The sequence below is a fragment of the Castor canadensis genome, chromosome 5 (genome assembly GCF_047511655.1).
Source record: "Castor canadensis chromosome 5, mCasCan1.hap1v2, whole genome shotgun sequence".
Classification (NCBI taxonomy): Eukaryota; Metazoa; Chordata; class Mammalia; order Rodentia; family Castoridae; genus Castor; species Castor canadensis.
The window spans coordinates 134,235,233-134,306,510 of record NC_133390.1 but is presented as its reverse complement, the minus strand read 5'-3'; the positions used below and the strand labels follow the sequence as shown (position 1 = coordinate 134,306,510).

The window sequence follows — 71,278 nt, the reverse complement described above, 5'->3', positions numbered from 1 at the left end:
CGTTGGAGGAACTATTGGCAAATGAAGCAGTTGCTGTTGATGTAAAATGTCCTAGCATAATTCTGCCTTATTATTGTTTTTTGGAAGCTACTTTGGGCTCAGCCCCATATAAAGTCCTTTCCCAACACTGCTTTCTTCACTCCTTACATCGGCTCGGCTCCTTATTTCTGACCCCACTCTACAAAGGAGGCAGCTGAGACCCAGAAAGGTAAAACTCACTTGCCACAGTTACCCTACTAATGATCTAAGCCACACTAGTGAAGCTGCAAGTGACTATGTTTACGCCTTTAAACACTGACTCTACAAACAGTAAAGCCCTAAACAGAGGGCTACCAACACAGTCATCAAGAACCCAATTTCTTCGTACCTTTCCTGTCTCCCTGAACATCAAGGGATTCCCCCTCAGGGTGACAAGATGACTGCACAGTGCCATCCACATACATGTCCAGAAGGGAGAAAGAAAAGGTTCCTTTCCCAGAATCCTCTAGCAAACACCTTCTCCAGTCTCCATGGCCCTGAGCCTCCCACCACCCTCAGTTGTGCTTGGGGACTACAGTGCCAATGATATGTCTCTTAAAGCCAAGGGTGCCTCTTATCCCCCCAGTCTCAAGGACCATAGAAGGAATAAATCAATCCCAGCGTTTCTTGGGGGCAGTAGCTGTTGGGAGGGCTATGTTACAGAGCAATGACTTGGAACCAAGCCTGTGTGTTTATTCAAAAAGGATTTATTGAGTCCTTACAGTTGTTAGGCACAATTTTAGATGCTAGGGACACAAAACTGAAAAGTCCTTGCCCTCCTACCTTCCTTTTGCTGGCTCTTCTGCTTCTCACAATTAAAATCTTATGCTCTTACAAGTCCTAGGAGCTGGATAAACGCTCCCCTAACCAGTTTTTCTAGATTTGAACTGTGTCTCCAGGCTGGTTATTTAATTTCTGTCTCAGCCTCCTTCTCTGTAAAATCAGGAATAACAATACCTTCTCCAAACAATTATAAGAAATGAAAAGGAGATAGGACACATGAGAAAATTTAAAGCAGCAAATCCAGTCTACTGGATATGCTGTAAGTCAACTCTCTTTCTCATTTTCTCTCCATTAATGCTGTCATGGATTTTATATAGGAAATTCTTAATTTAACTGCTTTGGGGGGAGGCATTTGGGAAGCCATTTTGGTGTGACCACTGCTCAGAAGACACTCATTTACCTTCTCAACTCAAAATTCCAACTAATTTTTAAATAATGCAAACTTTTCACCTACTTGATTGAAGTGAGGAGTAGCCTATATTAACAGCCCACCTAGTTTCTAAAGTTGTCCTAAGTCTGAGAGCAAGGGTTCCCTTAGGAAAAGAATCGAAGGATTCCAAGAAAGTGTTGGTTAGGGGCACCCTTTCTTGGGAGCCCCCAACTCTGGGGGCTCAGTTCTCCCACTTTACACTTTTCTATCTCAATAAACTCTCCTGCTTTACTCGCAAAAAAAGAGTAAAGTATAGGTTAGGGAACTGGTGGTGTAGCTCAGTGGAAGACCACTCGGCTGGCATGCATGAAGCCCTGGGTTCAAGCCTCAGCATCCCCAGATTCCCCCCCAAAAGTACAGGCTAAGCCATTTCATATAACTTAGCCATCCCCAGAGAGCTCTCCCAGCCTGGCAAGGAATCATTCAGCCTCTCAGACCAACAAATGAAGCTGGGAGCTTTGTGTTGAGGAAAACAAGTTATTTTGTTCTGAGTTTTTTCAATTTATAGTTTTCCAAAACCCCACACCAAATGGTTCCATTCGGTTTAACACTGAGTAAAAATTCATTCCTGATTATCGGAAATGCAGCTAGGCTCAATACTGAAGAATAGAATTACAGTAACAACCAAGATCTGAGCTAAAGTTAGAGGCAGGTGGGGGCCCCGCAATTCACAGGGCACGGTACGGCCACCTGCCATGGTTTCCCTTTGGCGTACTTCTCTGCCACTGCACCCTCGTTCACATCCTTGTCTCTGCCCTCTCACTTCACTAAAACTGATTCTCCCGGTGCCCATTAGGACGTCCACTTTAAGCGGCTTAACTAACAAGAGGCGAGGTCAACTCGGGTACTTGATCCCATAGACTTCCACCGGGCCTCGTCGGCTTCGACCTCTCCGCGGTGCCCCATGTCTGCTTGAGAGCCTTAGTTGGGTCATGCTGCTGTGTGATGCATCAAGCCGTGAAGTTTCCCGAGTCCTCATGGAATCCAATACAGGTGAATGGAGAACGTGGAGCAGGTACCTCACTTAACAGACATCTTCCTCAGCTTCTCCGGCCAAGTAATGCCTACGCAGCTGGACAAACTAGCCATACCCCCATTTCCGGGGGCGGGATCTGGAATATTTAATCCATTCCTTTGAATGGATTCGCCTTAACCAGTTGGACCAATGAAAACTTGAGCACGGTTTTGATGGGGTTCTTCTGGGAAGATGCCTGTACCGGAAACCGCCTCTCATTTTCAGCCACACCTAGGCGGAGCCAGCCTTCCAGATCGCTGTACTACTGGCTGACCTAGCTGTTCATCAGGAGGAGGGGGGAGCTGCCGGGGCGCTCGAGTCTGCGCAGAGCGTTGCGCGCCGCGCGCGGGAACCTACGGACAGCGCAGAAACGTTCCCCGCCTCTGGGATCTCGGTGATTCGGGCGGAGCTTTCCGGGAGGAAGAGGAGGAGAGAAGGGAGGCTCTTCCCGAACACCCGCCGGAGGCGAGCGGTGGAGGAGCGCGGAGCCTCAACAGGCTCACCCCGTGACCTTCGGGGGCCGGTGCGGGGGGCGCCTGGACTCCGATGAGCCGCGGCCGGTTCGGGGGGCTCCTGGACGCGAGTCCCCGGACCGTCGCTGACCGGGACATTACCGCGAAGGTAGGTTACCGCCCCTGCCTGGCAGTCTGGGACACCGACGAAACCGAGGGACCTTTGAGATCCCTCCTGCGCTCAGCACCCCCACTATCGTCAATAATAAGACCCAGGTTTTGTCCTTTTTTTCCATGGTGTCTTTGTGGTTCTCTATCAGTTTTTTGTTTTGCTTTTTTGCCTGTGCAAAAGGCTTGTTGGTAAATTTGCCTTGCAATGAGAAGAGGAGCAGTCTTGGGGCCCGGAGAAGCATGCTTCTGTCAAGGGTGCGATTAGTAATGACTCCCCGCTGGAAATGTGACCTGCGCTATGTTTGCAGCTTCTCTTGTCCAGCTCCAAAGAAGTTGACAGTGTAGACTACATAGAGAAGGAGATTTTCACAACCAGGTTGTTTCAGTCTTACTTTTTCTGCTTTGATAGAGATGGACAGATTCTGTAGGTGAGTGAGAACCAGAAATGGAAGTGATCATCGCTTTGGGGATGGGGCCAGGGGGGATGGCAGGTGTTGGATTGTGTTTGGAAAGACAACAGAAGGGAACATGGGAGCTAGGAATAGAGGTGGGGGAAAGGGGTGGCTCTGAGATGGATTGGAGATGGGGGGGGGGAACCAGTGTATTGCGTCCCTGGGAAGAAGTTTCCAAACCAGCTGCCCTCGAGTTGTGTTGTCATAGGCAACTAAAAGTGCAGGAACTTTAAAAATAAGCAAATAAAAGGGCAGCATAGTCTTGACAAAATTGTCAAGGCCCCTCACTTTCCTGGAAGTGATAAATGAGGAGTACACAAGTTTGCCTTTTCTCACTTGTAAAATTGTTACAGCAGTGCCCTTCCCATCCACTTGTGGGGAGGAATCTAGATAATATATTTAGCAAATACTGGTTCTGCACGTTTGTTGAGGCTTCACTCCCAGGTCCATGGAGTCTTAGGCTGGCTCTTAACTGCTCATCTCCAAGACTAGCTCTTTGCCCTAAGAGTTCTTCACTTTCCCAGCCCTATGTGACTCCTCTTTCATAAGCTGATACTAAAAAAAAAAAAAGTTAAAGTCTTTGAGATGAGAAAATTATTCACTGTTTAAATAAGTTTCTAAATCTACATGTATCCACTATTTTTAGTAATATTGCCCTCTACTGTCTTTTTGGTTTTTTTTTTAAGGGAATGTGACATTTCAGGTACAGATAAAATTCATTGTATCCACCTCCCATCCCCAAGAACCTCTTTGAATTTCTAAGATGTCTTTCTGTTGTGGCATTGTGGTTACCTGGGGCTTACTGGTGCATGTTAGTGCCACAGAAGCTGGGCCATCTCCTTTCTAATTCCACTCATCTTCAGATTTGTTGCTTTAACTTATCATGGGGATTCTAGCCATCATTTTGGTCCCTTCTTAATAGTGTTTGCTCTCTTACCCTCTTAAGAAACTCTTAAGAAACCTGCTCAAGTCAGGTTTGATGGTGTACACCTGTAGTTCCAACAATTGGGAGGCTATTGTGTAGATTTTTGTGGGTGAGCTCATGATATTCTTTCCTACACTCATTAGCTGGCAGGCATATGCTGTCTCTCTGACTGGCCTTTGTTAGGTCGGTGTTCACTTGTGTTTTTCAGCATGATCCACTGTCTTCACCCAGGATAAACAGCTTCCCTGTTTCTCTAGGGACAGTTGTACCTATTCCAGGCTTCCAGAAAATCATGGCCTTTCATTGTCAAATGTATTCTGTTTAATAAAATGGGATTTTATTTGGCAGTTGAACTCAGAGCCTTGATCTTTCAGAGCAGATGTTCTACTACTTGTGCCACATCCTCAGCCCATAAAATGGGGTTAGAAAAACTCATAGTAGCTGAGCACCAGTGACTCACGTCTATAATCCTAGCTACTTGGTAGACTGAGATCAAGAGAATCATGGTTCAAGACCAGCCTGAGCAAATAGTACATGAGACCCCCCCATCTCCAAAATAACCAAGCAAAATGGACTGGAAGTGTGGCTCAAGTGGTAGATTCCTGCTTTGCAAGCATGAGACCCTTAGTTCAAACCCCAGTTCTACCAAAAAACAAAAATCATACCCATAGTATATACATGGGTATGAACATGTGGATACAAGTTTCTTAACACCTGATGTACACTGTCTTATTTAATTCTCAGACTACAACTATGCCACAGTTGAATTATTCCCATTTTACAGTGAGCAAACTGAGACTTAGTAAGATTAAGCATAGGATGCAGTTTGATGCTAAAGTCATCATCTGTCTGCAGTATATAACTGTTTTGCCACCAGTAGAAAAGGAAGATAATGAGGGCAAAATGAACTTAAGCACTCACACACATTCCCTTCACCCTGACTACCTTACAGCTCCTGGCTCCCCCAGGTCAGAGAGACCCTCTGGCAGAAGCTGCCTCCCATAGAACCAGAGATGGCATCTGTGGACTTCAAGACCTATGTGGATCAGGCCTGTAGAGCTGCTGAGGAGTTTGTCAATGTCTACTATACTACCATGGATAAGCGGCGGCGGCTGCTATCCCGTCTATACATGGGCACAGCCACCCTGGTATGGAATGGAAATGCCGTGTCAGGACAAGAATCCTTGAGCGAGTTTTTTGAAATGTTGCCTTCCAGTGAGTTCCAAATCAACGTGGTGGACTGCCAGCCTGTTCATGATGAAGCCACACCGAGCCAGACCACAGTCCTTGTCGTGATCTGTGGGACAGTGAAGTTTGAAGGCAACAAACAGCGGGACTTCAACCAGAACTTCATCCTGACTGCTCAAGCCTCACCCAGCAACACAGTGTGGAAGATAGCAAGTGACTGCTTCCGGTTTCAGGACTGGGCCAGCTAGGCGGGCCGGAAAGGCCTCTTGACTTCAGTACCAGCTCTGCAGAGAAACTCAGTCTCAAATCTCAGGATATGGGGGACACATTTCTGTCTGCAGCGATGCTGCAGTCCACACTGTGTTGAGGCTGAACTCACATGCGTTTGAGTCCTAGGAGCCCCCTTCCTGAGAACATACTTGTTTGTCATAGTTGCCTTTTAAAAGTAGTTAACTTTTCTATTTTTCTACTTGCTCAGTAGAGACCTTGATTCTGGAAATTCTGAAAAATAAAAAATAATTTGAATGTTGCTTCTCTTCCATTGCCTGATGTGTTTGACTAAATTTTGAGTAAGGAGGAGGAGAAAAAGGGTTAAAGGCAGAAGGCACAGCAGGAAGCACCTGCAGAGGTGTGAGGGCCAGGCTGAGTGCCTACCCCAGGCACTGTGTGCACACAAGTAATCTGGAGCTGTGAATCACAGCTCTTTGCACACAAGAGCGTGCTATGGTTGGAATACTGAAAATTACCTATGTCCAGGCCACACTCCAGACCAATGACACCAAAATTACTAAAGGTAGCTGGACACTGACATTTTTTTTTCAATATCAGTCACCCCTCCCCTTCTCTACCTAGTTGCCTGAATGTGTGATTCACTTTGGGATACAACAGAATCACTTGACAGAGCAGACTTTGCCCTACCTGAGCTAAGAGTGAAGTGATGAGAACAGATGAGCTATAAAGAGTTAGCTAATAACTGCTTATACATGAGCACTTATACTAAACTCATGAAGAGAAAATGAGCACTGCTTTGTAAGAAGCAGTGAAGTTGGGAGGGACATTATCATTAGGACTCCTTTTCTGACCTTAAAGTTCAACTCTAATTGCATTTCTCCAATGTAAAGAAAGAAGAGAAAACCTTGTAGAAGACTGATCAATTTTTGAGCCTGGTGCTTGTGGCTCATGCCTGTAGTCCTAACTACTTGAGAGGCTGGTATTTGAAGGATTGAGGTTCAAGACCAGCCCTGGCAAGTACTTCAAGAAATCCTATCTCCCATAATAATAATAATAATAACAACCAGAGCAAAATGAAGTGGAGGTTTGGCTCAAGCTGTAGAGTCTGCTTTGCAAGCATGAAGCCCTGAGTTCAAACCCCAGTCCCAACAAAACCCAAAAATGTTATCTTTGCTAAAAGCATGCTAGGTTTGGGGTTGGGTCATGAGTTAGGATATTGGAATGGAAGACGTGAGAAGCAAAAGAATCCTAATAAACACAGTGGCACAGATGAAAGTGTCCTCCTGGTATCCCTCCCCTTTTCTACTAAACCCAGTGTTTCATTTTTTTTAAAGATTTTATTTATTACTTAAATAAATACTTAATGCCTGCCATGTGTCAGACTTTCTTTTAGGCCTTGGGATTATATCAGTGGAAACAGTAGTTACCTTCTCTCTTGGAGCTCACTATAATGCAAAACACAAATGATAAACTGAATTAAGTAGATTCATCAGATGGTTATAAAGTTTTTGAAGCAAAAGAAAACAAGTCAAGGGTATAGCATATGAAGGAAACAAATGATGTGATTTTAATTCAGATGGCCAGTGAAATATTGTGTAAGGATGTAGCTTTAAGTAGAATATTCTAGTGCATGAGGACAGCTGAGCAATGAGTGTCACAGAAAGAGGGACAAGAAGTGCAAAGGTTCTGAGCTAGAAGCATGACTGAGGAATCAAGAAAAGTCCAGCAAACTGTAAAGAGTTAAAATCGTGGCCAGGAAGAGTTAAAAGGGGGTGAAAGTGAATGTTGATTAAACCATCATGGGTGCAAAACCCACCATTATAAAGGCCATTAAACCCAGTGCTTTAAAGGACCAAGAACCCACTGAAAAGACTTGACTTTCCAGTCCAACTTATAGTTAGTTTGACAGTGGTTAAATTCTGGTCAGTGAAGTAGAAACTGAAGGACTGAATTGATGGGAATTTTGCTTCAACAGACTTTTCCTCCTCTGCCTTCTGCCTGGAAGCCGTTACAATGGCTGGACAATGGCTGTTGCTCCATCTTGGGTAATGAGGACAGCTCAGTTGCACCCTAGAGGTAGGATCCTGTTGAGCTAGAAACCTGGGTCCCTGGTGACTGAAACTGCCAAAATAGCCCTGGTTCACCTACAACAAAACGTTTGAAATGAGAGAAATGAATCCTATCTTAAGCCATTATAAAGTGGGATATGTGTCATGTACTGTACCAATAATCCTAAGTGAGGAGAAGGATTTGCAACAGGGCAGGCAGTGGGTCATTGTTCTGGTGGCTCTGCCATGGTACCATGGGGAACCTGAGTACGCTTAAGTGAGTTAAATATAATCAAGCACCGCCTACTGGTGTTTAAGGCAATTCTGGACCACATGCACGACTGCCCCCAAGATTGTGTCTTGGCCAGTCTTAGTGTCATACTCTGATGTTTGCACAACATTGACAATGTGTCCCTGTCATTAAGCAACACATCACTGTAAATACAACTTCAAAGAGTGGCCAAACAAGTCCTACAGACTTGTGCATAACAAGCTGAAATAAGCATTTCAGCTGAGACTAGTAAAACGCATAAGATTCCAAAGTGAGATGACAACCAACATGCAGAACTGTCGGAGACCAAGGAACACTGAACACCATCTCACAGAAAGACACAGGAAGGAGTGTGGAGTGGGGTGGGAAGGTAGTGATTGGAGAAAGATGCTGCTGGGCTTAAATCTCAGTCTCCTGCCCCCAACCAAGGGTCAAGATGGGACGCCAGGACACCGTCTGTCTTCCTCCCCTAGAGTCTGGATAGTGGCACAGATCTCCAGTAAACTCTCAGAGAGCTTGACACAGACTCCCTGGAGTCAAGTCATATTGTTCAGAGAAACTTTCAGGTAACAGGTTCCCTAAATGCAGTTCAAAATGAGCAAAAACAAAAGAGGCGTGCACCCTTCAAGTCAAGCTCAGAACAGACCACATTTCAAAGTTTCCTGATTTCCTAGTGCTCCTGGAATATCTGGGTTTGTGTTAACAAGGTTCACAAGGACCCCTTAGATGTGCTCAATATCGGTTTCCACACCCCACCCCACCTCTATTTCTCTTCTGCCAGAATCCTCCCACACTCTCTCCTTCATCTCTGCCGCCCCCACCCCTCCCCAGGCCCCAGCCTGTCCCACCCATCCTGCCCTGCTGAACCTCCCCTTCCTCCCTCATACCTGTCACCTTTTCCTTTGTTCTCCCTGCCCCCTCCTACTCCACCAAAGTGGCCCTTTCATCAAACCCTAATCAAAGAAAGCAGTATACTGCCACAACCCAGAGCTGACCAGCACCTGGAGCGGTGGACTGGAGAGTGAACGGCAGAGAAAGGAAGATGTCTTCTCTTTTTTCTATGTAACAACCTTTTTGTTTGTTTCTTACTTTGTAGCAGGAAAAAAAAAATACTTGAGGTTAGTCTTTGTTCTTTTTAACAAAAAATCACAAGTCTTCATTTGTGTAGTCAGTATTTCATGCTCCCTGTTGTATTGCCTTGATCAAACTCAGAAGTCTTGATTCTGTTGTTAACCTGTATTTTGCTTTAGCAAAGACATATTTAGAAATACCTTTATGCTGCCTTTTGAGAAAAATGCTGAAGAGAGGCTGGGGAAGTACCTCAGTGGTAAAATGTTTGCCTACAAGTACTAAGCCCTAGGTTTGATTCCTCCCCCGCCCCCCAAGAGAAATAAAAGGAAAAAGATTGTGCTGAAGACCTTATTTACTCTAAACAGTGAAGTTAAAAGCAATTAATGTTTTTCCCGGTTGTCCTTAATTTCAGCAATGATGCAGACAAGTTAAGAACAAAAACTGGACTCATTTTCAGACTTCCAGGATCCCCTAGGACTCTCTCTTCCTCTTGCCTACCTAAGCCCCCATCCCCTGGTGGGGTCTCTACCCCTGGGAGGAACTGCAGGAAGTGTTTTAGGGTTGGCCCTGCAGGCTGGACTTTGGGGACAAAGCATTAGTCACGAGTGGGCAAGCTTGATCTTGCCCTGCACTGCAGGGCAGACCTCAGGATGGAATTCCTGGTTGCCAGACAAAACCTGGGTGGGGGCCACCGAGGACCAGGATCTATCCTCCCACAGCCACAGTTTCGCTCCAGGCAGTCCTGGTCGTTCATCAGAGAAGAGAGCAGGCTCAGGGTTCCTTCCAGCCGAAGGAGCAACCTGGACGTGCAACCCTGGCACAGGGTATTGGAAGGCTCAGCACCAGGGGAAAACACCTCCCAATCTCCCTGGTGATGGGGGATAGTGAGGCACACAGAGAAATGCGGTTACCTTGTGTTGCATCCCTGTGGGGAAGGCATGCTGGGTTCTGTCAGGCAGGATCCCCACACCCACCACTCATATCCAGCACCCTGAACAAAATGCACAAGACCTTGTCTGGTGGAATCACATTATTGCTGGGTGACCATGGCAAAACAAATAGGGGCTGTAGTTCAAAAGGTAATGCTTTCAAGATGGGTCTCACTAGGTTGCTCAGGATGATCTGGATCCTGGGCTCAGGTGATCCTCCTGCCTCAGCCTGGTGACTAGCTAGGACTACAGGTAGGTACACACCATCATCCATGGTGTTGGTATTAGTGAAAGCCCTCTGTGCCTTCAGTGGAGTAGAAAGTTCAGTTCCCACAGCTGGATTCTCACCCTGGAGGGAGAGGGGGAAAGGGGACAAGGAGAAAATTCTTTCAAGGGATTGGACAATTCATCTAAGTTGTGGGATTCATGTGTAAAAAGTCACTCATAGTATTCTCTTATTTTGTAATGATTGTAGAATCAGCAATGTTCCCCACCTTTCCTTCCTGTTATGGTGTATTTGTCTTCTTTCCTTTCTTCTTAGGGATATACCAATTTTCTTGACTTTTGTTTTTCCTTTTCTTTCTTTTATTCCTTCTCTTGTTGTTTTTTTTAATACTTTTTTTTTTTTTTTGGCGATACTGGTGTTTGAACTCACGGCCTCATGCTTGCTAGGCAGGCACTTAACGCTTGAGCCACTCCCCCAGCCTTTCTTCTCTTGATTTCTCTCCTACCCTTCCTCCTTCATTCTTTCCTTCCTTCCTTCCTTTTTTTTTTTTTTTTTGAGACAGACTCTTGCTTTGTAGTCCAGCCAGAACTGGAACTGTGTAGCACAAGATGGCTTTGAGCTTTTGATTCTCACCCTCCAGAGTGCTGGGGTTACAGTAGTATGTTCCCACACCCAACGTTTTATTGACTGTTCAAAGAACCAGTTTGTACCGTTGACTTTCCTTGACTGTTTTTGTTTTAGCATCGTTGTGGTTTCCTTCTTTCTGCTTCTTTTGTTTTTTGTTGGAGGTGGGCAATACCAGGATTTGAAATCGGGCTTCGCTATAGACAGGCACTCTATCACTTGAGCCACAACTCCAGTCTTTTTTTTTTTTTTTTTGCTTTAGGTATATTTTCAGATAGGGTCTCAAGTTTTTGCCAGGGCTGGTATCAGACCGAGATCCTCATACCCATGGCCTATCTATGCCACTGAGCCATTCCTGCTTTGTCTTTTAAAGCTTTTAAGCTGGAATATTAGATTACTGATTTAAACTTTTCTAATATAAGCATATAATAATAAGCATTCTTAGTATTAATAAGAATAAAGTCACATGACCAACTTCATGGTCAACAGACATGGGGGCTGGGCTTATGTCTATAATTCCAGCTACTTGGGAGGCAGAGATTGGGAATATCAAGATTCCAGTCCAGCCTGGGAAAAAGTCAGCAAGACTGCATCTCAATAAATAAGCTAGGAGTGGTAGCTTCTACCTGTGAGTCCAGCTACTGTAGGTAGAGGATCATGAGCATGGATCATGGTTAGCCCAGGCAAAAAGAGACCCTATTTGAAAAGTAACTAAAGCAAAAAGGCCATGGCTCAAGAAATGGAGCACCTATCTAGCAAATGGAAGGCCCTGAGCTAATAAAAACCTAGTTTCACCAAAGTGGAAATAGATGCCACCTCTTCTGGAAGCTGAAACACATGGCAACGGAGATGGACACAAGTGGGGTGACACATGGAAGCTATCAATCATCAGTCCAATGTACTCTGATCTCTAAAGCACTCCACAGGACTGAGATGGGAAAGATTTACTTTAGGAGTGTCTTTAGGACCATGCTAGTAAGGGTCCCCACCAGAACAAACCTGAGCTGCCACACCTCCTTTAATTGTGTGCCTTAGGTTCCCATTCATCTCACCCTAATCTCAGCCTTTCAGACAACCAACAAAGTCTCATGACCATTCAACGTTTTTTTGGCAGAAACTGGGATTTGACTCAGGGCCTACACCTTGAGTCACTCCAACAGCCCTTTTTTGTGATGAGTTTTTTTGAGATAGGGTCTCATGAACTGTTTGCCCTTCGAACCTCTGTCCTCCTGATCTCTGCCTCCTGAGTAGCTAGGATTATAGTCCTGAGTGATCGGTGCCTGGCAACCACTCAACTTTTACACTGTTATTTTCTTGGAGGGTGGAGGTGGTGGGGGAAGGAATCTTATGAAGAAAAGTATTCGTAGCATTCAGAAGGATGTCAGTACACTGGGGAAAATATTTTCTATACAAGGCAAAAAAGTAATTTAGCATTTAAAGAGCTTCTGTAGATCAATAAAAGATTTAGCAAAATGGAAAATTTGGAAAAGGACTCATGCATGTGGTATCATGGGCACCTCTGTTTTGAGATCTAGGCTCTTGGCAAACAGAACAAAGAATTGGAAAAAACACACAGAAGTAGTAAACAAAGTGTGGATTTATTTAAAGTAGAAACACACTTCCACAGACAGGAGCAGACCTGAGCAAAGAACTCAAGACCCTGATTCTCCAGTCTGTTATAATGTAGGGGGATGCTGGGGCTAAAGGGGAATTGAAAGGGGGCTTGAGAGGGGTATTCCTCTTATGATTGACAAGATGCTATGTAGCTTATTTTTGACTGTACATGTCCCTACCTATAATGCATCCTTTTATAATTACATGCATGAGATGAAGCCTTAAGTTGGGGGGGGCGTGTCTCAAAAGGTCATCTGAGGACAGGTTCCCCAGTCCTAAACACATGTGCTACTTCCAGGACTTTCCCGTCTGTGCAAACATCCTTACCATAATACAGCAAACACTAAGCTGACCATTAAAAGGGGGTTCCAAGGATGTACCCAACCAGATGCTTCCTGAAGAGGACATGTACTAGGTGAGGCCTGGGGTACATCCTAAGGCAGAACTTGGATTACCCATTTACCCTTTCTTGGCCAACCTGTACTTCCCTATCCTCCTGCCCCACAGAAATATAGACAGCCTATTGCTATCAGACAAGGTGATCACCCTGACCTCATTTTAACAATGCACATTTCAAAGGATGGTAACAGATACAGTGGCAATTTTCCTGGAATCCCACTTACAGCAGATTTTCAGGGGATTGAACTCATCTCCAAGGTGGAGTTCCTAGTGGGTCCCAGTTAGACTAATGAATTCTATTGCCCTTGTAACATTGGCTGGTTCAGGGTCCTGGACCCATAAAACAGAATTGAAGAGCTGAGTGAAAAAGATTGGATTCTTAGTGGCTTTGATGCACACAAGACTAATCCAACCCAACTCAAACTCAGGATTTTATAGTAAAGGGAGCTGTTTAAAACTTTTTTTTTTTTTTTTTGCCGTACCAGGGCTTGACCTCATGGCCTACACCTTGAGTTGCTCCACCAGTCCTTTTTGTGTTAGGTGTTTTCAAGATAGGGTCTCGAGACTATTTGCCTGGGCTGGCTTCAAGCCTCGATCCTCCTGATCTCTGTCTCCTGAGTAGCTAGGATTACAGACGTGTGCCACCAGCACCTGGTTATGTTTAAGACATTTTTAATCAGCCTTTCGGCAACTTCGAAATTGTACAATTTTAAAATTAAGGGGCAGACCTTTCTACGACATGATACAATATGAAACAATCTTTAAAATTCATTGGTAATTAGAAAAACAACATTCAAACTCTTGGTAAATTAACATTTGTCACAGCATCCCAAGACTGCTCAAGCTGCTTTTCGCTATTTTCAACCTCATATTACGGATGAGGAAACTGATTTAAGAACTACATTCCAACAGGCTTATTGTGTATACATGAACTTTAAGCATTAGCCCCAAAATAAAGACAGCTGCCTTGCCTTCTACCATTCTAATGTGGGAACAAAGCATTCGCTATTGTATGTCATCTTCAACTTCATTGTGCGCACATCTTGCTTTTTCAATTATAATATTAAAGAATTAGGAATGTATTTTAAGAGCCCAAAACAAAGGACATTCAGATTGCGGGAATCTGCAAGAGGGCAGTCCAGCCTAAGCAGTGGAGGTCCCTAGGTAGATACTTCATTGAAACATACTAGGCTCTTACAAAAACATATCCACTTTTTTTAATCAGGAAGCTTAGGAAAAACGGTTTATCTTAAAGTTGTGATAATATGACTGAATTTAAGGCAGGTAAAGACATGTCACGTGTTAAAACTCAAACTCTTGAAATGACCCTGAAGCTGCCCTAGTCTTAATTGGACCTGCTGGAACGTAGCCCAATTTGCGGCACTCTGGAGTCTTGGAATAGCACAATAGGAAAGTTCCTTCACTAGCGCCCACGCCCACCGCGCCTCCCTAGCCCGGGTTCCTCCGGGTAAGCGGTCCGTTGGCCCGCCTGCTTTCCGCGACTCCGAGGTCCTGCTCACAGCAGTCTGCAGAAGCCTAAGCGCCCTGCGGGCGGCTCCCGCGCTGCCCAGCCGAGTGGTGATGTCGGGGAACCGACAGCAGCTCCGCAAACGGACGAGATAAAGACATCACCAGGACCCCAACCGCCAGGACAACAAAGTTCCGCGGGGCTCTGCACTCAGCCGCAAGTCCCCGCCCTCAGGAAGGAACCTGACGTCTTTAACCTGCGACCACATAGGACCAATTGAAAGACTCTGCCTAGTGCCTAGGAAACGCGGCAAAGCGCGCCACGTGAGCACGGCGCCTGCGGTTTACCCTCAGTCTCCAACAAGCCCTGAAGCTAGACATCCCACACCTCCGGACTCCACGACAGCCAATTGGCCGCCAGCGCTGTGGAGCTCGAGCCAATGGCTGCATTCTCCCGTGATAGGCGTGGTCCAGCCTGTTGGAAGTGGAGGGGCTGGGCGCCGCTTGGGAGGGCACCTGGGTGGGAGGGCGCCAGGTGAGCGTGATATCAGGGTTGTTCATGCTTTTGCATTCATCCTCAGTAAGGTTAACTTGGTATGGTTCTTTCCAACCTATTTCTTTTTTGTAGATCATGTAGTGGTCTTTACTGATGTATAGCAGTTATAATATTGAGGATCTTCCCCAAGATATAAACATTTTTAAGTGTTCTTTTAATGAGCACATAATACTCCCGTGTATATACACATCATAAATTATTTAGCCTTCCCCTAAGCGTATGTAGATTGCTTCCAAAGTTTCACTAAGTAAAGTGCACTTCAGTGAACACCCTTACATAATTGTCCATTTATTTCTTCAGGATGGCTAAAGGGTAGGGGCTGTTTATATGCATATAGTGCTTATATACGTGCATACACGTATTCATGTATGTATTAACTGCTCCTAAGATTGCATTTCTTCAAGTATTGCAGTATTAAACATTAACTTTTTTTTGTCAATTTGACAGTATGCACTTGTTTATCATTGTTTTTAGTGGTCCATATTCAGTGAAGTCTTCTGTTCATGCATGCTCTTTATTCTTTATTCGTTTATTGTGCTGCTGGTGGTTTCTTACTGGTTTCGAGGTTCTTTGAATACACTCAATAAAACTGCCACCTTGGAAATTGTAAATCTCTATAGCATTTATAAAGGAAATTGAATAGAAAATTTATAATTGCATACTGTTTCTTCACTAGGTCAGGCATTAAAACTATCATGACACCCAACTAGAGAAATCCTTTCAGCACTGAACTTAAGTGGGCAGTTCTTTTCCAGGCATCATGCTTTTTATGTTTGCTTAGATTTCTAGGACATTCATGTGCTCTTGGAAGCACTCAGATGTGGTGTTTTTTTTTTTTTTTTGGAGGTACTGGGGGTTGAATTCCAGTCCTCACACTTGCTAGGTACTCTACCACTTGAGCCATTCCACCAGCCCTTCAGATGTGGTCCTTGAGAGTGAAAAAGTAAAACTATTTGAAATTGTTTTTTAAAATGAGTCTAGAACCATCATAAGATGATTTAAGAAGTTCTTTAAGGACAGTGCCTAGTTTGAAAGCACGTTTTTAAGAGACAAATGACTTTTTCCCAATTCCATCTTTTGTGCTTAGAGCTTTTGCCACCAGTTTGCTTAATGCCTCTTGCCAGCTAGAGGTCATGCTGCTGTTGTCAGCAAGACTGAAAATGTGCTGTCCATAGCTTGCAGTTGTTGGCAAGCAAGAGAAAAACCACGTGAGCCTGTGGTAGAAGAAACCTGTACCAACTACATGAACTACTGCTCACAAAGATTGAGATGACTCCTTTTCCTGCCTTTTAGGCTCCACAGAATGACTTGAGAGAGGCACACAGCAGGTACATTCAGTCATTTTTATTTAAAAAAAAATTCTTAATTTGAGCTGCCACAGTGGCTCAAGCAGTAAGAGTGCTTGCCTAACAAATATGAAGCCCTGAGTTCAAACCCCAGTACCACCATAAAAAAAAGCATTAAAAAATTCTTAGTGATTGACTTTTCATATGGTGCTGGGGATTAAGTTTCTGGTATGCTAGGCAAGCACTACTACTGAGCCGACAACCTCAGCCCCTTCAGTGTGTTTCTTTAGCATTAAGGAAATGAAAGGTGTGTGACAGGTGTTTTACTTCTTCTTTGGTGTGTCTGAATTAGATCTGTCCAGGATTGCAGCAAGCTTTCTCTTGCTCCTGATTATTACCAAACCATATTGGGGCTAACTGGGGGCAATTGGAGATTCTCCCTCATATGTGGACATTAGATCAAGGGCAAACACAACAAGGGGATTGGACTATGAGCACATGATAAAAGCGAGAGCACACAAGTAAGGGGTGAGGATAGGTAGGACACCTAAAAAACTAGCTAGCATTTGTTGCCCTTAACACAGAGAAACTAAAGCAGATACCTTAAAGCAACTAAAGGGGAACAGGTACTAGAGAAAAGGTTAGATCAAAAAGAATTAACCTAGAAGGTAACACTCACACACAGGAAATCAATGTGAGTCAATGCCCTGTATAGCTATCCTTGTCTCAACCAGCAAAAACCCGTGTTCCTTCCTATTATTGCTTATACTCTCTCTACAACAAAATTAGAAATAAGGGCAAAATAGTTTCTGCTGGGTATTGGGGGGGGAGAGGGAGGGGGCGGAGTGGGTGGTAAGGGAGGGGGTGGGGGCAGGGGGGAGAAATGAACCAAGCCTTGTATGCACATATGAATAATAAAAGAAAAATGAAAAAAAAAAAAGAAATGACATAGGATAAACAGAAAGTGGAATCAGGTGTGTTGGGCGCTCAGGTGAAGATGCACAACCCTCATTGCTTTTTTATCTTTATTCTTTAAGGCTTTACTCCTTTGCAGTTCTTTAAAACCTCGCTTTTAAAGTCTTCTTTTCTGTTCTTTAAAGTCTCTTTCCTTAGACTTGTTCTGTCCCATGTTTTCTCTTAGCTCTTCTTTACTTAATCTCTCTTAAAGTCTTTGCCCCCAGACTTGCATTGTCCCATGTTCGCTTTCTTAAAGCCTGGGTGCTCAGACTTGCACTGTCCCATGTTCTCTTTAGCTTTTCTCTAGCACAGCTTTTCTAAAGCCTATGTATAAAGTTCTTGGTGCAGACTTTCTATCAACCCCTCTTTAGCAATTCTTTTCCCTTCAGCAATCTCCCTCCAGCAACCCTTTTCCCTTCCAAAACATCCCACATCAAAAAGCCAAAAGTCCCAAAGCAAAAAGCCTTGGATCCTCCTTTAGGGAGTTTTTATACTCAGTGGTAAACAGGGTTGAGCAGCAGTTCTTGGGGAGGGGTGTGACATTGTAACAGGAGAAACCTGGTCCCTGCTTCTCTGAAAGTAAATTTAGGAGAAGCAGCTGTTCTGCTTGCAGGGCTGTGCCAATCTTAGCCTACAAGGAAAAGCAGTTAAGCTTCATCTCACCTTGCTTATGTCCAGTTCTCACAGGCTTCTCAAAATCCACCCTCCACACAGGATGAGCAGAAAATGCCCATTTGCAATCTTGTTGCCTGGCACCCATTGTGAAGTTCCCAGGGAACTGATTACACAGATGACAGCTAGCAGCCCTTGCAGAAGATAGATGAATGGTCATGCTTTCACTCATTCATTCAAAATGTATTTACATGGGCTCCATCCTAGTCAGGGAATTGGAGTAGGCTTTCCTGGAAAGTAGACAAGTGAATGGAGACTTGAGGTGGAAGAGGGGAGATCACAATGGGATATGCAACTGGCTTGTGGCAAGGAGAACATGGCCACTGTCAGACAGGAAGCAAGGACTTGTGGCCAGAGGAGTATAGAGGTGAGAGATGAGGTGGTACAATCAGGGAGGTAGGGGCAGATCTGGCAGGTTCTTGCAAGAAGCTACCATTGTCCCCCTCCAGCTATCTTCCAAACCACACTTCTCAGTGATCACTTTTGGATTCATGAAGACAAAGACATGGAACTTTTAGAATTTCTCTTAATCAGATCCTCTCTTTAGTTCCCTTTTAGTTTCTACCCTGTTTGCTAAGAGACAGCTCCTTTGCTCTTTAACTGGGAGGATGGGCTGTTTTGTGCAGAGCTGGTGTTCTGTGCTGTCTGTGTGATCCTGATTAAATTAGCTAAATCTCTCTGTAAAATGGAGATTATAATACTACCCCATCCTAGAGTTCCGTGAGAAGAAACAAGTAACACCAGTAACATGCCTAGCATGGTGCCTCACACGTGGTAAGAATGAAACATCTTTTGGTTCTAGTTTTCATTATAATTAACTCCACACTGGGGACTAGTTTTGGGACAGTTCCAGGCACAAGATGTTTGCAGGAGAAAGGCAGTGTTCTGACAGGGAGAGAACAGAAGCAGTCCTCCTAGATTCCAGAAAAGGTCTATTTTTAGCACTTGTACCTGGGGAACTGTATCCCATCTTCTAGGAATGGAGAAGTACCCTGAAAGGAGGCAGCAATTACTGGGAGGCCTTCAGGGCAAAAACCAGACATTCATCTGTGTGAGTTTATCTGAGGCATCTGCAGATTTTGTCACCAATGAGGGGCCCTGGAACCAATCTTCCACAAATACTGAGGGATGACTGCATTTACAAATCTTGTACCTTATATGGTACAATATTTTATTCAAAATATAGAAACCAAGACAAATATAACCCAATTTCAAAATATGCGAAGGGGTTAGGGGCAGTGGCTCACATCTGTAATCTCAGCTACTTAAGAGGCAGAGATCAAGGGTCATGGTTAGGGGCCAGCCCAGTCAAAAAGTCAGTGAGATTTCTATCTCAACAAACCAGCGAGGCGTGGTGATGCATACCCGTACTCCCAGCTACGCAGGAGACATAAGTAAGAGGACGGTAGTCTAGGCTGCTGCTGGGCAAAACCATGACACCCTCTCCAAAAATAACTAAAGCAAAAAAAAGGTTGAGGGTATGGCTCAAGTAGTAAAGCACCTGCCTGCCAAGCATGAGGCCCCAAATGCAAAATGCAAACTCCAATACCACCACCACCACCACACACACACACACACACAAAAAGCAAAGGATTTGAATAGAAATTTCACCAAAGGAGATATACAAATACAAATGACCAGCAAGCATAAAAGTAAATGAGGAAGCAGACCACCTTTTTGTAATTAACTCCACACTGGGGACTAGTTTTGGGACCGTTCCAGGCAAAGGATGTTTGCAGGAGAAAGGCAGTGGTCTGACAGGGAAAGAACAGAAGCAGTCCTCCTAGATTCCAGAAAAGGTCTATTTTTAGCACTTGTACCTGGTCATAAAATTAAAAAAAAAAAACAAAGTCATAAAATTAAAAAAAAAAAAGATTCTAAGCCTGCTAGAACCACAAATGAAAACTGCATTACTTTCATTTTTTTTTTTTTGGCAGTACTGTGATTTGAACTGAGGGCCTCAAGCTTGCTGGGCAGGTAGTTTGAACTCAAGCCCTCCAGTTTGCTGGGTAGGCGCTCTACCACTTGAGCCCCACGCCCCTGCATTAATTCCTTTCCTGGAATCATGGAATATCTTATATGAAGAGAGTCTGCGGAAGTAAAGATGCCTGCCACTCTTCAGCAGCAACTACTGTAGGTGGAAAAGAGGCTCTTGGGGGAAATACAATTAAAACACAATCTCCCAGCTTGAACTCCTCTCCAGAAAGGGAGAAGCAAAACACTTAACGTCATGCACATCACATGAAAAACAAATTAAAAGCAAGAGGATGTGGTTCAAGTGGTATAGCATATTCCTAGCAAGCCTAAGACCCTGAAAAAAGAAAAGTAAACAATAGCTAGTCCTCATGTAGGAGGACTTGCTAGCACGCACTATTTCTCCCTCATAGTCCATCTCAACTTCATAGGTGATAACTGGAGTGAACTTTTACCTTAGTCTTTATCTAGAGGAAAACTAAACTCCTATAATGACACCTGACAGTTTTGCAATTTACAGCAAGGTGCTGACATTTATGGTGCAAAGAGAGAGAGGGCTTCTGCGTCCTAGAGAAAGATATTCCTAGGTCATAACGCAGACAAAAAGCCAAACTAGTCTTCAGAAGGATTTATGTACATTTCAAAGAGAAATTACAGTAATTACAAGCTTTCAAAGTAGATGCTCAAAGAAGGGAGCGCAGGAGAATCTACTATTTAACAGGAAGGACTAAGCCTCTATTTTTTGTCAGTACTGGCACATGAACTCAGGGCCTTTGGCTTACTAGGTAGATGCTCTACGAAAAGCCAAGAGCGTCTTATTTTATATTTGTATTTGTCTTTTTACTCCCCAAACGCTACCAACCCAACCTGTAGATAGACAGAGGTTATTGCTGACTACAGGAAGGGAGAACACGACCTCGGAAAGCTTTAGCAGTGGCTGAGAGGAGGAAGGTGAGATCAGAATTTATGGAGAACTGCAGTTTAATTTAGACCATGTCTTTCATAGCGGAGTTTTAATTAGGATAGAGTAAGGATCGGTACGAAACATAGATTTCGGGACGAAAGATTCAAAGAGTCTCAGGGTATAAGCGTTTCCTTTGAAAAGCAGATAGGTCCCTGGCTAAGTTTCGTACTGAACACCATTCAGAAAAATGAGCAGTGCAAGGCTGAAGGTGAGGTGAGGTTCCGATCCCGGGGCGCCAGGTCCACAGCAGGGGCAAGGACACTGCAGAAGCGGGCGCACCGCCTGGCCGCAGTGTCCTGCAGAAAACTTCAAGGACTCGCACCGCCCCCGGTAGCCGCTGTGCGTGAGTGACTTGCCCCGAGCCCTCGGTCGCTGGCTCTCCGTGGAGTCACCGCGACCACGGACGCGGCCCGGTATCATACCTGCGATCCTCTTGGAAACCAGTCGCCGGCCACGCAGAGCTACGTGACTAGGAAGCTAGAGGTGCTGAAAACCAAGCAAACAAGAGTGGACAGGAATGAAACCACACGGCTGACATGTTCACCTGACCTTCGGCGACTGGCTCCACCCCGTGCAATGGGCGCCGGAGTTGTGTTCTGCGCAGGCGCAGGCCTCGGCCCGAGGCTAGTGACGTAATCCGGCGCGTCAATCAGTAGCCCTGCCTCCGCAAATCCCGGACCATTTAACTGCCAGAACAACCTCCGCAGTCTGACGTACGCGCGCAGCCCCGCCCCTGCCCGCGAAGAGGCGGGACCTGTGGGGGGCGGGGCAGTGCCCGAGAGGGCCAATTGGTGACTCCCTCGCCGGCCCCGCCTTGTCCCCTTTTGGGCAGGCTGTTCCTGCGGGCCTGGTCCAGCGAACTGCCGCAGCGGCAGGGGCGCCGGCTGCAAGGTGAGCGCACCTTTTGCGGAGCCCCCCCCTCCCGGTCCCTCTCCACCCGCCGCCGCCTCATGGCTGTCGGGGGGAACGGCGGGCTTTGGGGATGCCAGAGCAGGGATGGGGGCCACTCGGGGCCAAGGGACAGACCGGATCCCAGCGGCCTTGGATGTCCTCATCGGGGAGGGGCACGTCCGGTCTAGGAGAGGCTTGACCCTGGTTGCAGTGGTTTGTTCTCTCTTCAGTCTTTCGAGAGGCTGCTGATGGCCGGGGCGCCTTGGCCAGAGAGTGGTTGTGGTGGGAACTGAGGTAGAGTTGGGGCCGTGCGGTCCGAGCGACGATGACGACCAGGGCTTTAAGCCCAGCTGGAGAACCTGATGGACTGCGGAGAGCGGGGCTTCTGGGGAGAGTCCTGGTCCTGTGGGCCCCAGAACCCGGGAGTTGCTTGCAGACGTTTGTGCAGATGCTTGGAGCACTAGGGGGTGGCCAGAATGCCAATGAGTTGCAGTGGGACATTTAGCTGTCACCAGGCCGCAGATAACCCCTCGCCATGACTGATACCTGCTCCCCTGGCAGGCTAACTAGGAAATGCTCAGAACCCAGTTTCTTATTTGAGAAGTCGCTCCCAGGCTGCGACTTAAGGTTTTATGTCCCTTCGAGGACGGTTGGCAGAGGTCTGGGGAAGTCAGGGCGGGCACTAAGGGCATCAGACTAAGAGAGCCTTCTACAGCCTTTTGTTGCCAGGCGTGGGGCTGGGTCCTTGAGGCTGTTGCCTAACCTCCACCCCCATCCCGGTATATCCTTTACTTAGGATTCCTCCATGTTCTGTTTACTGTGCAGTCTCTTTCCGGCCACATTGCACTAGCCTCCTAGGTGCTGGTTTTACAGTGGCAGGCTGAGGCAGCCTTTTATGTTTGGTGGCTGGGGGCTGTGGAGGGCAGGATCTGTGATGGGACTGGAGAAGGGTGGGCCTGTTTTTTCAGAGACTGTGACCCATCTGCACTAGACATGTTGCATCCTAGCCGATGTCTTAGATCTAGGTGAAGGAGGTTAGGAGGAAGATAGTGCTTTGGATGGTGGAGACTTAAGGAGCCACAGCAAACTTGGAAGAGGAAGGTAACTTGAGGAGCAGAAGGTTGGGGTGAATCTAGGGGAAAAGCACATGCTCAGGCAAAGCAGAAGAATGAAGATGGTGTGGGGGGTTTCCTGGAACCCGGGAGAGGAGGCCTTTTGAGTACATCGAATCTGTAAAGGTAGCTCTTTGAGTTTGCTTAGTTTTCAGTTGAGCCTAGAGAGCCCCATCAATCTCAGGCTCAAGTCCCCACCAACCACTTAGTGAATTGCCTTGTTAGTTCGTCATCTGTGAAATGGGGATCATAGGCATCTTCGCCTGTGTGGGAAGCTAACAACAGTTAGCAAGTTTCAGGCATGGCTGGGCTGTAAGCACTTGACATGCTATACTCCTTGAAGCCTCACAGTAATGTATGAGCCTTCTATTGAGAAAGAAGCTAAGGTTCAGATTACCTGTTCCAGGTGACACTGTTGTAAAAGTATGGAACTGGCATTATTTCAGTAGAGTAACAGTAATTCAAAGTGAACTGTGTTTAGGGGCATTGGAAATGGGGGTAGGATTGTAAGCAACTTTTCCAGGAAGTTTTCCTCATGGAAAGTACTTTATTTTTGTTGTTTTTAGCAGCAGAAGTGATTGTCTAAGCTTTGCTCCTAGACAGTGGTGGCCCTGTGTTTCATTTTCTTTATCTGATTTCCTGATCATAGAAGTAGACATTTTTGTTGCCATAAATTCTGTTACAGCTGTGGAATGTGTCTGAGCAAATTAATGTATTTCACTAGTTATAGCTTTAATCATTTGTTTGTTGTTGGGGAAATCTCGCCAGTACTGTGTTTTCATGCAAATATTAGCATATGACAATGATTCCAGAACATAAGACAACTGCTGAATCTTTAAATGAGAAAAGCTGGCTTATTAATCAGTATCTGTCTTTTCAAAAACTAAAGTAAACCTTATAACTTCTAGTCCTTTTACTCCAGTGGTTTTGAAGGTATGACATAATTCTTGTTTTTGTTTTCAAAGCCATTTTTGGAAAGGAGAAAGATGGAAAGTGGTGCAGTTCTGCTGGAATCCAAGTCCTCACCCCTAAATCTTCTGCATGAGATGCATGAGCTCCGCCTTCTGGGGCATCTGTGTGACGTCACAGTTAGTGTGGAGTATCAGGGTGTCCGGGAAGACTTCATGGCCCATAAAGCAGTGCTGGCGGCCACAAGCAAGTTTTTTAAGGAGATGTTCCTTAATGAGAAGAGTGTGGATGGTACCAGGACTAATGTCTATTTAAATGAAGTGCAAGTTGTTGACTTTGCTTCATTTCTGGAGTTTGTCTACACTGCCAAGGTACAGGTAGAAGAAGATCGGGTGCAGCGGATGCTGGAAATGGCTGAAAAGCTAAAGTGTTTGGACCTGTCAGAAACATGCTTTCAGTTAAAGAAACAGATGTTAGAATCAGTCCTTTTGGAATTGCAGAATTTCTCTGAGTCTCAGGAGGCAGAGGTGACTAGTGGTTCCCAGGTCAGTGTTGCTCTGGGCTCCAAGACAAGTGCAGCTGCAGCTGGGGATTGCGCTCATTCCAACGGCCTTGTGGATTCTGCAGATTACCCAGTGGAGAGAATCAGCAATGACCTGCCTAGAGACCTGCCACCCAGGAAAACCAAGGAGAAACTAGACAAGAAAAAAGATGTGGCTAAGCCTCCCTATCCGAAAATCAGAAGAGCTAGTGGCAGGCTGGCTGGAAGAAAAGTTTTTGTGGAGATCCCTAAAAAGAAATACACAAGAAGACTCCGAGAGCAGCAGAAAAGTGGGGAGGATGATGTGGGGGATTATAGCTGTCCCCAGGACCAAAGCCCAGACAATGTGGGGGCAGAGATGGAGCCAGTGGTATCAAAGGAGGGTTGCAGCTCCGGTGTGGAGTTGGACAAGGTGCTGCACAAAGCATCGGGGGAGGGGGAGGAAGGGGAGAAGAAGAAGGACATCTTCCTGTGCGCCCGCTGCCAGAAGGCCTTCCAGTATGAGAAGAGCTTCTTGAAGCACATCAAGCACCACCACGGCGTGGCCACCAACGTGGTCTACTGCTGCGACACTTGTGGCCAGACCTTCGCCAACCGCTGCAACCTGAAGAGCCACCAGCGCCACGTGCACAGCAGCGAGCGCCACTTTCCCTGTGAGCTGTGCGGGAAGAAGTTCAAGCGCAAGAAGGACGTGAAGCGGCATGTAGTGCAGGTGCACGAGGGTGGTGGCAAGCGGCACCACTGTGGCCAGTGCGGGAAGGGCCTGAGCTCCAAGACGGCCCTGCGGCTACACGAGCGGACGCACACGGGCGACAGGCCCTATGGCTGCACCGGGTGCGGTGCCAAGTTCTCGCAGCCATCTGCCCTCAAGACCCACATGAGGTAGGCAGCAGGATGGCGGGACCAGAGCAGGGCTGCCTTGTATGCCGGGACTGCTGTTCTTGAAAGGCGCATTGGGAAATTGAAGGGGTTCTAGGGTTTGGACCAGCATAGCTATGTCTCTAGATTGTTCACTTCTTACTCAGTTCCCTCTAAGAGTTGGGAGACTATTTTGAGGCAGCTTTGAATTCTCTTTGGAGGTGGAGAGGCCCATACAGGTGGTTCTTCTGCTCTTGGAAACCCCTTGGGCTAGTGGGGCCCTTGTCTCTCCTCCCTGACATGTTTAGGCACGGAGGCCTGGATATGGCAGAGCAGAGCCACCCACAAGTCTCACTGGCAGCTGTTATGTACAGCTCCATACTTGAGGTTCCTCCAGACTTGAGGAAGAGTCAGGACTACTTAATCCTGATTGTTCTTTGCCTCACTGTTTATTTCGAATGTGGTACCCTTACAATAAGGGTTCCACAGTCCCATTGTTCAGTGTGGTGACATCTAGGGCTTCAGGACACCTCTCTGCTCTTACCTTTTAGTTCTTAGAGCTTGTAAGGTGTGCCACCATGTTAGTCTGAACTCGGTAGTCAGGATGGGCCAAGCTTTCTGTTAATTTGCTTTTGAACTATAGTTGAGCTTTTAAATGTTTCCTTGTAGTTTTCAGTATATATGTTTGAACTCTAGATAAGCAGTTTTCTATTGTATTCTAGGTCTGCCTTCAAACCTAGGCCAATCTTTGGGGAGGTGGCATGGCATCCATCATCTTTTACTCTTTAGAAGCTTAAAATTCTTGTTTAGGAAGTGCTCAGTGAAGCATGGCTGATTGCTACTTCACTTTGGTTGTGAAATTAAAAATGCTTATGCACGCTCCTCAGAAACCAAGTTCCTTCAGCATTTTGAGAGCAGCTCTCCTTTCTAGACTGGTTATGTTGTTATGAACTGATGGTAAAATCTTTGATCACATAGTACTTCGTCAGCAATAGTTCCTAAGGTGTTTTGACTAATTTTTCTGAATGAGGAAACATCATGAATATTAGACAGCACTTCTTAGTATTTAAAAATTAGGCAAAGGCATGGTCTCTACTTGCACACATTTTACAGCATAAATAAGGCCCACGAGCAGATGTGGATGATTTTTAGCGGTTCCACATTGGAATGTGAAATCAATGGAAATATGTCAATTTATTGGTCTTGCACAGAAACTGCACCGATTTTGGGATGGAGATCATGGGCTCTCGACCTGTCCCTTTGTTGGAGTAAACAAATTTTTGCAGGATAGAGTGGAAATTGTATTGCAAAGTGAGCTTTGAAATACACCCTAAGTTATCATCTGAATGTTGTACTTTCAGAATTCATACAGGGGAAAAACCCTTTGTCTGTGATGAATGTGGTGCAAGATTCACTCAGAACCACATGCTGATTTCTCATAAAAGGTCCCACACAGGTAAATACCTATGCTGTTGTGATTGAATGTCTTTGCTAGCTGTAGAAGGAAACTGCAATTGACTCATTTAGAAGTTGGCATCTACCAAGGTGGTACATGTTAAAACCATGCTACAGCTTTTCCATCGTGAGCAAAAATGAGTACAAATATACCTGTTACCCACAGTGCTGATGTGCACATGACCATGGCCTCTACACCACCAGCAGGATCTGGCATCTGGATCTTAGAGGTCAAGAAGTATGAAACAGTTCGTATTGTTTTAGCTCCAAATTTCATATCCAGGAATCTGTCCTAAGGGAATTGTCCAAAATGTGAGAAAAACTATGCTATTACTTGCTTCTTACTATTTTTAATAACAAGAATTACAGACAACCCAATTATCCAACCACAAAGAATGGTTCATTAAACTGGTAAATCCATCCCTTAGGTCATGACCTAGCCAGAGGAGGACTCTGAATGGTGGATAATGAACTTAAAAACACACACGCATACAGATAATCCCAACTATATTAAAAACCTATATATACAAGAGCAGAGGAAAAGAAATTATGTGATAAACTGTCATATTAAGGTGATGGGATTATTTCCTTTCTGTTTCCAAAGTCTTTGTGATGTGATTTATCGTATCATGAGGGAGAACATTTTTTAAGTTGACTTTATTTTGGTTGAACACAGTAAGTCGAGGTCCAAAATCTTGATGTGAATGAACTATGCAAAAGCATCAGAATCTGTCACTGTACACTACAGTTACTATAATCCAGTTCTTTGCTTACATACTTTTACTTTTAAGCACTATCACACAAGCCTCAAGTTCAGTTGCAGATAAAACAGACATGAGGCATGTAATAATGTGAATTACTAAACTGCAGAATGAGCAGAATTGGTGTCCAATAGAAATTATGGGATGGAAGCAATGTCATGTCATATTAAGGAACTATTAGAATTGGTCATTTTATGAGAATCTTAATGTATTATTAGTCAATATTTTTTAATGTTTCTGAAGTCAGCAGCATGACTATTAACTAGATGAGTCTAGCTGTGAGACTAGAGGACTTAAATTGCAAAAAGATGGCATTTAAAACCATTTCTTGTCCTGCAGTCCAGTCAAGTTGATTAGGGCTGCTACTCTAGAAGGTATACGTAATAGTCCATTATAGACTTCCTCTGCTTTTCAGAGAGACTTTTATTCTGATAAAGATTCTCAAAAGTGCCTCCCTGAAAATAATCCAACTTCCCCAAAGAAATGAAATTGTTTGGAATGACTAAATTTTTAAAATGTGAGCTGGCTAAATGACTTACTCTTTGATTCTCATCCAAAAGAATGTTTTTTTTATTTCCAAGGATATTTTATACCACTTTCAGAAGTAGCAAATGTCTTACATGAATGTTATTAATGAATAATTTTAATTAGAAAATGTCACATGCTGCCCACCAAGGGTGCTAAGAATGTGGACCTGCTCTTCCCTAGTGTTTGTAATACCTGCATTGTCTCTAATTTTATTTCATCTTTTCATGTAGGTGAAAGACCTTTTATGTGTGAAACATGTGGCAAGAGTTTTGCTTCCAAGGAGTACTTAAAACATCACAATAGAATCCATACTGGATCCAAACCCTTTAAATGTGAAGTGTGTTTCAGGACTTTTGCCCAGCGGAATTCCCTTTACCAACACATTAAAGTTCACACAGGTATGGCTGCAATGTCCCTGAGAAGAGAGTTGGGTTTGGCAAGGAAAACAGTCTTTCTAAAATTATTTGGAAGCATTAGGAGGAAAATGGCCAAACTTCATGTCATAATGGCATTTTTTAAACTTTTGAGTTTCTAGAAGCACTTATGTGTACAAACAGGGGACAACCAAGACCCTTTGCAGTGTGGAGTTTTTATTGAAAAGGTCAAACAGCTCACCTGTGATGTGAATGTTTTGAATATGGATGTGCATATAGATTCAGTTTTTGGTAGTATTGGGGTTTGAACTCAGGGCCTTATATTTGTTAGGCAGGTTTTCTACCACTTAAGCAAAATCCTCCCACTCCCCCAGCCCAGATTAACATTTCTTAAATGGGGATAATGAAATATATGTTAGGGTATGTCTACACAAGCACACTTAGTTATTATGGGACTTGCAATTTCCTTTTCCATTACTATGGTAAGCAGGTGTCATTTCTACAGATAGAGTACCAACTGTAGGCATTAATTTTGGATTGCTTTTGGTATAGTTGTAAACTCTTGGTATTATGGGACAGCAGATTGGTGTCCCTGTCAGTTGGCCTTCCCTAGGTGCGGGCACTGAGCCTCTCTAGGGGTTTGCAGACATGATTTCAGAGTGCACTCAGAATTAAGTACAGTGGACTAAAGATATCACCCAGTCCTTTCTTCTCTTCCTACTTCAGGCGAACGACCCTACTGTTGTGACCAGTGCGGAAAGCAGTTCACCCAGCCCAGCGCCCTCCAGCGCCACCATCGCATTCATACAGGAGAGAAGCCATTCATGTGCAATGCATGTGGACGGACATTTACTGACAAGTCCACTCTCCGGAGGCACACCTCAGTAAGCGACAGGGTAGCCTGTTTGAGAACGAAACCCTGCTAGCCATTAGATGTGTAAATAACCCTGAATAGCTAGAAATGCCTGTCACCATTCCTTCAGGGCAGGAGAGGAGGTAACAGCTGTTCTCTTCTCGGGTGTTCTCTGCAGTCAGTACATGAGAAGAAAGACCAAGAACAGCTAAGTCCATAATAAACACCTTCCAACAGTGGCTGCTGTGGTAGGCAGTTGTTTAACAGAGGAAGTAGGTTTCACTGCAATGGGAACCAAATTTAAATTGAAGAGATTATGTTTATTTCTTTTATTCATTAGTTTTGGTGGAACTGGTGTTTGAACTCAGGGCCTCAACTGTGCTCTTACCATTTGAGCCATTCTTCTTTTTGTTTTTTGGAGACCAGGATCTCATTGTATAGCCCGAGCTGGCCTCAAACTCACAGTCCTCCTGCTTGAGCTTCCTGGGTACTGGGATAAGAGGCATGTGCCACCACATCTGACTATAAAGAGACTATTGTTTTAAAAGATGTACTTGTTATTAATAAATCTATGTCAATTGGGAGATTTACAGAGATGCATGTAGTGACTTGTGTTTTGTGTTTTGATTTGTAGATACATGATAAGAATATTCCATGGAAGTCTTTCCTTGTTATTGTAGATGGCTCACCCAAGAATGATGAAGGGCACAAGACAGAACAGCCTGATGAAGAATATGCGTCACCCAAACTTTCGGATAAATTACTGTCTTTTGCAGAAAATGGCCATTTTCACAACCTGGCCACGGTGCAAGACAGCGTGCATGAGAACAGTTCTGCAGACACCACCTGTAAGGGGGATGACTCCCAGGACACTCTGCTTGCCACCACCATCAGTGAGCTTAGTGAGCTGACTCCACAGACAGACTCAATGCCAACACAGCTTCACTCTTTGACCAACATGGAATGAAAGCTTGCAGTTGTGTGCCAAGCTGTGCAAGACAGCTGTATTGTATGTGGCTCCAGGGGCTGAGAAAAATACCTGTGTGCAGAGATGTGGGCAAGAATGGCCTCAACAGATGTTCCTAAACTTCTACTTCCACTAACTTGCATGACTTTTATCAGACTACTTTTAAAACTTTCCCTTAAAAAATTCTGACCTGCTTGGTCTCAGCTACACTTTATCAGCAAACAAGCCAGTTAACTAAGCTCACTTACTCCTGGTGTAGACTGTATGCATTAATCATTTCTAATGCCTGATTCTCTTGATGTTTTAAGCCACTGCTTGTCTTAACTGCAGAGTACAGAGCACTGACCCAGCTAGTGAATTGCTGTTAATGGTCTTCCCAGTCTCACCCTGCCTTATACTTCCATGTGTTTACTTTTTTGATCCTTTTAAGGTATTTTTCTACCAAGCTGAAATAAAACTGGGTCCATGTATTTTCAGCTGTTTCTTCCTTGAGTTGAATCTAATCAGGTTTGTTCTGGGGACCTCTGGATGGGACTGAAGAAAGATGATAGCAGTCATTCCTCTCCAATCCCCTATTTGTAGGTAGTAAGAAAGGAATGGCAAATTGAACACTTTCAAAGCTTAGCGTATCTCTGCTCACAGCACATATGCAGCTAGGGAGTTTGTCATAAGACCAACTTTTGAAATGAGATGAGGCTGTTTGATTTCATTCCTAAAAATGTGATTAGGTAAAAAAAGCTGCCTACCAAAGAGTCTAGCAAAACAGTGTAGTATTTTTTGCAAAGATGAAGAGGCTTTAGAGTATGTGAGTGGTCATTTTATTCACAAGTAGCAAAATGAAGTGACTGGTGAATCTTAGAATACTGGTATTTTTGCTAGGTTTTTCTCTCAATTTCTGTAATTTCCAGAAACTCACTTACTCTTTTCCACACTGAGAAGTTGAAACAGGATGGCTGTTGCCACAAGACTGCTTCCTTGGGAGCATGTAAGAATCTAGAAAGGACCAGAAGCCTCGGCACATGCATCTCTTACTGTGCCTTAATAAGTAGATTATAAAGAACCAGTAATTTTGTCTTAAATGTTCTTTTGGCTGTTTCACACTGGACTTAATTTTTACTCAAGAAAATTCAGAGTGACAAGAGGATTCTGTTGTATTTGCTATTCCTGATGTTTGGTTCCAGGCCCTTGGGTGTGTGGCCATGTGCTGCTTGTCAAATGCTTTGATTCACATGTAACCCTTAAACATACTAATTTTAGAAGTGTGCCTTAAAGGGAGGATTCTTTGGTTTGCTAGTTGCTTTTCCCTCCTCCCCCCTGCCGTTTTTAATTTATTAAACTTGCTGTGAAAACATTTTAATTTTCTGAGAGGAAGTTACCTGTTCCTAAGTCCCAGGATGAAGACATGATTGCACTATGACAGAAACAGGGAAGACTTTCTTCCCCAGTGCCCATTGGTCGTAACTTAGAAGACATTTAACTAGTAAAGCCACCCAGTATGAGGTGTTTCAGGCACCGATGTTTCACATCTGCTTTTGAAGGCAGAGACTGAATTACTTCAAATTCAGTTATGACCTTGTCACTACATCCTAAGTTGTATTTACAGATAGCGACTGTCACATGACCATTTGAATATTGATAGGAGAATGAACCTGCCCAGCAGATGTAGTTTTATGGAATAAAAGTCATCTTGATGAGAAGGAATTTAAATAATAGATTATTTTGTTATCTACAGAAGAATTTTTGTTTTGAAATATGTTTCTTTAGAAGTTCCACATGAAATTGCTTAATGTGTTAATAAATGTCTGCTTTATGAAAGTAGTTTGTAATTCTAAATTTATTTACATTATTATAACTTATGTTCTCTCAAAGTACTATTCTTAATTGGAACGTGCATAATGTGCTTAATAGCATAAATAATGAAATTTAAAACCAGGGTATGCAAGCCTTTACAGAGTGCACTCCAAGGGTTGATTTACTTAACTAACTGCTCAGGCTTCACAGAGGTCTCTGGAGAGGGGAAACATGGCCCCTGCTCACACAGCAGCCGGGGGCCATGCTGAGAGGGTATTTTAAGAGCAAGCCCACATTCTTCCCATCTCTTAACTGTATCGCCAAAAGGTACCAGATGACTAGCACATACATTCTCTTCCAGGGTGGGTAAAGCTGTCCACAGAGCAGAGAAGTCCATGAACCCTGTAGAAGACCCATTGCAAAGGACTTTGTGAGGTGTCCCCACTATTTTTCCTGATCTAGTCAGTACAGCTATGCTGAAAGTGAAGCTACCTTGAATGGGTCATTCCCAAGCATGTAAGGATGGCACCTGGATATGGCAACACTGCTTCTCCCAGGGAATCAATAAAGGTCACCGAGGAGGTGGATGGTGCCATTCCAACTATCTTTTGTTGTGACATTGGCATGGGCCAAACTCTAAAGGGCATTGCAGACTTTGGTTGTTACCAAGTTTTTTTTTTCATTGTACAGTTTTTAAAAAAAATGGGTCAAGAATTAAAGACCTTATGTGATTTTACTGTTGGTGACCACCCAAATGAGTGTTAAGTTATAATCAATTTTAACCTGTTAAAGGGTTGTACCTTGTCACACCAAGGAGTTCAGCCCTTGGGAACCAAATGGATGCTTGTCTATATAACCAAATTCAATGGTATTCTTGCACTTGGAAATACTATCATTGCAGTTAGGAGAGGGCACTCATGCAAAGGGCCTTTGTTCACATGCAACTGGACAGGAGTAGACAGGACTGAGGGCCATCCACTGTGGTACCCTAGGCTTTGATAGCCTTTTGCTAGGAAGCTGACTCTGAGAAAAGATATCTCAGTAATTAGACCTTTAATGGTCAACAGTTTCTCAGAATCTCTAGATTGGTATGGTCTGTTCTACCATTTATTTATTTATTTTTATTCATTTATTCATATGTGCATACATTATTTTGACCATTCATTTTTTAAAAATCTGCTTTTACATGAATTTGCATTTGCATGGGAAATCAAAGCTCTCTGACAAGATGATAGGACCCCATGAATGTTCTCTCCCTACAACTTCAGGGCCTAGTGGTCAGTGAGCTTGACACTCCCATAGGGGCATTGACTGTCTCCGCAGTTACCTTTAAGATTAAAATGAATGTCTATTACTACCTAACACCTCTTCCTTTCTCAGAAGGGAGTGTTAGGCTTTGGGATTTCTCACATCTATAACTCAACCAGTCATCCAGTAGCCACTCCTCCATCAACTTTGCAGAACCCAAAGGATTCCTAATGAGAACATATGGTCAGCAGTTACCATACACACTGTCTTACATCAGAGGACAACCAGGGTTTCCTTCCAAACCAAAGCCTGCAAAACCATTGCAGTGCTCCAAAGTCCCATCAAGTGACTGAGGTGCAAAAAGCCTAAAGAATATTAATGGTTAAATTTCATGGGAATAACCTCAAAGAAAGGAAGCTGCTTTTTATATGTGCCAATTTAACTGGGAAAGACTACTCAAAATATTATTCATAATTTCCACTTTATTTACTGTACAAGTTCACAGAAAACCAACATATTCTTTCTGCTAAGGTAGATTTATTGTTACATGGTTAGTTTTCATTATGTATTTTCCTGCCAGAGAGCAACTCGGGATTTGACAAGGCAGGAAGCCTGCTACTGGTCACAGGGCATGCTGTGCTGCCAGATCCTCCAGACATAGTCACAAAGGCTGGCATTAGGACGTTTAAATGCACAACACCAGAGGAAACAAATGCACAAAGGCTGGTGCATATACTTTGGTTATAGTGATACCACCACACATGGTCACAACTGTGCAAAAATACTGTTTTCAAATCATTAAAAAAGGAATTCACACAAGCTATAAAAATGTTGCCACAAAAAGCAAAGCTTTCCTGTAAGAAAATTTAACTGACTTCAATTATGGACTAACCACAGATTTGCTAAAGTAGAAGAACTATAACATAAATGGCCATTGTATTTTTTTCATAAATAACATACTACAAATCTTGAAAGTTTAACTCCTACGCATTTGGACACATGGCACTGCCCTGCATTTGTGGGGCACATGAAGGAGGTGAGTCTGTGCACTGTTGTCTGGGCTTTTTTCTCAATCTACTTTTATCTTCAGCAGGTCTGCTCTTGCCACAATAATTTTTATTCTTTTCATGTGAAGTATTAAAAACAAAAGTTAATTTCTTTTGAATTGGCCTTGAACTGATAATCCTCCTGCCTCAGCCTCCTGAGTTCTGGGACAAAAACAAATTCTTAACCCAAGCACTGATCCAAATGTTTATTTTAATATGGGCAAGCAACTAAGTGACAAGGCAAAATGACAAAAACACTTTTTTTTTTTTTTAAACCTACACCTCTTCTTCAAACAGGAGTCTGTTAGGGGATCATGATGAAAAGTAAAAAGAATTACCCTAAAAGACACCATGCAGTTTTTTACCTTAAATGGTCAGACCAGAAGATTATCTTAACAAGTGGAAACAAACTCTGTGAACTAGTGGTAACCCAGCACAATGGCTGGCAATTGTTCAAATGTTCTTATACGGAACCAACTTAGAATTGGAGGCCTTAAGCAACAGAACCATTCCCCATGCCTCATTTTTACAAATGTGCCCATGGCTGGTTAGGGAATATATTAAGTATGGCAGTAAGAACCCACTTTTCTCTGCTCATTTTTTTAGATATTCTAATTTCATGAGGAAGGACCAATTGCGCTCCATTCCAAATTTTACCTTCAGTGACCACTGGCTTTCATTAAAGAATCCCAGAACTTTGAAGGCAAAAGGAATCCGCATCAGATTCCAGGGCATATTCCCTCTACCACCACAAGACACCCTGACATCACTGAGTTTCCTGCTTCTCCAGGAATCTTTGTGCACCACCGTCACCACCTTGACTGGACCAGTAAGTCCTTACAGCACCTGACGCAGATCTCTACCATCCACCCTCAGGGAGCCCTTTTCAACTTTATCTCCTGCTACCATCTCTTTTATTCCAGATGGACCTGGCTTTCTCACCAGTCCTCAAAAACTCCTCCCTCAGCTCTTAGTCTGGGCACAGCTATTTCACTTCTGCCTGATAGTATTCTACCAATCCCAGTCTAGGGCCATCCAAAAATGTAAACACAATTCTAGTGCTACTTACTACCTGAAATGACATGAAGCTTCATTATCTGTCACTAATGATAGCTGCACAATTTAGGAAGGACTGCAAGTTATGTCCAGCAACAATGCATCTCAAACATAAATCATTTCACGCCCAAACATAGGAGACGCAGGAAATAAGACCACATCTGCAGTATAGTAGTTTCAGCAAATACAAACTAATAGGAAGGATCAAGCTCTCAAACTGAAAGAACATTCACGTTTTTATGTAAACCAAGTAAACAGGACAGAGTCCAAACACACCAACTAACAAAACTCTATCAGCTAAGAGAAAAACCAAATTCCCTCAGATGCAAGGTGGGAATGACTGTGCCACACTGACCCTACCTAATCTACCATATTCAACATATGAAGCTAATCACACACATTCTCAAGCTTCCACTGGGACCATCCATCTAGTCCTCACCAAAATCTGCATGACTGTGGCATAGAACACAATTTGGGGAGTATCTAAACATGAAAATGAAGAACAGGATGTTCCAGTTACAATATTATCACGTAAATATAAAAGGATTTCCACCCCAACTGAAAGTGGAAACTTTCTAGGGAAAGGAAAAATTCTGTTTTGTGCAGGTCCTATGTGTGAGTGTGAGTGTGGTAAGTGTTGTGCGTGTGTGTGTGTGTGTGTGTGTAGGCACAAATCAATGAAATTGACCTTGACAGTAATCCATGCAAGAAGCAGGTATTGCTAGAAGCTCCTTTTCTGCACAATGCAAGTGATTCTGACAAATACCAACTGCTCTCAATTTTGCCATGCACACATGAACATAGGGAGCAATACAAAAAGCAAAGAAAGTTATCACTAGAACTATTAAAATAATCACAGAAGAACAAAAATAAACAATATCTAGTGGTTATAAATTCATTCCTAATAACCACCCTAAACACACCCATTTAAAGAATACATCCAGATGCCAACGCAGAGTCTGCAAAGCATCTCTGAAAACAACTGGGTTGAGAACTAGCGTTTAAGGAAAAGAACATTAAAAAAAATGGCAACATTAAACAGGGGCTCTGTAAATATCAAAAGAATAGGAGTAAGATTCAGAAATACTTCTCAGAAAACTCTGGGGACTCTGATAAGCATGATAAGCCTCCTATTCAACTGTTTCACAGTGACACAGACAAAGCATGTTGAAACAATACACAGGTCATGTGGCTCATGTGCAACAAAATTAAGCATCCCATAAAGATCTCGTGGCCCTGTGACAAAACTAAAGAGAAGTTAGCTGCATGCTACAAAGATACAAACATTTCATTTTAGGTCTCCATCTCCTTCTCCATCCTCTTGGATGGACTTTTTGATACGAAGCAACATGGTGGTCAGCCACTGATCCAAGCGTGATATTGAGTCAAATTCCTTCACCTAGTTTAAGAAAAGAGGAACAAGAATTATTCCTCGGAAATGTATTTAAACAAAAACAGTGACCCAAGCTGTTTAAAGTATTTTATAGCAATAATCCAACTTCTTAGATTAGAAATTATTCATTCTAGTTTGTAATTTTCCTCATTAAAAACTGCTTAATTTTTCATTATTCTCTTACTGATTTGGTGTTAGCAGTGGCAAGTTCCTGTGTTTTTACTATTGCTTTGTATGTTCAGTCTATGTAAGGCAAAAATTCAAAACAGCCATTTAAAACTAAAAAGGTACCTTCAATGTGACAGAAGAAACTCAACACAGTATAAGAATAAGAAAGGAATATGGAAAAATTAAAATTTGCTGGCTATAGAAAAAGATGATCAAAGAATCAGGAGGGGGGTAAGCATTCTGATGAACGGAGAAAAGAAAAATTAAAATAGGATGAACGAGCTAAGTTAAATAAGAAAATATTCCCTCCTACTTTTGCTTCAGGACTGTAATGAACACATTACAGAATGCTTCTGATAAGTTTCTCTGAACACAAGATAGCAAAGGATGAGAAAAGAGAAAAAAGACAAACATGAAGGAAAAAAATCCTCTTTATTTTATCCCATGAATATAACAAATTTCACTACTTCATTTTTATACTCTAAACAGTATTTCACTAATCCTAGTCTACACTAAATAATGGATATTGTTTTCAAAAGAAAACAATGATACAAAAAAAAAGCAGTACATGTTATTTGCTTTTGAAGTGGCCTCACAGCTAAATTAGTTTTGAGCATAAGTCAAGAAAAAGGGCGGAATACAAGTGGAATTTCAGCAGGGGTACTGATTAATGGAACTGTCTGATTTGTGACACATATAAAACATGACCTTTGGAAAATACAAACGAGATATGCCAGAATCACAAATAAATGCTCAGAATTTATACAAAAGGCAAAGAAGATTCTGTAACTTAAACCTCTAAAATATGTACCACATCCCAGAAGGTCTAACTTACTGCTTCAGTGTAAGCTTCACTGTTCTGTTCTTCATGAGCTTCTAGAAGTTTCTGACAGCATTAAAAAAAATGAAAAAATATTTTATTTTGAAAAGTCCTATTTCTGAATGGATACTTTAAAATACAGAAATAGCCTAGTATCATATTAACTTATGTTGCTATATATCCCAAAAAACTGGGAAATACTCAAATATAAGAATTACTTTTCAGGGGTAGGGGCATGGTAAATGGTAGACCACCTGCCTAGCAAGTACAAGGCTCTGAGTTTAAACCCAATACCACCCCTCCCAAACAAAAACAAAAAACAACAACAACAAAATTACCTAAGTCAAGGATCTAGCTTTGGTGCTCGTATTTCTGAACTGCCTGTTTCAGAACACAATGCTTATGGCCCTTACCCCCTTGGCATCTGAACACCTATAATGACAAAGTAACAAAGTACCGAATCCCATCTGTTAGCAGACTCATTGATTAAAACTTCACAGTATAACCAGTTCTAGTTAGGTGCTGTACCAGAGAGCAAAGGATTTCTTCCTTAAAGTTCTATTGTTACTTACTTTCAGTAATTTACATTCTCTTGAATCAGTAAATGCTGGAAACATTTCCTCATATTTCTCAAGAGCAAGCTGAGGGAGAAAAACAGCTAATAAATGTTAGCCTTACTGAACAAGGAAACATTTTTCAACTTTCTATTCAGTAAGATTTACCTCCATTCCATTTAAGTATTTAAGAAATATGCTGTTAAACTCAACATCAGAATCAACACAGGAAACTTATTTATTTTGAATATTCAATTTCAGTTAGGAATAAATTTCTAAACTGATTTGTTTTTAATGTTAGGCTGCTGGAGACAGGCACTGTGAATGAAATCTACTTCTTAAAACCTTACTGCCATGTGTCTGCATTAATACATAAAATGGAGAAGCTCTTCCTCAACTCTGAATGCAAATAAATCACATTTAGATTATTGCTTAGGGTTAGAAGGATTCTAGAACACTTTTCTCTTTGTGACTTCCAATTCTAGAAACAGCCAATACCAAGGCTGCCCAGATCCTTGTCTTCCAGCTTTCGTTTGGCTTTGCAGCTTCTTCCATCCTCATTCTAGCTTCATTTATGAGATTAAAAAAAAAAGACAATACTATACTATTGTCCCCTAATAGCTTTAAAACAACTACTGAACGAAAACTTTAAGAGAACAGCTTTGCAGCTGCTAACATTCCAACTGGGACACATCACAGAAGAATTATTTTTAATATACGCAATTTAGTCTTGCAATTCTTGTTATTAACACCCATATGAAATGACATCAAGGAGTACTTGAGACTGGGGATTTCCTGTAGGAGGTGTGAGTGGATTCAACAGAAGAAAACATGGCTGCCAAAGTGTTTGAGTCCATTGGCAAGTTTGGGCTGGTTTTAGCCATCACAGGAGGCATGATGAACTCTGCCTTATATAACGTGGATGCTGGGCACAGAGCTGTCATCTTTGACCAATTCCGTGGAGTACAGGACTTCGTGGAAGGAGAAGGGACCCACTTTCTTATACCTTGGGTACAGAAACCAATTATTTTTGATTGCCGCTCTCGACCATATAATGTGCCAGTCATCACTGGTAGCAAAAATTTGCAGAAGGTCAACATCACACTGTGCATTCTCTTCCGGCCTGTTGCTAGCCAGCTTCCTTGGATCTTTACCAGCATCGGACAGGACTATGATAAGCGTGCATTGCCGTCCGTCACCACAGAGATCCTCAAGTCAGTGGTGGCTCACTTTGATGCTGGAGAACTGATCACCCAGAGAGAGCTGGTCTCCAGGCAAGTGAGAGATGACCTTACGGAACGAGCGGCAAACTTTGGGATCATCCTGGATGATGTGTCCCTGACACATCTGACCTTTGAGAAGGAGTTCACGGAAATGGTGGAAGCCAAGCAGGTGGCTCAGCAGGAGGCAGAGAGCGCCAGATTTCTGGTGGAAAAGGCTGAGCAGCAGAAGAAAGTGGCCATCATCTCTGCTGAGGGTGACTCCAAGGCAGCTAGGCTGATTGCCAACTCACTGGCCAGTGCAGGTGATGGCCTGATTGAGCTATGCAAGCTGGAAGCTGCTGAAGACATTGCTTACCAGCTCTCACGCTCTCAGAACATCACCTACCTGCCACCAGGGCAATCTGTACTCCTCCAGCCACCCCGGTGAGGCCTATCCTCCTTGCACTTCCTTGAGCCAAATGGACCACAGCCCTCATGATTCTGAGACTCTTTTCCTTCTGCTCCCATCCCCCCCAAAAAATCACTGTGAAATTTTATGATCGAATTAAAATGAAGGAAATAAAATTAAAACCACTTCGTATCTCAAAAAAAATGAGCACATATTCATGAGGCCTCTTCTCAAAGGTAAAGTGTATGAGAAAACAGGCACAGGACTCCTTACCTTGGCATTTAATTCATCTACTATGAAGTGACAGAGGGCTGCTTTAAAGAAGTAATCCTTTGCACTGTACTTCAATAAAGGATTATCCATAGTGTTTGCCCCAACCTAGGCACAGAAAGCAGAATTAAATTTAACATATATTAGGCAAAATAATAATTCCCTATTAATTTCATCTGTTACCCTTTAAAAAGCACTTATTAGTATTTTATGTAAGTTTAGTTATAGAATATATTATTATTATTATTTTTTGGTGATGATGAAAATTGAACCCAGGACCTTTCTTTTTTTTTTTAATACATTTTTTATTAGGATATATTCATTATGGGGGGGGAGTCATAGTGACAATTCCGATGAGACTTATATTGTACATTGTTTACACTGGCCCCATCATATCTCCCCCTTAATCCCTTTCACACCCCAATTAAAACAATTACAAGAGGATTCTTAGGTCTGTTTCATATAGGTATATAAAGTCCATGTACCATATACCATCACCTTAATCTCCTTCCTTCACCCTCCCCCTTCCCACTAGTACACTGACCACTCTCTCTATTTTACAGTCCTGGTTTTTGTTATTAATATTTAAGTTGATGTACAAAGGGATGTCTCAATGTATGCCCACTGTGGGTATACTTTACTTTGGTCTGTTCGACCCCTTCCATTACTCTCCCTTACCCCTTTACCTCCTACCCCCCATTTTTCAACAGAATTCAATACACACACTTACATCCTCTTCCTTCAAATCTTATATTATGTGATATTACTGATGCTCTATCATTCTCTTTTCCTTTCCCTGAGTTCCATAGAATAGTTCCACTGTTACAAACATATTCTCCATCTGAGTTTGTATATGATCATGCTTGTTTTGTGTACATGTTTATCTGTGAATCTATCTTCCATGTATGAGAGAAAACAAGTGGCTTTTGTGTTTCTGATTCTGGCTTACTTCACTTAACATGATATTCTCCAATATTGCATCCAAATATGTTCAAACCCCATGTCATTATTCCTTATGGCTAAGTAATACTCCATTGTGTGTATATACCACATTTTCTTGATCCATTCATCAGCTGTAGGGCATCTGGGTTGTTTTCAAAGCTTGGCTACTGTGAGTAGCTGTGATGAACATCAATGTATAGGTGTCTCTACTGTATCCGGTATTAACATTCCTTTGGGTAGATGCCAAGGAGCAGTATCATATGGCAGTTCTATCTTTAGTTTTTTGAGGATCTCCACACTGCTTTCCATAGTGGTTGTACTAATCTGCATTCCCACCAACAGTGTATAAGGGTTCCTGTTTCACCACATCCTCGCCAGCATTTGTTGTTGTTATTACCCTTGATTATGATCATTCTAACTGGGGTGAGATGAAATCTAATTGTTGTTTTAACTTGCATCTCTTTTTAACAGGGAAGCTGAATAATCCTTCATGTATTTACTGGTCATTTGTACCTCTTCATTTGAGAATGCCCTGTTTAATTCTTGTGCCCACTCCTTCATTGGGGTGTTGATTCTTTGGGGGCTGATTTTTTTGAGTTTCTTGTAGATTCTGGATATTAGTCCCTTGTCGGATGAGTAGCTGGCAAAGATTTTCTCCCATTCTGTGGACTGTCTCTTGAGTCTGGTGACTGTTTCCTTAGCGGTGCAGAAGATCTTAAGTTTGATGCAGTCCCATTTGTTCACTGTTTCTCTTAGATGCTGAGTTCTGTTTAGGAAGTTGTTCCATAAACCTATCTGTTCCAGTGTATTTCCTACTGCTTCCTTGAGTTATTTCAAAGATTCAGGCCTTTTATTAGGGTCTTTGATCTACTTTGAGTTGATTTTAGTAGAGGGTGAAAGACAGGGATCTAGTTTCTGTCTTCTACATGTGGATATCCAGTTTTCCCAGGAGCATTTGTTGAAGAGGCTGTCTTATCTTAATCGTGTGTTTGGGCTCCTTTGTAGAAGATCAGTTGGCTATAGATGTGTGAGTTTATGTCTGGATCTTCTATTCTGTGCCATTGGTCTTCCTGTTTGTTTTTGTGCCAATACCATGCTGCTTGTATTGTTATGGCTCTGTAGTATAGTTTGCGTTTGTTAAGCAAGCACTCTAGGAACCAAATTATATCTCCCACCTTGGAGTATATACTTTTAACCTAATAACAAACAGTAGAATATTGCTAGATAAGACTAATTAAACACTTGAAGTGGCAACCTGTTAAAAATTACTCCAAAGGCCTCTGCTTCTAGCAAGGTGGAGAAGATACCCCTTCCCCTATTTTTCCTGGAAAGTACAACTAAAATCTCTTATCATTTTATATAAAACAAGTATCTGAAATGTAGACAGAAAAGGACTTATCAGTTAGGGACTTGAGAAACAAGGGAAAACAGTGGTGGGTCTTCTAGGTTTTCTTTTTCCTTCCTATATCCCTGATATGGAACTGAATAACCAGTAACACTGAAATGCCAGTAGACACAGACCAAAAGAGACCAGGCAAAGGCCTGCTCTCTCTGACCATAGGATTAGTTAAAAGAGACATTGTTTAGACAGTAACAGCTCTATTCCAGCCAAATACCACAGAAAGGCTAGATCAAGGCACCTTTCCATCTTCCAGCTAGCATGGTGTCAGAAGAGGTCTAGCAGGGGTAAAGACTTCCACCATAACCAAATGGTAACAACCACCACCCCGACATAGTGTTGGTGAATACCGAGTACTGAATGGAGATGCTATCCACCCCTGCCCAGTAGTAATGAGGGTCTCCTTAAATATTAATGTTGGTCTAGTGGGGAGCCTGAACCTGAACTACATGCGCCCACCAGCACACATACTCCCCACCTTCCCCAGGCAAAGAAGCATCAAAGAAGGCCAGCTGGGAGAAGGCTTAAATAAGATCCAACCTCCTCACATGTGAAAATGGCTTTTCGGAGTGAAAATCACATGTAATACCAAAAAACATAGAAAGATCTAAAGCTAAAAACAAAGAGACAATAGACAATTTCCAGATGACAGAAATGTTAGAATTATCACACCAAGACTTTTAAAGGAGTCTTCACAAAAATGTTTCAATGAGCAATTACAAAAATGTTTGAAACTAATAAAAAAAAACCATCAGGGCTGGGATGTTTCTCAATGGTACAGCATTTTCCTTGAATGTCCAAGGCCCACCATGGGTTTATTCCTAGCACTGAAACAACAAAAAAACCATCAATCAACAAAGAAACATACAGTTACAAGAACACCCTCCTGCCACACACACACAAACTACAGCAGTAACTAACATAGTTAAACTGGTTGTTCTCATCAGCAGAAAGGATGAGACAGAGGAAGGAATCTGTGAATTGCATGGCTTGAGAATAGAAATTATGCTAATTGAAAAACAGAGAAGACTGAAAAAAAAATGAGCAGAGCATCACGGACCTAGGGAACTAAGACAAGGTATAGCATTCATGTTGTATGAGTTCTTGAAAGGGAGGAGAAAGAGAAATGACTATAAAAAGTACTTGGAGAAATTTGGCAAGAAACATAAACCTACAGATTTAAGTAATGAAACCTAAACAGGACAAAACCAAAGACATGTATCGGAGTCACATTATAATTAAACTTTTAGAACCTGAAGAAAAAAAAATTTGAAAAGCTGAGAAAATAACACCAACAGACATGGGAAAATCTGAGTGACAGTACAGTTCTTATCAGAAACTGTGGAGGCCATAGACTGCACATTTGCAAACTGAAAGAAAAAAACTATCAACACAGTCTTATACTTTAGGAAAACGCTTTATGAATGAAGGGGAAATCATGATGCTCCCAGATAAAAAAGCCTAAAAGAATGGAAAAAGTATGTTCTTTACATAGAAGGGAAACAAGAAAAGAAGGAATCCTGGAACAGGAGAAAAGAAAGAACATAGAAACCAAAATATGATTTTTTTTTTTGGGTGGGACTAGAGTTTGAACTCTTGGCTTTGTGCCACCTCGAGCCCTACAAACCAAAATAAAGCAAAAATTTCTAATACCAACAGATGTGGTTCTAAATGTATGCATAAGGAAATATTTAACATAATTATATATTAAAGGGAGAGAATAAGGGAACATAAAATGAATGAAGATTTCTATATTTCACTGCAACTGATAAAAATGGTAACACTACTAGCCTGTGACAAATTATGTAAATATATTGTCCTGAAAGCAACCATTAAAAAAACACTATTCAAATATATTCAAAACCATTACAGAAAGCCAAGTAATCCACAAGGAAGAAGGAAAGAGAAAAACTAGAGAAACAAAGTAAGCCCTAACATATCAATGATTACAATAAATGGGTCACAAACTAGCTGGCTGGGGTCCTTCTGCTCTACCTAGATTGAAATTGTGGGGAGACAAGAAGCTCCTTCAATTATTTTGGGTCCTGGGTGTGGGGAAAGTTGCAAGCCTAGGCAACGAATGACAATGGGCACTGTCAGTGAGCCTGAGGCCTTTGACAGCTAAGGCAAGGCCCAGAGTTCTAGGTCTTGGAGGTCAGTGAAGGGTCAAAGTGTATAGCTCTCTTGGGTCTTGGGCTGGGACCAGACAATCCAGCTAATGTCAGACAGAGGGTGTCATCAGGTGGTGAGCTGAGCAGCCTGTTATATGGCCAAAAGAGGTTGTGACAAGAGTGTTTGTAACAATCATGGCAGTCCTTTCATGCAAATGGATTGTATTTGCACCAATCATGGCACAGTCCCTGTCACCAGTCATGGCAACCCCTCATGCAATATAAGACCGTCCCAGTCACAGGTCTGTTGCTGGGCCACCATGAAGTGCTCTCCCCTCTGGCCTGAGTGGAAATGGCTGCAGGGTCATCAATAGTTCTGAATCTTCTGGTAGCAAAAAAATCCTATCTAAGTTGTTTGCTGGGGCAGTGGCTTCTGGACCCATAGTGGTGTTTTAGGTGCTGGCATGAAGGCAGTATTGCTGCCTGGCTGGGAGTTCCAGGCAGCCCAGGCCTGGGAAAAGCCTAACAGTTGTTGAATAAGGAGTTAAATTTCCCTAGCTTCCAATATCTCAATATACCTAAAGGAAAAACAAACTTTCAAAAGGGCACTTACAACCAAGGCTTATCAGCAACAGTTCTCTAACAGTATTTAGTAATGCTTTTACAATGCTTAAGTCCTGTCCCAGTGCCCTAGGGACAGTCCGGTCCCTATAATCTATTTTATGTATATGTAATCTAAAATAGCTAAAAGAAAGATTGGCAGAGGAGATTTTAAAAAGCGATCCAACTATAAAAAAACACAATTATTAACTTCAACTATAATGACGCAGGCAGGCAAAAGATACATAAATATTAATCAAAAGAAAATAGAAGAGGAAATAAAGTAGAGAAAGGAGACTTCAAAGCAAACAAAACTGCCAAAGACCAAAGAACATTATATAATAATAAAAGGGTCAATTTATTAAGAAAAACAGCAATCCAGAGCTGCATGTGTACCAAGCAAAGATAGGTAAAATGAAAGGAATGGAAAGATGGGTAAATCCACAATGACAGCTGGAGACATCAACACAAAGCTCTCAACAATGGGTACAACTAACAAGAAAATCAGCAAGTATATGGAATCTATTAGTCCACCAACCAACAGGACCTAATCAACACTTAGTATGTGCCAACACAGACCATATTCTAGGTCATAAAACAACCTTCGACAAATTTATAAGAATGGAAATCTTACAAAGTATGTTCTCTAGCCACAATGGAATCAAACAAATCAGCAAGAGAAAGAGTACATGAAAATCTCCCAAACTCAGAAATTAAAACACTTCTAAATGACCCATAAGTCAACAAAGTCTCAAGGGAAAGCATACATATAATGAACTGAATTAAAGTAAAAATACACACTCAAGGAAGTGCTGAAAAGATAACTAAAATCATTAGAAGTGCATACATAACAAAGAGGAAAATCAGTAAGCTAAATAAATGTCCACCTCAAATGCTCAGGGGGAAAAAGAGGAAAAATATAAATCCAAAGAAAGCAAAAAGAAGACAAAAATCAATAAAAACAAAAACCATAGAAAGAGAAAACTACTGAATTGCCAATAATAATAATAATAATAATAATAATTAGCAAACCTTTATTTAAATAACAAGAGGACACATGTGACTCTACATACATTAAAGGTTCAGGAACAGGCAAATCCAGAGGGACAGAGAGCAGACTGTGTTTCCCAGGGACTGGGAGGAGAGGGAAACAGGGTACTGGGCTTCTTTTGGGAGTGACGGAAATGTTCTACAATTAGGTTGTGGTGATGGTTACACAAACTTGTGAATATACTAAGAAATACCCAGGTTATTCATTAAAAGGATGTATTATATGATGTGTGAATTATCTCTCAATAAAAAGAAAAATTAAAACATGGAATGTTAAAAAAAGATCCAGATTGACTTATATCCAAAAAGACAACAGTGTTCTCACCTGCTCATAGATCTCAATGGCTTTCTGGTACTGCTCCAGCTGTGCAGCATAGGCTGCCACCTTCAGCAGACACTTGTTAGCTGAGCTGCAATCAAGAAGAGTGTAAGTAACAACCCAAAGGAAAAATAAAAAGATTTGTGCACATGGGTCCCACACACGTGCATTTGGTACAAAGAGAGTGTAAATGAAGATGATTTATCTTTTATCACACATAATAAAACCCATTTACTAATTTTAAGAAAAATAATACTTGCCTGTTGAAAAACAAAAAAAATAATACTTGCCTGTTAGATTCTTCTCCTTTGTAGTAATCAGCAGATTGTTCATAATGTGCAATAGCCTGAAAAGACATGAATTTCACTCAATAACAATTCTTTTGAAAAGCTGAATTTAAAAACATTTGCAGCCAGAGACAGTGGCACCTGTAATCCCAGCTACCTGGGAGGTGGAGGTAGAAGGATCACAGTCCAAGCCTGGCTGAGGCAAAAGCCTGTATCTAAAAAACAAATTAAAAAGAAGCAAGAAGACTAGGGTGTGACTCAAGTGATAGAACTCTTGCCAAGCAAGCATGAGGCCTTCAGTTCAATTCCCAGTACCACCAAAAATCAAAAACATCTACATTTGCATAGGTATTTTATCTAAAACTCAAACCTATTCCAGTGGGAAATATTTCAGTTTGGCCCATTTTCTTTGAGGAATACAAGAAAGCATACACTTCTAGAAGCCTCCTGGTGGCAGAATGCTTGCTAGTCACCAAAATCTGTTCTCTCCCTACCTCACAGCAAACTACACTATTTTCCCAGCCTTCACTGTGGTTAAGATAGCCATATAGCAAGTTCTCTCTGATGGAATGCAAACAGACATACTGTGAGCTATTTCTAGTCTTGGGACATACATCTTACTTTGCATCCTTTTCTAGGTCTTTGCCTATAATGGCAATGACCAAGTCTAGTGTGGTATTACAAGTCACAGATGGAAGATAGCAGAACTCCTGTCAGCTTACTTCCTAAATAACTCCAAGGGGCAGAATGTATCCTAATCCTTGTGTATCCAAACTGCCAACCCTACAACAGCTACAGTGGATTGTTATTTTGGAGAGATAATGAAGCCTTGTTGAGTTTGAAGTCTACAATTTACTATAGTAGTAATGTCTACTCTCACTAATACCATGTCTGATCTTTATGAAGGTGTTGACTTCCATCTAAAATGTGCGACACCTAATTACCAGCAAAGTGGAAAGAAAACAGAGGATGCAGGCCAGAAAGCTAGAAGCTCTTGTCATGTTGTAGCAGGAGACTCAGTGAAGCCAAGCAACAGGACAATGGCCAGCATACAGAAAGCAGATTAAAGCTGCTAGGCACAGGAATAAGAAAACAAATAAAAACAAATTTGGGAACTATGTTAAAATACTAGTTAGGTCTTTTTACCTGGCACAAGGAGTGGATCAGAAGCAAGAAGACCTGGCTCCTAAGGCTCCCAGACCCCCACCTTCCTATAGATGGTATTGGTAATTACCATCAGAGCAGAGCCACCTATGAAGTCACAGAATAAAGGTGGAAGAGCCAATACTACCCTAGTCTCTGGGCTGCAAAACACTCCTACAACTTCCTCCTTAAGAGCTTTATAAAAATAGACATTTCTATTATGTTTTAATGAATGTTTGGGTACACTTATTCTACCCTAACTAATAATGCTCCTCAAACATTTTCTCAGTGTTATAATGGGAGAAAAACTAGAAACAATTTAAGTGGTTAAATGCAGTGGACTACTAGACTATGATTAAGGTAATCATGAAAAGTATTAAGATGGAAAATTTTTAAATTTAAAGCATAGGTATAAAAGCAAAGGTATGCAAACCTCTTGCTTTGCAAATATAAAGCCACATATAGAAAGCACTGGGCAGAATATATTCTTTGGAACTCTTCTCAGAGCTGTCACATATATACATATGGGATTACCTGATGAAAGTGCATCTTCTCCCACTGAACAAAAGGCTCTGTGAGGGCACATCCCAGGAAAATTGTTCATCATCACATCCCTGAGCATACTATGCTGCCTAGCATATGGTAGGTGCTCAGTAAATAAATGCTAAGTAAATTAAACACAAAAGGCATCACAAATGAAAGCCTCCATTGAACTATTGCCAATATTTTGATTAATTTGGAATGCCAGGAAACAGTTTTTCAGTAAATTTATGATTAATCAAGAAAAACCTTCTTGGGGCCAGGGGTGTAGTTAAGTGGTAGAGTGTGTACTTAGTATGCACAAGGCCCTGGTTTTAATCCCAGCACTCTCAACACCCCCAGCCCCCACCAAAAACATCATTCCATTCTCTAAAAGTATTTAACACTGTTTTTCATTGTAATACAAGGAGTAAGGTATGAAAAACATAACCAAATCTTTCTGTAAAGAGTATCAAATTATAAAATCTCTTCCTGGGGCGGATGTAGCTACTTAACTTTCCTAGTTTTTACCCGAACTCCACAAATAGGTTGAATTGAGCCATATAGAACCCCACCACAGTGTCTTGGAAGAGGGAAAATGGCCAAATGTTGACAATTTGATTTAAGTAATGGTATTGGTTTAGCAAAATGTTAGAGCTGTAACATACTACATATATAGTAAGAAACTTTGTTTTTTTTAACAATGCTAATCAAACCAATCATCTAATCCATGGTTTTCACAAGTTTTGAAAAATTCTACATGAAAGGAAAGCATATCCACTGCTTTATCAGAGAAGTTTCAGAGAAAACAGTGGCCATACATCCAGTGTGGAATCTTAACATGGAATGAAATTTACCAGGCACAAGCAAGCCCTTACATGCTAAAACTCAGTTGCTGTTTCTAACAATTTCAAGTGTAAGAGTCCACTGTGTAGGAGAAACAGCCTTAAGGAGCCTTAAAATGGGACCAATTCTTTTAGAATAAATATCCCCGAATCAGGACCTAACATGAATCTGCCATATTCACCTATCCTATGCTGTAACAAATAGTATTAAATAAGATTCTTCAAGAGCTGAAAACAAAAACAAGTTATAGCTGTTCTGGGTCATTTACTACATCACCTAAAGGACCGGTTTATTGTCAGGTTCAGTGTTTTACCTCTTGAAGTTAAAAGAAATAATGTGAGTTTATGAAATGTCACACTTCACTGCCCAATAGCTACAATCTGTGAAAGAATAAGAGAATAAACATTGGGTAGTATTAAAATGGAATAACCTATTTGTAACAAACCAGATATAAGGTACCTTGTGGTAATAAATTTTTCAAACATAAACTGAGTATGTAGTTACATACTACTGACCACAATATTGTTAGTCCAACAGGGAAAGTAACTGTGCGTGTGTGTGTGTGTGCGCGTGTGCGTGTGTGTGTCTTTTGAGACAAGGTCTCCCTGTATAGCCAGACTGGCCTTGAATTTCCAGTCCTCCTGTCTCTACCTCCAGAGAGCTGATATTTCTTACAGACATGTCCCACTACTCCAGAACATACCACAGTGAAAAAGGTGCCACTTACAGGCCAATTCACAGAATAGCAGAAACACAGGAGATAATGGTTTGAGAAGTTACCATGACAAATCAAAGGGAAAAAGATTGTGCTACAGATCATTTTATCCACTATCAATCTTGTGTAGAGCCATGTGAAGTAGCTGCCTGACACTATGCCCTGGTGGCAAAAATGGCACAACACTGTGGGCTCTGGACCCAGAGTTCTCTTCTGATTGCCCCAGACTAGGAAAGTAACCCAGGAAGATGTCTACATAGTGCTTGTCCTCCATAAAGCTCACTCAACCTCAATGAAGATACTGTGCCTATACCAGACACTCTGACTAAATAAAGACCCCAGCCATAACAATCTGTCTCCCTTCTGTCCTATCACTATCCCACATCAAGGACAACTGAGGGTTCAGGTCCAGACTCCATTACCTTCTTCTAGGATCACAGATAACCTTCTAGAGAGAAGGTTCACATGCACACGTCACTGCATGGGGTGGTCCTGATTTGACCAAGATCAGTTTCCTCAGAAAAGAATGATAATGGGGGTGAGGAGTGGTGAATGTATGTAGCAACCATAAGCAAATTTTGTGCTGAATAACCAAAAGGTACGGTAAGCATGAAGTAAGAAGGACCTCGCCCTTCATGTTAACCATGCCACTCCAACTTAAGTAACGCTTCAGATATGCTTCCCTGAGCCATATGCTATGCCACGGATAGGGACGTGGTTTTCTTACTCAAGAATTATTTGATTAGGGCCTACTATGTTCTGGGTCCTTGGCATCCATCAGAAAAGCAGAAGCAAATCTGTCTGCTAACATGGGCATCAAGTATAGTAGAGGACAAGGGACAAATACCAATAATGATGACAGAGTGTATCAAAATGTATGCTGAATGGCAACACTTGTGCTGCAAAACAAAACAAAACAGGGTGAGGCAAGGAGGTGCTGGTCCTGGGCAAATATTCTTGAAGGGCTGAAGATAATATTTTAAGTGGGTGGCTATGATAGACTTTATGGAATAGATGATAAAAGGACACAGGGAGGTTACCCATGTGGGCTTGAAGGATGTGAAGAGTTAGCTACTTATACATGAGACAAAGAATTTGGCAGGCAGAGAGAATGGCCAGCACAAAGGTCCTGAGGCAGCTGGGTATGATGGTACATATTTGCAATCCTAACACAAGGGAGGCTGAGGGAGGAGAATCTCAAGTTCCAGGACAGCCTAGACTACATAGTGATACCCTGTCTCAAAAAACAGGTCCTGAGGAAGGAGCGCATCTAGCATGTTAAGGAGCAGCAAAGAGGTCATGATGGCTGGAGCAGGGTAGAGAAGAGGAGAGTAAGAAAAATTTGAGGTCCCAGAGGTACAAGAGGAGCACAGCACAGGGTGGGAGGAGTAATTCAGTAGGGCCATGGAGTTCATGTGCAAGGCTCCAGCTGTTCCTTTAAGTGAAGCTAACACCAACAAAAGTCTGTAAGCAATGACGAAACAGAGTCTGCACACTACTGATAAGGACCACTTTAGCTGCTCTGTTGCATGAGAGCTCAGGATAAGGAGGAGGCAGTGGAAGCAAAAAGACCAGTTAAATTCCTGCAGTGACCAAATGAAGCTGGGGGAAAGGTTGTAAGAAATGCTGAGACTTGGGAGCAGGAAGGGCAGGTCCCACAGAAACTGCTCACAGGTTAGATGTAGGGTGGAGAGAATACAAGGATGTCTGACATTTGGAAGAGCACTTGGGGTGGCCCTTGAGATCAGAATCTAGTGTCAGACCTGTTGGCTTTGAGATGACTACTGGACTTAAATGGAAAGGCCAGCAGACAGGTGAATATAGGGACCCACAGTTTGGAGTCAAGTCTGGGCTCCAGACAGATTTGTGAGTCACCAACACACAGATGACATGGAAGCAGCATTGCTGAGTGAGTATGTAGTTTGTCTCTTCAGATTCCTTCCGGTGCCTCAGAGACTTTAGCTGTATAGCTGAAGATTCTCTTTATCATACTAATGTTCTGACATGAATTAAGAGTGCAAACGATGAGTGAGTTTGGTAAATCTTAACCAGCTCTCTTGTCTTCGACACTCATTCCAGAAAAATAACTCCTCCACTGAGCCAGTCACTCCCAGGAAGCCTCCGAGAGGCCATCTGTGATCACTGCATCATTCAGTCAGTTGGGAGAGGAGAGGACTCCTGGTGTCCACCTGTCCACATGCTTTGCGTCGAGGAGCTGTGCCCAGTGCTTACCTTCTCAATGTCCACAAGTTCAGTCTCATAGATCTCAGCAATAGTAATGTGATGCTTGGCTGCGATTGTAAACCTTCCCTAGGGGGAAAAAAATCCAGAGTCATATATCCGTTTAACCTATTTGAATGCCAATCAGTTTGGGAACAGAAAAAGAAAAAAATAAAAGTATACAACTCTAAGCCGCCTCAAAGACTCCACCCCACAGCCACTCAAGGAATGCAATGTCTTACCATGTCTGTGTAAATGTCGATGGCTGCATTTAAGCAGTTGATAGCCTCTGAAGCGTGGGCATTTAAGAAAAACAATGAAAAATCCATTCAGTCAAAGAGGGTTCAGGTGAGCCTGCTTTCTTGGCTGTTATTAGACAGTAGTAATGTTCAATTTGGGATAGGGTGGAGGGTGGGCAGGTCAGTTAGTGAAAAGCAAACACAAATCATGTACAAGTCCAGATTCATGAGCATGGTTTTGTTCCCAGAAGTTACAGTATAATTTAAGGGAATGTGGCTGGAGAAACACTGGCTCAATTATTCTTATGAGGATTCCATCCAGGTGGCAGACTGTATTACAAAGAAAACAAGATCATGGGGATTGTCACCAACACTGATAACTTATACCTGCTAATACATAAAGTAAATGCATTTTCACATTTTCACTAATATATTTATATCTTTTGGAAAATGGCATTACTTCACAAGAAAAAACCACTTCAATAGATTCTACTCTTTATGCAGCCAAAATCAAAAACACTGGAAATGCCCATTTAGACAATTCTTAAGTGAAGTCAAATGTGGATAATGCTCAAAGATGCTAACATATTAATTTTCTAGAACAGTGAGCTGAAAGGTCTCCTCTATTACAAAATGGTGGTGTATACACTGCTGGCATGCGATTGACAACTCCAAATTTATTGCTTTTGATTTTAAAGAGGCAGCAATAAGGAAAAGCTAGACTGAAAAAGTAGAGAGTTAAGCAAAATAACAAAATCCCCCCCAACTATATAAAATATATGGATTCATTGTTAACATTTAAGGTATTAACACAAAATACACAAAAATAGAGAAACAAATTATCTATAATTCCACTCAAACCCAGAATTAGTATTTGAACGCACTTTTCCTTTCAGTGTTTTTGGATGCATTTCTATGCACACAAACTTTTTCTGAAGTTGAGATCATACAATATTCATTCAGTCTCACATGGTTTTTAAATCACCATGTGAACATTTACTATGCCACTGAGGATTCTTTGAAACCAGGGATTTGGTTTTTTTTGTTTGTTTGTTTGTTGAGGTAGGATCTTGCTATGTAGCCCAGGCTGGCCAGGAACCCTTGATCCTCCTGCTTTCATTTCCCAAGTGCTGGGATTCAGGCCTGCACCTCTACTTCCAGTTTGAAGCCAGGAATTTTACTGCCTGCAGCATTCTAAAATACTGATGTATTTTAAGTCTATCATTCTATCCCTGCTGCTCACACAGGCTTTGCTCAGCTTATCATGTTTGGAAATAAACTGATTAATCTTTACACAAAAGCCCTTGAAGATATCGTTTTTCTTTATGATGTATTCACATAAAAGTTGGGATTTTTGTGTTAAATAAAATGTACTGCTAAAAGAAAAAAGGGGTACTCAATAGTAATCACACATTGTGGGAGAAAGGATATTAATATATATAATTGCTAACCAATACTTTTCTAAACAAAAAAGTAACATTTCCGAAATTTTACAACTTTTAAATACCCAATTTCATTCCTCAAGACAAATACTTTGAAACACATTCTTAAAAGAAGTCTTAGACAAAATTAAAGGTAATTTTCCAAAGATTCTCCAAAAAAGCAACATAAATGGAGTTTAAGGAAATTGGTGTTGACAATGGACAGGATAAATTTGAAATACCTTCTCTTCATAAAAGCCCCCAAATGATTAAAAATTTCTTAAGCTACCTAAATTTCTCTATTATGCCAAAATATAAAAATTCGTCTTTACCAGGACACAAAAAGACACGACATTGATCTAGACACTGAAGGAAACATTGGCTAGTCAATTACACACAGAGGCGGGTGAACTGCCTTACCTTGAGGATCTGCCTTTTTGTAAGCATTCCCGGCATCCACAAAGCTAGTAGCGGAGTCATGTTTGCTCTGAAGCTGCATGTGGAGCTTGGCAGCCTGACAAAATGCATTTCCTGCAGCTAAAGAAGATGACCCGGTTAGATACAGTACAGCCCTGGCTTTAAGTGCTGGCCCTACCTACAAAAGTTATACTTCCCTAAGGAAAAGCACTCCAGTCAGAGGCACATGGAAACTGGAGCATAAGGGGAGTGAGCAGGAGATGAAGTCACAGATAGAAGAAGACAGTCATTGAAAGTTACTATAAGGACATCAGCTCTTATTTGGAATGACTTATCTGACTTACCTCATGTCACTAAGACTGAGGAAAGTGCAAAAGCATGGGGGATGTCAAGGAGCTAGAATGACAGCATCACTCAAGGCAAGGCTGGGGGACAAGATACATGAAAAGCCTCCTTCATTATGTAAATGGTAAGCAGTCTTTCTGAAATGGAATTTCCAAAGAGTAGAATATCTGACCACCAGACAAAATGGGCAATTGCACTTTTTACCTATGATTACAAAGCTTAAACATTACAGAAAAGATGGGATGGGATGCTGGGGCAACACTTTCTTCTCCATTTTTTTAATACAATATAATGTAGACATAAGTGTATTTTGAAATCTTAACATTTCCTTTTTAACTAAAGCCCTACCTAAAATTTAGCTTAAAACCATTTTCTCCTATGAAGTGATTTTAATGTATCTGCATTAAAGGCATATGAGGAAACAGACAGCTTACAGAAGGCAAAGCTATAGTCATCACACAGCAGCTGTAAGCCAGAGCTAGACCCAGGTTCCCTGCTTTGGTCTAAGGTCATCTCCATGTTCACTGCAAAAGAACGCTATCACCAACTGAGCCATGAAAAGTCTCTTTTTCCAAGGGGCATGGGGATTTCCCGCCCCCCAAATCAGTGACAGAAAGGGCCATTCACTCAAGATCAAATGAAAAGAATAATCCTGCCAATTTTATCATGCGGAATTTCACATTATTTCACATTATTTTAAGAAATAACAATTAAACCAGGCATAGTTGTTTATACCTGTAATTCCAGCACTCAGGAGACTGAGGCAGGAGGATGGTGAATTGAGGCCAGCCTGAGCTAAACACTGAGCCCTTGTCTCAAAATAGCCCTCTCCAAAAAAGAAAATTATGATAAATCTGCCGAAGTTCATGTAAATATTCCCCACTGTCACAGATCTCAATGGATTTCCAATCTCCTATCTCTGATGCTTAGGTAAAGACAACCTGGCATTTCTACTTATCCTACCAGTTTTCAATAATGAATTATATAACAATAGTTATTCATTATAGTACCTTATTTATCTGAGCACATTAGTAAGCAGCAAGGGTTACTCTTCTTAACTCCAAGTAATTTTAGCTTTTAACTTGCAAGCCTACTGTATTAGGTGGCTTAAGGAAACAAAGCCACTGTCCCCCTGTGCTTAAAACTTTGAGGCAGGTTTCAAAAGCTCAGTTCACTTAGATTATTGTCCTTTCGGCACTGACAACTGTCATTGGGGCCAACCGTCTCACTCTTCAAGGGGAATACAAACAGTCATTTCCTCCTATAAAATTATTTTAAAGTATTTGCCTGGAAAGCAAATAAATTAAAACTTTGTACATACCACTCCAATTCTTAGCCATCTTGAACATATTTGCAGCTCTGGTATACATTTCACAAGCCTCTTCTATTCTTGTGTTTCCTCTAAGAAAAATTTAAACATGAAGTTGTATTTTATTAAATAACCACTCACCCACTTTATTAAAACAACCTTCCCTCAAATTACAAACATTTCTGGGGGGAGAGAATAAGTACTGGCATTTTGAACGCAGGGAAATAATATATTTAATGAACACTTACTATATGCCAAGCAAACACTACAAGATCTTTACAGATCTTCAAAGGAGATACAAATGCTATACTCCAGATGAGAAAACTAATGCACATAAATGGCAAAGTTACTACCCAAAGCCTCTCGGCAAAGACACCACAAAAATGAGACTCAAATATGGATCTAATTGAATCTAGATCTTTTCATGTTTTTATAAAAACTCAAGTTTTAAATCAGTCTGGGTAATTAGAAGTGTATTTCTCAAAGAAGATTAACTTGAAAGGACAAAGATATCTTTACCTTATTTTTCAAGAGTTTAGTACTATGTTCATTCAGAGTTAAAAAATAAAACCAAAATCTGAGGGCAAGGCATTGTGGCACAAGCTTGTCTCTGGAGGCAAAGGCAGGATGACTGAGAGATCAATGTCAGTCGGGCTGATGTGCAGTCTACAACCAGCATGAGCCAAATAATGAGACCTTGTCTCAAAATAATAAAACCAAAACCTGAACCAGAGCTTGTGAAAAAGTGCCACACTGTCCTATTGCTGTATTATCTGTCAGTTCTGGCAAGGGACTCCAACACTGAAGGGACTTCAAGATCCAGCCTTTACTCCGCAGCAAAAGTCATTTTACAACATTCTGAGAACAGGGCACTTCATTGTTGTTTCAATACATGTAGTTTTGGAAAGTTATTTACCTGATGGCTGATTCTACTAAAAGCTAGCTATAGATGCTCAGAAATTTTTCTTCCTCTCTCTCTCTCTCACTGGAGCTTGAACTCAGGGCTTCACTCATGCTTGGCAGGTACTCCATCACCCGAGTCAATTGCCAGCCCCTTTTTTGTGTTAGATATTTTCAAGATAGAGTCTCATGAATTATTTGCCCAGGGTTGGCCTGGAATCTCAATCCTCCGAATCCCTGCCTCCTGAGTAGCTAAGATCACAAGCATGAGCCATCAGTGTCCAGTCAGAAATTTCTTCATACGTAAAACCAAATTAATTTTTTGCAATCTCCTGAGTTTTCTAATTCCACACTGGTTTTACTAAGCTAAGGCCCTTCTATGAAAGACATTTATCTATCTTGTCTACATTATAAATATAAAATAACCAGAGGAAAATCAGGACCCAGGAGACTCTAACTGTACAGCACACACAATGAGGAATTCACAGTGGAGCATGGACAAGGATTCAGAGACTTCATATGATATGAACATGAGCAAACACATGTGGCAAGAATTCAATAAGCTCCAAACTCTAGCCAAAGGACATGGAGCAGTGTCAGTGAGTCCTAGTGCAGAGTCAAGGTGGACCGCAAAATAGTGAGGCTCAGGTACGAGTTGGATAAGATCCTACTAGCTACTAACAGTTTGACACTGGACTAGTTCTTTAAGTTCTCTCCTTGGTTTCTATACATATTAACTAAGAACATTATCTATACTTCTGGGGTATTATGAAGATCGAAAAAGTAATCCATATATAGTGCCCTGTGGAGCTTGACTTCATTTAAGCCACAATCAATGGATTAGCATGGCCAAATAAAGAACATATGAGAGTGGATTCTCTCTTTTACTCCTCTGCCACATGAGAACATCACCTTCATCACTCCCTTTAGACTTCTGCAGTGTAAGGACACTGCAAAAAGCTCAGATACCAGATGTCAATGCTTTAATCTTATGCTTTCCAGCTTCCATGATTTTAAGAAATTTCTATCCTTTATAAGTTACTCAGTCTCAGGTATTCTGCAACAGCACCACAAAACACACAAAGACACCTAAAGCTGGGAGTGTTTGCAGAACACAGAGGGGACAATGACAGATAAAGGGTGCATTGTTCCTTTTAGGATGAAGATTTTCTAAAATTGTTGTGATGGTTGTACAGCTATGGATATGTGAAAAATAATTGAATTGTACATTTTAAATGGATGGATTATATGGTAAGTGAATTACATCTTAATAAAGCTGCTACTCCCACCCCCAAATAAAAAAACCTTTGGGGGCTATGTCACACAGTGAATTACAAGATGATAACAAGCTATACCAAAAAGAACCAGAAGAAAAGCTTTCTCTCATATACTTTTTTTCTCTTCAAAACTGTATTAAAAAACAAATTAGCTAATAGGTTTCCCCAGTGGAAAATTCCTAGCATGAGAAGTTTCTCAATTTTAGCCATAGCTCCATGGAGCAAACAAGGGCTAGTTACATTCTTGTGTCTTATTTTTCTAAAGAATACCAGGAATCTTGAACTTTAATTACAGTGCAATCATTCTTATTAAAGGCTTCTAAATAAAACTAGCTTAATTAAAATGTACTTTATCCTATTATCTTCAGAGGCAGACAGAGCTTAAAAAAATAACAGAACTTCTGTATTATGCTGGTTTCACACCTGGTATTTCCATGTGTTATGACATTTTCATTATTACAACAACTACAAAAGATATCTCCATTTTAAAGAAGAGAAAACAGTATCTGGGGTCAATGGCTTACCAAGGCAAGGACAGTGGAATACAGCTGACTCCTAACTTTAAATTATGTGATCTTTATAAACATATCGAAGAATCCAGCTAGACAAAGAGAACTCACCTCTCTAAAAAAGAATCACCAGAAGTATTCCCACTTTAAAAACACCAAAGATTCACTTGTCAAAATGACTACAAAGCTTCATGAAAAGATAAACTTCCAAAATCACCCTAAATGATTATTTATGAAAGTTAACTGCTACGTTTTAAGGGCAAAAATTCAGAATTCGCATTCAAATAATTCAACTGATTGCTACCCAAAGCCCCAAATAAGGGTAGTAGTTTCTTGAAAACAGAAACAAGATTCTGTGAAAGAATCTACGTTACAAAGAAATATAATGTAAGTACATGACACTAAGTTGACATGAAGAAAGCTGAGCAGAACTAAATTAACTATTTTTTGGTTATTATGAGATTCTGACCTTGAAGAATCAAACACTTTCTCCACCTGAAAGAAAACACTGGCACAAGAACTGCTACCACCCCACAGCCCCAGCTGGACATTCCCTCTCAATTCCAGCACCAAGGTGGACTCCTTCTTCCTGTCCATATTTATTGAGTAAACATTTGTTGAGATCAGTATGTGCCAGAAAACATTAAATAGAAAATATCTTGCCTACACAGGAAGGTTAGAATTTCGTGGAAAGAATATCAACCATAAGGGATGGAAGGGTGTGAGACAACATATCTAACCCCACCATGTTCCTCTGTGGTCAAAGCACCAACACTGGGGTTAGTGAACAGCAGAGCCATCAAAACCAAACAATCCTCAAATAATCTGAACTCCTGATTTTTTTTCCCTTTCCTGAATAATTGCTGCTTTGGAGCACTGTACCACACTGACAACTGTAGTACATACTATTTTAAAACTGTGGGTGGGAGGCGGGAAATACCAAAGTAGACTTGGGGGTATTAATGGCACACACATTAGGAGATACACCCAAAAGAAAAAGGTGATGACTGCTGGGGCAGAAATAAAGCTGCCTCTAAAATCACAAGATATTACAGTAAAAATATCTTAAAAAGTGATAATAACAGTTCTGTGATGATGGGCATACACAGCCAGAGAAAAAACTGAACTCAATCATAAGGGTATCTTGAAGTGGTTTCAAGCCATGTCAAAGAAATTAAAAATAGGCCTCACTGTTGTTACAGTCTGGGACCATGCAGGGGAGTGGGGAAAGGGGTGGTCCCACACAGGACAGCTTTTTCTCCTGTTCTTTATTTACCAGTAGCATCTCCTTAGCCAGTAACCTGATCTTTAGGGAGAGGGACCAGCACAGGACCCAGCACACAAACTCCTGACTGAATAGTGCATGATCTATCTACATTACAATTCTTTTGTTTTTGTTTTTACACAGGGTCTCACTATGTACTTCAGGCTGACCTCAAAACTCACAATTGTCCTGCCTCTGCCTCCCCAGTGTTGGGATTTGAAGCATGTGTGACTATGCCTAGCTCCACATTACAATTTTTATTTTTTCCTCTTTTGTGGTACTGGGAATTAAACCCAGGGCCTCTTGCATGACCACTGGAGCCACACTCACAGTCTCACATCACAGTTTTAAAAACATTTTCTGAGTCCCTTAAAAAATCCAAGCAAATATAGAAAATATCTAGAAAAGGAGTTGCAAATTCAATATATACTTAAAAATACCTGTGTCATATAGAACTGTTTACTTTATAATAGTATTAGCTCCAGAGGCAATTTATTTTCATCTGGTATTTCATTTCTACAATGTACAGACTGTTTTATTTCTGGGTTAAATATATTTTTAGAACAGTTCAATTTCTTTCATGAGATACAAAAAGTAGAGATTTCTGCAACAGGGGAGCTACAAAAAGAAAGGCACTTAGATGTTCATCAGTGAAAGAATGGGTAAAAAAAACATGGTACGTACACACAATGGAGTATTACTGAGCCATAAAAAAGAGCTTTTCTGCTGGGCATAGTGATTCACACCTGTAATCCTAGATATTCGGAAGGCTGAGATCAGGTGGATTGAGGTTCAAGGCTAGCTCAGGCAAATAGCTTGTGAGACTCCATCAACAAGCCCCCTCTCTTGGGACCTTTCCCAGTTTTGGTTGTGGTACTCTTTGCTACTTTTCTATCTCAATAAACTCTCCTGCTTTACTTTAAAAAAAAAAAAAAAAAGCTGAGCACTGTTGGCTCCCACCTATAATACTAGCTACTTAGGAGACAGAGAACAGGAGAACCACCGTTCAAAGCCAGTCTGGGGCAAACAGTTCGTGAGACCCTACCTCGAAAAAACCCATCACGAAAAGGGCTAGCAGAGTGGCTCAAGTGGTAGAATGCCTGCCTAGCAAGTGTGAGGTCCTGAGTTCAAACCTTAGTACCACCAAAAAAGACAGGGAGGAAGGAGGGAAGGAAGAAAAGAAAGGAAAGTAAGGAAATCTATCTAGTCTTCCCAAAAGAAAGGAGTATCACAGAATTAGAAGTCATACCAAGCCCTTATCCACCCCTCCACAATACCATTCATTCCAGAAACTATAAACTGGAACAGAAAAACGCATTCAAACTAAAGAAACCTGTGAAATCACTCAAACCTCTCATCTCCCATCATAGAAGTCTATGCTATTCTGGGATCTGGAAACCCTGTGACATTCTATAAGCAGAAAATGCAAGTGGCATCCATGCAAAGCTTCCATCAAAGAAACAAGAAGGAAAACTGCAGCTGTCAAAAATACACTCCCCAAACAAAGCAGAGGAAAATGCCAGCCCCATGAGATTTAAATATTATTAAACAAACATTTTGCAGATATGAAAGTACACTCTAAGTTAAAGTTCAAAAATTCAGAATAGAAGTGTACCAAAAAAAATAAGATGAACTGTTGTTGGAAATTCTTAAAGAAAAAAAATCATCTCAGAAATGACATTTTTGATATAACAAAAGAGAACAGATTCTACTCACATGGAAAAGCAAAAGCAGCCAAGAGAATGAAAATGAAAAATCAAGGGAAAAGGATCAGAAGAAAAGTGATACACGGGATAGGCCAAGAGCCAATATCTATGTACTGAAGTCCCAGAAGGGAGTTTACAACAGCCATTAAAAGCAGGTAATTACAATTAAAATCTCAGAATATTTCCTAACAACAAAGGAGTCCTGAATCCTAATACTGAACAGGTCTACTGGGTACTAGGAGTTTACTGTGAAACACATCATTCTAAGACCATCTGACTTTAAATAAAGAAAACCTCAGGGCTTTTAGGTAAAAGAAAATCAAGTTAGTGGTAGACTTCAACAGCAATGCACAAAGCAAGACAATGATGAAACATTTTTTAAGAAACTCAAGGGAGGTGGGGGGAGTAAGCCAGGGATTATATAGCAAGTTAAGGCATCTATCCGGTGCACTGATAAAAGCAAGTCAAGAAATTTCCAAATAACATATGACTACGGAATGCCAGCAGAAGATATGTGGTACTAAATATGCCCTTTTTTTGGGGGGTGGGATGACAAGGTCTTATTATGTAGCCCAGGTTGGCCTTGAACTTGTGATCCTCCTGCCTCTACCTCCTAAGTGCTAGGATTACAGGTGTGCCATCATGTCTGGCTCTGAATATGTCTTGTCAAAGATCTAAGACTAAAAGACATAATGAGAATGACAGAAAAATAACATAGAAATATGTATTTTTATGTCTGATGAAGTACAAATAATAAACAAAACAAAAAAATCCACAAATACACATTGGAGAAGGGGGAAGTATACATACTCATTTTCAGGCATATAGGTAACAGGTATTTTTCAGAGCAAGCAAAATAATAGATGCCTGAAGTAAGCAATAGGAGGCCAGGATATTAAAAAGGATTTACATCATAAATGCAATTAGCAGTTGAACACATACACAAACCTTAAATAAAGAGATTACACTGAAGAAAATCAAATAAAACATGTAGTAAACATACCAAAGTAGTATGACAGTTAATCATATCATTATTGTCAGATTTGTACATAAAATAAAACCCCACTTTGTGCTCAAGAGATGCAACTAAAATAAAGCTATTCTAGAAGGCTTAAAATAGAGGTGGTCAAAAGTAAACCAAATGTATCAACTAAATTTTGTTTTAGGTTTGTCACAGTCACAAAGAGCCCTGACATATCTCAGTGGCTGCCCTTGCTTACTTTAACCTGTTACTGCAGGCTGGTTATGACTGTTGGTTCTTTCCCCAAGTATCCTCACTCTCTATTCTAGAATGCAGCCCCTCTCTGGGATGTCCTCTTCTTACTTTCTTACAGAAGGAATAAAGCAATGGCAGCAACACAAAAGGGCCCTGCACTTCTGCTCACAGGGAGCATGTGTCCCTTACACTTCCTCAAATGTCACTCCTGTGACCACCACAGGCTCAACGGGGAGAGGGAACTTAAGAACGCAAGCACAGAGCAACTGGTCAAATGTATGATCCTCTTACATAATATAGTCCTAAAGCAGGCAAATGCACACAATAGATATGAAGGGATTACTATTCTGGAATCAGACAAAGGAGAATCTGGACTCAAAAGCATCGAGTAAGATGAAGAAGTTCATTTTTAATTGTAAAGATAAAATTTATAATGAAATTATGTTAGTTGTGAACATCTACATACCAAAACACAACAGTTACCTTTTTAAAACAGAAACTTCAAGAGATGTAAGAAGACAGAAACACACTTAGAAGAGACTTTAATACACCTCTTTTAGTCCAAAGCAGATCAAGTGGATAAAAAAGAAATACAGACATGAAAGACCTAAACAATATAACCGGTAATTCAATTTTACAGATTTCTATCAAACCTGATAAGAGAATATCCACCTTCTTCTAAAGTGCACATGGACCACTCATGAGCACTAGTAATATACTAGATGGCAAAGTAATGAAGTAAAACTAGAAATTAGCATTAAATGTATTTAAAAGGAAGCAGTAAAGGTAAAAGCAGAGAGCAAGACAGAAAACATGAAAGCAGATAATCAATAAATCAAAATACTGGTTGTTGAAGAAAGAGTCAAAAGAATCAAAGAAAAAGGGGAACGCACAGACACAAAACACAAAGTGATACGTAGAAGACAATTACTAAAACAGAATAGTTTTAGAAGTCATGAAAAGCTTCTTTGCACAACTCTGCAAATAAAGACTTTAAAACTTAAGGCAGAACACTGGTGGTTCACACCTGTAATCCTAGCTTCTCAGGAGGCAGAGATCAGGAGTGGCACAGCAGAAGCCAGCCCCGGGGGTAAATAGTTTGTGAGACCCTTTCTCACAAATACCCAATACAAAACAGGGATGGTAGGGAACCTGCCTAGCATGCGTGAGGCCCTGAGTTCAAACCCCACTACCACCAAATAAAAGACTTTATAATTTAGGTGAAATCAATTGGTTTCAGTACAAATAGAAAATCTAACCATTCAAAGCTCCAAAGAGAGCTGGCAGTGGCTCAAGTGGTAGAATGCCTGTTTAACAAGCCTGAAGTTCAAATCCTAGTACCACTAAAATTCCAAAGAGGGAAAAAAAGAAAGTTATCAAAGAAATACACACCAGAAAGCCCATAAGTTGATTATACTCGGTAGCCTGAGGCAGGAGGATCATGAGCTTGAGGCCAGCCTGGACTACAAAGCAAATGTGAGGCAATCCCAGGCAATCCTAGGCTATATAGTGAGACTTTGTCTCAAACTAACCCCCAACCACCGCCAAAAAATGAAACTCCAAAACCTCCAAAGACCACAGTCTAAAGTATGTAAAAACAGAATCTAATAAAACCCATTACAAATATATAGTATAGAGTCAGGCACACTAGGGCACACCTGTAATTTCAGTACTTGACAGTCTAGTAGAGAAGTCTGAGGTCTACCTGGGCTATGTATCCCCCCTGTCTCTAATAATAATAAGCAATCATAACCCAAAGAGGTTTATTCCAAAAGTGCAAAGATAGTTCAATGTGAGGCCATCCATTAATTAACACATTAATAACTCTAAGGAGAAAAAATCATGTTTATCTCCATAGATATTGATAGGCCTTCAAAATACAACACTAATCCCTAATGAAAATACATAGTAAAAGTTAAATTGAAATATTTCCTTCCATGAAAAATGTCTTCATCCAAGAAGGTTTTGATTCATTAATTTGTTAGATTTTAATTAAATTACCATTATCTACACCTAGCTTCACTTAAATAAGAAACAGCTAACATTCTGAAATGCTACTTCCAGGTTTCATTACTTTGAACAGTAACAGGCACTGAAAATTCTTTTAAAGTATAAGAGTTTTACTGAAATTATCATCGAATCAAATGAACACAATGGGCAGGTCTAAGAATAGTGTATAAAGCCTTCTACAATTAGGATGATAGTATGTCCTGTGGCATGGACTCTCTTGGTTTATAATCAAAAATATTTTTGGTATCCTCATAATATTCCAGTTTGGACAATATATTCATAGCCACTGAACTGTAATTCACAGAAATAGGGAAATATTTGAGAAAAATTTAAAGTATAAAATAATTTTTTGATTAACTTAATTACTCAGCATAGATTTAAACCTGGAATTACAGGTTTAAATATGTGGTTTATATATAAAAGGCCATGTGAACTCCAGCAAATTCCTCATCATTTCCAGAAGAATCAATAGATATTAATTAATTAAGAAATCAGAAGTGCTCTGATAGTGTTATGAACACTGGTAGCCATCAGAAGAACTAAAAACAGACCATTACAAATTGATAATTCAGTGTTGGGTGAAATTAAGAAGAGGGAAGAGCCAGGCGCTGATGGCTCACACCTATAATCCTAGCAACTCAGGAGGCAGACAACAGGAGGATCATGGTTCAAAACCTGGCCCTGGCAAACAGTTCAGCAAGACCCTATGTTGAAAAAGCCTATCATAAAAAATTCTTGTAGAATGTCTCAAGGTATAGGTCCTGAGTTCAAACTCCAGTGCTGCAAAAAAAAAAAAAAAGAGGGAAGACAGGAAAAATTTACTGTTTAACTGAAATCTTCTGTATTTCTTGTACTTTTCTACCATGTGCAGCTACTAGGTTTATAATAAATGCAAATTTAAATAAAATACAGAAGAAAATGACATGAAAACTTTCACTTTGCATACTTTTGCTCTTTTTTTTGCAGAACTGGGATTTGAACTCAGGGCTTCATGTTTGCTAGGCAGGCAGCTCTACCACTTGAGCAGCTCACCAGCCCTACTTTTGCTCTTTTACCAAACAAAAGTAAAAGAAAAAAAATCAGGATTTGCATGACTACTAATATATTCAGGCTCTCCATCAAAAAAACACCAGCTGCCTACTGCATGCCACTAGCTGGGTGAGGTGCTGGACTACAGTAACAAAACAGGGTACACTGCTGAGGAGCCACCCACTACATGCTCCCTACCTTCTCTAAGCAACTCTCACAAGAAAGACAGAATACAGTGAACACTGCAAAAATGCAAACAGAAAAAAAGCTAAGCTGGGTTTATCATTTGACACCAACCTATAACAACTTAAAATAAGAAAACTAAATGATTACAATTAACAGCAATATGGCTCTGTGCTGAATAAGCATTGTGACACTTCATTCAATCCTAACAACTCTAAAAAGTACATTCTATCCTTCTGCCCATTTGAAAGTTTAAGAAACAAAATTAAAAACAGAAACTCCCTAAGTATGACTTACTTGGTTGGCTATAGTCACCAAAATAGTAAATGAAAGACCAGAGTCTATGTTTTGCTTTCCCATACATAAAAGTATACATTATATTATATAACATATATAAACAATTATTCATATAGATTATTTTAATTTCTGTAAGAAATATATATTTCTTAAACTATACCACTTGTCTCTATAAGCAAATCTTAGCCTAATGGTTTTTGTAAAAAGTTCAATTTGCATTTGAATATTAATAATAACTGAGAAAGACTGCTTTATGAAGGTAATCACATGACCCCATATTTTCGCAAAATGTAGAAACAGTCTTCACTGAAATAAAGCCAAGTGAACATTGATAATTAACAGCTTACAATGCTTAAGAAATATTCCCAACTTTTACAAATAGCTAGTAAGTTACAGATTCATGATTACTTCAAGATAACTTAATAGGATACTTCATTAAATTTGCTTTGACACTGCCAGATTTTTAGCTCTTTTCTGAGCTAGAGGAGATTGAAGAACAATGAAAAGGGAAGATAGCATTAACCATCAGTAACATCTTTCAACTGCTGTTCTTAAGAACCACTTTCCTAGGTGTGCATTGTGCAGGTTATCCCCAATTTCTGGTCTCCTAGCAACAAATGGAGAAGACAATGAAGATTTCTTTGCAATTCAAAACTATCTTATTGTCAGACTGTAGGCCACTTTAAGATCATACTAGCACTTCATTAAGATTCTAAATTAGAATTTGAAATTAGCTACAAAATTCCATACCTCATCCTGGCAAGGAACTAAACAACAATACAACTCTTTCTAGTTTTACTATACTACACTATGCCTGCTAAAAAAGGTAAGATTTAATTTGATCCCACAGCTACAAACTACATTGCTATTTAACTAACCAGTAGTCACACACACACACAAAAAACCCCAAAACAATAGTAGTAGTGGTTCTTACAATGTTTGCTTTCCTTGTCAGGTATTTTTTTTGAGGGAGTGGCACCAGAAGAGGTACATCTTGCCTACCAAGCTGACAAGAAATGGGTCTTGTGCCTCACATATAAAATATTTCACCCTTTCTTGTGAATATGCATGCATATTTTCAACTAATTTTACTGAAAGTAATAACAAAAAATCAGTTATAGAACAGTAAGGAGAATATAGTACTGCCACAAAACCAGTGTGAGTGGGAGATGAATAGAGTAAAGGAGATGAACTCATGATAAGCTTTAATCTGCAGTTAGGATGTTAAGAATATCTACGATGCGAAACATGCAATATGCCAAACATCTCCTTTTTTTGGCAATACTGGGGCTTGAACTCAGGACCTTCACCTTGAGCCATTCCGCCAGCTCCATTTTTTTTGTAATGGGTATTTTCGAGATAGGTCTTGCAAACTATTTGTCTAGGCTGGACTCCAACCATGATCCTCCTGATCTCTGCCTCCTGAGTAGCTAGGATTACAGGTGTGAGCCACCAGCACCCAGCCCAAACACTTCTTAATGGCTGCCACATCTTTAAGATTGTATCACCTGACCCCTTAACAACATTAGCTGATCAGCTTTTAAGATCCTCAGTCAATATGTGTGCTGTGCTAATTCTGTGTTGTTAATTCAGGAATCTGACATGGGACAGACTATGCTATTGTAAATAAAGGATAACTAGAAAGGGGGCAGGGTAGAGTAACACATACTCTAGCCTAGAAAGTGATTACAGGTGCATGTGATGCCATATATAACACAGGATACCAAACATCTAAAGCTGATACAAAATCTTAAGTCTTCCCGTTGTACCTCACAGAAAAATAGGTCTGGCTTTTGGCTCCAAGTAATTATATATTATTATTAAAACTCACGGAACTCCAGTACTCTTCTTCAAGCTTTCCAGGAGACAAGTGTTCCTGGAAACAACACAATTCTTAAGAGCATAAATAACACTTAAAAGGTGCTTTTACTGGGTAAAAGCTCTTTCAGGTATTTATTTCATTAAAAGACCATTGATCAAGTCTTTGGCTCTGAATCCTGGAAACGTCACTTAATTCATCTGGCCATCTGGTTCCTTGATAAATAATAACTGGAACTGACAATTTTGAAAATTAATATCTGATAACCATTATCTCCAACATCAATAGTTCTAAATGTTTGACAAACATAAACTCATGGAACCCTCACTAATTATGAGATGTACTACTAGTACCCCTTGTTATATAGCAGAGGAGGCTGAATATCAGAGAATCAAAGCTAATTTGCTCCAGGTCCCAAAACTGGGATAATAAACTGACCTGCTACATTCAGGCTAGACCTAGAACACAATGACTATTGTGCAAACAGAGGGTGAAGATAATGACTGTATTTCTGTATGGCCTGTCAATGATGTAGGCCAGCAACACTCAAGATGTTTCTTTAAAAACAAGGATTCCTCAAAATCCTTTTAGGATTATTAGCTAACGATTTGACCTATCTTCTCCAAAACAACAAAACACCCCTTGACCAAAAGAGTGTTCCTGAGATAAGCATCCAGTACTATCAAATGTTTTTCCCTCAGCTAGTTACTCTCTACTTCAGGGAAGCATATCCTGATTTGAAATACATTGTAACATTAAGATATCCTCCTGCCATGAGGTGTTATGACATTAAATTTTATATGAATGAATTTTAAATGTTTTGTGAATCAGAAAAAGAATTACCATTTGGTATCTGCATTATTACTAGGCAATGGTCCTTACAGCTTTAAAAAGGGAAACAATATTTGTAATTCACAGCTATATTTTCAAGCTACTTATTACATGGGAAATTTAGAAACTAAGGGCTGGGAGCCAGGCTTAGGGAGTAGAGTGCCTGCCAAGCCAGCTTCAAGGCCCTGGGTTCAAACCCCAGTATCAACAAAAGGTCCTGAAAGACAGGAATGCTTATCTTTGTGTATTTTTGCAGCCCACAGTACCACACACTGTGTGAAACCTGCCCATAAGCATTTCCTGGAGATGTATCCGTAAATGTTCATCATTAAAATATTATATAATACTTTATTATAATTTATAGCCAAAAGAATGAAGTTGGCAAAACCAGCCAAAAGCTGACTGGGTGTGTTTCGTGAAATGAGAGTTCAAACTGAATTAGTACAGAAATAATATTGTGTCAAATAATGCAATGGTTATGTATCTGTCACTGGTTCTTCTCAAGAATAAAATTTTGCTGGTGGTGACAGCACAGGATCTTTCACTTCAAAAGGAAAGATCGAAATTTTTGTCGCTCTCATCATAAACAGCTGAATCATTCACATAATCAACAGCCCAGAATTCTTCTACAAGCTGTCAGGGTAGGCTTTGCTTTTTGAGAGCTTGGAATTAAAAACCTTCCCTAAAACAGAATGGAAGAATTACAGGAAATTAACGGGATTTCCCAAAGATGCTTGACTTAAAATAGGTGCTGTGTTATCTTTAATCAAACTGCAGGCCCGGGTATAAATCAAACTCTGGCAAAGGAAGAGCATAATGCTGAGGAAAAAAGTCTTTTCATCCATCTGCTAAAGGTCTACTAGTCTCAAGGTGCCTGGACCAGGGCCAGTCTGCCCAAGCCCGCGAGAACCGGCCCTCCCCCGACAAGGTTCTCCCGAACGATGCGGGCTCCAACCCGGTGAAATGCACCAATCCGATCGTTGGGGACTGGGGACCCCGCAGGCCGGGATCGGGAGGAGCCGACCAGCTAGCCAGGGTGTGGGGCCCTCGCGCGCACACACACGCGCACACACACGAGGGCAGAGCGGGCGCAAGGGGTGTGGGGGGACCCGGAGGTCTCCGTAGGGGACGTGCGGACGAACGCCCCTAAAAGGTTCTGGGGCCTCCAGTGGGATGTGTTGATGGCTCTGGAGATCCCAAGGGATGCGGGAGAAGCTGTGAGCCCTAGGAGGGTCTCTGGAGGATACGTGGGGGCTGCAGGCCTGAGAGCTTTCTGAAGGATCCAAGGGGTAGCTGGAAACGCACAAGGGTCTTTGGAGGGCGCATCGGGTGCCTAGGCGCGTTCTGGGGGATTCCAGGGAGTGCTGGGTGCCCGAGGAGGGTCTGTGGAAGGCGTTGGGACCGGAGTGACTCTAGGAGAGTTCTGGGTACCCAGAGGGTGTATAGGGGACTCTGCGGTGGCAGACACTGAGAACCTGGTATGGATATCCCTTAGGGCACGCGCACTTTGGCAACTCACCCGAATAGCCCTCGGAGGAACGAGTGGGAGGCCTTAACTCGCTTCTCGGCCTCCGCCATCAGCTGAACCGCTTCTCGCTCCTTCCCTGCGTTATCCATGTCGCCAGTAGCCAGTAGTCAGTAGCCACCCGCCAGCCGCCGCCGCCTCAGCCGCCTCGGCCAGCTCGCGACGCGCCTAGGGCGCCTTCGCCCTCCTTCTCGCGGGCGCGTCGCGCGAGGCCTGCTGGGACTTGTAGTCCTACTTCGTGCCATGGCAGCGAGGATGCGAGATGCTCCCACTACAGTTCCCAGAAGGCCGCTGGGCAGGGCCGGGCTCCAGCCGGTCTACGGACAGCTGACTTCCAGGGGCTCCCGCGCGGTGGGCGTGGCCCTATGGAGGCATCCTGGGCCAAGGTGGACTGAAATGTTCTAAGAATGTGAAATTGGAAAATGATTCGAGGCTAGGATTCGAGGCTTGCAGTAAAGATCACCCAAATTATGCAGCATCAGAAATCCTTGCCAAGCACTACTGACACATGGTAATGGGTGGATTAAGGAAGAGGGGACTTAACAGATTGGAATGTTCAACCAACATGCAAGCCCTTTCTAATGGAATCTAATGTCACTAAGAGCAATTTCATCAGCTATGTGATTGCCACTCCCTCCAAACATTCTCAAAAAAAGGAGCAACAACTGGTGGAAAGAATATTTTTAATTTCTAAGACCAAGATGTTTAGGAATGTATCATCCATCTTCCCCAATATAATTTGAATTGTTTCTAAGTCTCCCCAAACTGCAAGCTTCTGTTGGTCCTCTTTGGTTAGAAATAAATTTCATATGTGCCATATATGCATCATCCACTCTTTTTATTGACTGAATTCTATTAAGTGAGCGAGAGCCATTGATCTCTCTTATCCTTTACATAATGC

General features: G+C 41.5%; 4 protein-coding genes across 7 annotated transcripts; 3 read left to right on the top strand and 1 right to left on the bottom strand.

The window, feature by feature from the left end:
- The first annotated feature begins 2,586 nt into the window (after nt 1–2,586).
- Nucleotides 2,587–5,963, top strand: Nxt1 (nuclear transport factor 2 like export factor 1). The gene is made up of 2 exons (XM_020181885.2): nt 2,587–2,867; nt 5,199–5,963. Exon 2 carries the CDS (start codon nt 5,260–5,262, stop codon nt 5,680–5,682), a length of 423 nt encoding a protein of 140 aa, XP_020037474.1. The 5' UTR covers nt 2,587–2,867; nt 5,199–5,259; the 3' UTR covers nt 5,683–5,963.
- A 15,539-nt stretch (nt 5,964–21,502) lies between these two features.
- On the top strand, nt 21,503–31,790 carry Gzf1 (GDNF inducible zinc finger protein 1). 2 transcript variants are annotated; one of them, XM_020181884.2, is made up of 6 exons: nt 21,503–21,614; nt 23,692–25,058; nt 26,396–26,490; nt 28,009–28,176; nt 28,879–29,036; nt 29,686–31,790. In XM_020181884.2, exons 2-6 carry the CDS (start codon nt 23,713–23,715, stop codon nt 29,914–29,916), a joined length of 1,998 nt encoding a protein of 665 aa, XP_020037473.1. In that variant the 5' UTR covers nt 21,503–21,614; nt 23,692–23,712; the 3' UTR covers nt 29,917–31,790. The 2 variants fall into 2 exon arrangements, with proteins under 2 accessions (XP_020037473.1, XP_020037472.1); XM_020181883.2 differs by having other exon boundaries at nt 29,640–31,790.
- A 1,683-nt stretch (nt 31,791–33,473) lies between these two features.
- Napb (NSF attachment protein beta) lies at nt 33,474–70,571 on the bottom strand. 2 transcript variants are annotated; one of them, XM_020181881.2, is made up of 11 exons: nt 70,372–70,571; nt 55,824–55,903; nt 54,161–54,277; nt 52,323–52,369; nt 52,093–52,170; nt 46,641–46,696; nt 46,357–46,441; nt 39,933–40,037; nt 38,067–38,135; nt 37,510–37,560; nt 33,474–36,512 (listed from the first exon to the last, which is right to left on the bottom strand). In XM_020181881.2, the coding sequence occupies exons 1-11, from the start codon at nt 70,467–70,469 to the stop codon at nt 36,402–36,404; spliced, it is 897 nt and encodes a 298-aa protein (XP_020037470.1). In that variant the 5' UTR covers nt 70,470–70,571; the 3' UTR covers nt 33,474–36,401. The 2 variants fall into 2 exon arrangements, with proteins under 2 accessions (XP_020037470.1, XP_020037471.1); XM_020181882.2 differs by lacking the exons at nt 52,323–52,369; nt 55,824–55,903; nt 70,372–70,571 and having other exon boundaries at nt 54,161–54,220.
- On the top strand, nt 38,880–39,933 carry LOC109697968 (prohibitin 1-like). 2 transcript variants are annotated; one of them, XM_074074221.1, is made up of 2 exons: nt 38,880–39,459; nt 39,786–39,933. In XM_074074221.1, the coding sequence occupies exons 1-2, from the start codon at nt 38,880–38,882 to the stop codon at nt 39,878–39,880; spliced, it is 675 nt and encodes a 224-aa protein (XP_073930322.1). In that variant the 3' UTR covers nt 39,881–39,933. The 2 variants fall into 2 exon arrangements, with proteins under 2 accessions (XP_073930322.1, XP_073930321.1); XM_074074220.1 differs by lacking the exon at nt 39,786–39,933 and having other exon boundaries at nt 38,880–39,698.
- Nucleotides 70,572–71,278: the final 707 nt, after the last annotated feature.

Coding starts and splice junctions, on each gene's coding strand:
- Napb (XM_020181881.2), bottom strand. CDS start 70,469: ATGGATAACGCAGGGAAGGAGCGAGAAGCGGTTCAGCTGATGGCGGAG. Junction 46,442..46,640: donor AAAGGAGAAGAATCTAACAG/GCAAGTATTATT, acceptor TCTTGATTGCAG/CTCAGCTAACAAGTGTCTGC. Junction 38,136..39,932: donor TAGATGAATTAAATGCCAAG/GTAAGGAGTCCT, acceptor TTTCTCCCTCAG/CTTGCTCTTGAGAAATATGA.
- LOC109697968 (XM_074074220.1), top strand. CDS start 38,880: ATGGCTGCCAAAGTGTTTGAGTCCATTGGCAAGTTTGGGCTGGTTTTA.
- Nxt1 (XM_020181885.2), top strand. CDS start 5,260: ATGGCATCTGTGGACTTCAAGACCTATGTGGATCAGGCCTGTAGAGCT.
- Gzf1 (XM_020181883.2), top strand. CDS start 23,713: ATGGAAAGTGGTGCAGTTCTGCTGGAATCCAAGTCCTCACCCCTAAAT. Junction 26,491..28,008: donor TCATAAAAGGTCCCACACAG/GTAAATACCTAT, acceptor CTTTTCATGTAG/GTGAAAGACCTTTTATGTGT. Junction 29,037..29,639: donor CTCTCCGGAGGCACACCTCA/GTAAGCGACAGG, acceptor TTTGATTTGTAG/ATACATGATAAGAATATTCC.